The 72089-nt window shown below is 45.3% G+C and overlaps 2 protein-coding genes across 2 annotated transcripts; one reads left to right on the top strand and one right to left on the bottom strand.

Annotated features, from left to right (window-relative positions):
* The first annotated feature begins 9127 nt into the window (after positions 1 to 9127).
* On the top strand, positions 9128 to 24122 carry LOC134337504 (proteinase-activated receptor 3-like). The gene is made up of 3 exons (XM_063032585.1): positions 9128 to 9245; positions 14241 to 14344; positions 20465 to 24122. Exons 2-3 carry the CDS (start codon positions 14257 to 14259, stop codon positions 21508 to 21510), a joined length of 1134 nt encoding a protein of 377 aa, XP_062888655.1. The 5' UTR covers positions 9128 to 9245; positions 14241 to 14256; the 3' UTR covers positions 21511 to 24122.
* Positions 24123 to 29988: 5866 nt separating this feature from the next.
* Positions 29989 to 32552, bottom strand: uba52 (ubiquitin A-52 residue ribosomal protein fusion product 1). The gene is made up of 5 exons (XM_063032641.1): positions 32475 to 32552; positions 31671 to 31778; positions 31066 to 31152; positions 30810 to 30912; positions 29989 to 30163 (listed from the first exon to the last, which is right to left on the bottom strand). Exons 2-5 carry the CDS (start codon positions 31771 to 31773, stop codon positions 30070 to 30072), a joined length of 387 nt encoding a protein of 128 aa, XP_062888711.1. The 5' UTR covers positions 31774 to 31778; positions 32475 to 32552; the 3' UTR covers positions 29989 to 30069.
* Between the last annotated feature and the right edge of the window lie 39537 nt (positions 32553 to 72089).

Raw genomic sequence — 72089 nt, forward strand, 5'->3', positions numbered from 1 at the left:
CTTCTTAAAAACATCAAGATTGATAAGTCCCCAGGGCCAATGTGATATACCCCAGGTTGCTGTGGGAAGTGAGAGAAGAGATCGCTGGAGCAGTAGCTATGATCTTTGAATCCTTATTGGCTGCAGGGGAGGTGCCGGAGGATTGGAGAATGGCAAATGTAGTTCCCTTGTTTAAAAAAGGTAATAAGGAGAATCCTGGGAATTATAGACCAGTGAGTCTTAACATCGGTGGTCTGCAAACTATTGGAAAGGATTCTTAAGGATAGGATCTACGAGCATTTGGAGAAGTACAGTCTACTCAAGGATAGTCAACATGGCTTTCTGAAGGGAAGGTCGTGCCTCATGAACCTAATTGAGTTTTTTGAAGAGGTAACAAAAGAAATTAATGAGGGTAGGGTGGGAGATGTGGTCTACATGGATTTTAGCAAGGCATTTGACAAGGTCTCCCACGACAGACTCATCCAGGAAGTCATGAGGCATGGGATCAGTGGAACCTTGGCTGTTTGGATAAAAAATTGGCTTGCAGGAAGAAAGCAGAGGGTAGTAGTGGAAGGAAAGTATTCTGCCTGGAGGTCGGTGACTAGTGGAGTGCCGCAAAGATCTGTCCTGGGACCCCTGCTCTTTGTGATTTTTATAAAAGACCTGGATGAAGAGGCGGAAGGATGGGTGAGTAAGTTTGCAGATGACATGAAGATTAGAGGAGTTGTGGATGGAGCTGTAGGTTGTCGAAGGTTACAAGAGGATATAGACAGGATGCAGAGTTGGGCAGAAAAGTGGCAGATGGAGCTCAATCCGGATAAGTGTGAGGTGATGCATTTTGGAAGGACAAACCAGGAGGCTGAGTACAGGGTTAATGGTTGGTTACTTAAGAGTGTGGATGAACAGAGGGACCTTGGGGTTCAATCCATACATCCCTCAAGGTCACTGTACAGGTTGATAGGATAGTTAAGAAGGCCTATGGGATGCTAGGCTTCATTAATAGGGGGATTGAGTTCAAGAGTAGAGAGGTCATGTTGCAACTCTACAAATCTCTGGTGAGACCACACTGAGAGTACTGTGTTCAGTTCTGGTCAACTCATTATAGGAAGGATGTGGAAGCTATGGAGAGGGTGCAGAGGAGATTTACCAGGATGTTGCCTGAATTGGAAAACAAGTCTTATGAGGCAAGGTTAGCAGAGCTGGGACTTTTCTCTTTGGAGTCTAGAGGGATGAGAGGGGATTTGATAGAGGTCTACAAGATTATGAGAGGCATAGATAGGGTGGATAGCCAGTACCTGTTTCCCAGGGCATGAATAGCAAACACCAGAGGGCATATGTACAAAGTTAAGGGAAGGAAGTTTAGGGGAGACATCAGGGGTAAGTTTTTTACACAGAGGGTTGTGGGTGCCTGGAATGCCTTGCCAGGGATGGTGGTGGAGGCTAAAACATTAGGGGTATTTAAGAACCTCTTGGACAGGCACATGGATGAAAGAAAAATAGAGGGTTACAGGGTAGTGTGGGTTTAGTACTGTTTTTTAAGGAATATATGGGTCGGCACAACATTGAGGGTCGAAGGGCCTGAACTGTGCTGTGATGTTCTAGTGGTGTTCCTCCCCTTTCCCTTTCTTCCATGATCTTCTGTCCTCTCAGATCAGATTACCCCTTCTCCAGCCATTTATCTCTTTCTCCAATCAACTTCCCCTCTCCCAGTTTCACCTATCACCTATCACCCTGTACTTCTTCCTCTCCCCCACCTTCTTACTCTGACTTCTCCTCTTCTTTTCCAGACCTGATGAAGGGTCTCAGTCCAAAACGTCGACTGTTTACTCTTTTCCATAGATGCCGCCTGGCCTGCTGTGTTGCTCCAGCACTTAGTGTGTGTTGCTTTGGATTTCCAGAATCTGCAAAAAATGCCAACCACTTCTCTCAATTCCTCTGTCTCTGCCGCATCTGTTCTTGGGATGACGCTTTTCATTTCAGAACTACGGAGATGTCCTCCTTCTTCAAAGAAAGGGGCTTCCCTTCCTTCACCATCAACACTGCCCTCAACTGCATCTCTTTCACTTTGCGCATGTCCGTCCCACCAGGGACAGTCTTCCTCCTGTTCTCACCTACCACCCTACCAGCTTCCACATCCAGCAAGTAATTCTCCATAACGTCCGCCATCATCAACGGGATCCCACCACCAAACACATCTTTCGCTCCCTCCCACTTTCTGCTTTCCACAGGGATCCCTCCCTATGTGACTCCCTTGCCCATTTGTCCCTCCCCACCCCACATCATCCTCCTGACACTTGTCCTTGCAAGTGGAATAAGTGCCACACCTGCCCCTGCACCTCCTCCCTCACCACCATTCAGGGCCCCAAATAGTCCTTCCAGGTGAGGTGACTCTCCACCTGTAGGTCTGTTGGGGTCATGTACTGTATCCAGTGCTCTTGGTGTGGCCTCCTGTGTATCGATGAGACCCGACGTAGATTGAGAGACCATTTTGCCCAGCACCTACACTCAGAGAAAGCGGGATCTCCCAGTGGCCACCCATTTTAATTCCACTCCGCATTCCCATTCCAACATGTCAGTCCATGGCCTCCTCTAAGCCACAAAGAAGCCACACTCAGGTTGGAGGAGCAACACCTTATATTCCATCTGGGTAGCCTCTTACCTGATGGCATGAATATCGATTTCTCGAACTTCTGGTAATGATCAGCCCCTCCCTCCTTCACCATTCTCTTTCACCAATTGACTTCCCAGATCTTTACTTCACCCCTCGCCCCTCCCAGTTTCGTCTATCACCTACCACTTTGTATTTCTTCCTCCCCTTCCCCCCCCCCCCCGACCACCTTCTTACTCTAACTTCTCATCTTTTTTCTCCAGTCTGGATAAAGGGTCTTGGCCTGAAACTTTGACTGTATATTCTTCTCCATAGATACTTCCTGGCCTGCTGAGTTTCTCCAGCGTTGTGTGTGTATTGCTTGGATTTCCAGCATCTGCAGATTTTCTCTTGTTTATGATCTGCAGATGTTATTGCATTTTGCAACATATTTATCATGGGTGATGTTAATCTGGTCCTGATGCACGGTCTTGACCCAAAGACCCCACAGATGCTGCTCAGCCCATTGACTTCCTGCAGCAAATGGCTTTTTTTTCTTGTTGATCCAGTCTGCAATATCTTGTGTTTCCATGATCTTTGGATAGAATAGGTTAATCGGATTTGAAATGGAAGTCACAGCAATTAATTCTTGGTATGATCTCAGGATAATTTCCTAGAGCACTATGTTATGAAGCCAAACAGGGAACGGACTAATTGGACCTGGTAATGTAAAACAGACAATGTTTAATAAATAACTTGTATAAAAAAATCACCTTGAAAGAGTGATCACAGCATTTTAGGTGTGTTGCTTTAGGTTTACAGTATCTGCAGATTTTCTCCTGTTTATCACTTAACATTCAGCTTGAGAATGAAATAAATGTGTTAAGTTTAACGGTGAAAATTACAAAGAAGTAAGAACAGCTCATCCTCCAAGGTCCACAACCTTGTTGGAGTTTGGAGGCTTCTGTGCCTCAATGATGCGGAAAGCTACATTGGCTGGAGTCAGGGCCTTATGCCTTGGCTCTTGGTAGGGTCACCCATGCCAAACTGGTCAAAGGGTAGAGAACAGACCAAGGGTGGTCCACCGGTCCCTCCAGGTTCAGGGGTTCAACTCATGACTACACTGATCGGTGACACAAAACTGTGATGATGGAAGCAGCAATAAAGAATCCTTCTCCATCTGAGTGCGATGGTATTCCTGAATCTCCACCTGGGACTTGCATGACTGACAGTAGTAAAAACCAAGAAGAAGCTACTGACACGATGATGGAGGACAGACAGGATTGGAAGACCTTCATTGTTGCCCTAAACGCCAGCGGCATAATGGGCAATAAGTAAGTAAGAGCAGGCAACAATTGTTCCATGGTCAAAATCACTTAGATCACATTTCTTCCTCATTCTGTGCAATTGAGCCTCTTGACCATGCCTGCATGCTTTAATGCATTGAGTTGTTGCCACGCGATTGGCTGACTAGATATTTGTATTAACGAGCAGGGGTACAGGTGTACCCGATAAAGATGCCACTCAGTGTATATTCCAATGAAGAAGAAAGAGTCTGAGGGTGTTGAACCAACCATGGTAACCAAGGTAGATAAGGAGGGTATTGAGCCGAAAGAGCGAAGTTTATAAGATGGCGAAGGTTAGTGAAGATAGGGATAAATTCAGAACACTGCAAATGAGAACTAAAACAAACAAGAAAGGTAATCTAAACAATGGGGGCAAAGTAGCAATAAATGCAAACACCAACAATAAGAGCTTCCTTAAGTATATAAAAATGAAGAGAGAGGTCAAAGTGAACATAGATCCATTAGGAAGTGAGAATGGGGAAATGAAGGACAGCAGAACAGTTACACTCATAATTTTTCATCATTCCTTACGGTGGTTGATATAACAAGTTTCTCATTACTTTTTTTAAAAAATACATTTACTGTTACTGGAGAATTAATATCTGGCACACTATTAGGGCTACATTTGCATAAATTTTCTGGATTTTGTGCTTTCTAAAAGCAGCGGTTTCAGCAATGTTGGATGCAATATTGGAACCTCCCAAAAACTCTCGGATTCTCAGGAATTACTAGACAGCTGGAAAATTGCCAATGCTAACTTAAAAAGGGTGGGAGGCAAAAAATAACGGTAACTGTAGACTGCCTCATCTGATGCTTATTATTGAAAATGTCATATTCAATTGTTAAAATATAATAGGAAAACATTTAATAGAAAAGTCATAATCAACAGGATCAGTAGCTTCTAGATGTCTGTGGGGAAATATTGGCCAGAGTTGATAGAGGGGAATCATGTTAGGGTTTAAAAACAACCTTTAACAAGATGCAACACAAAAGGTTACATTACAAGGTGTCATGATGTTGAGAGGCAATATAAAGCCATGGTTTCGTAACGAGCTGACTAGCAGGGCGCAGTGAGAATGGAGAAGGGGTTTACTTTCAGGTCAGAGGACTGTAACCACTTGGAGGTGAGGGGTCACTAGCGAGGAATTGCAGAGACATTGGCGATTAAAACAAAACTAAAGATTTATTACAAAAATTAACCGGAGCTCAGGCAAACTGTAGAGAGTCTTGCCGAACTGAAATAGCTCATGATTCAGAGAAGCACTCGGTCTGAGTTTCACCCGACAAGGAACCACACCAACCCAATGGAGGGAGGTTGGCATGGCACCCACCCCCCCCCCCGCCCTTTATATACACCCTGGAGCACGCGGGAATTCCGGACACTGAAAATTCTGGCTAATTAAATTATCCCAAATTGAATAAAAGTGATAAATACGAAGAGAGCTTAACAGTTGCCATGATCAACTGCAAAACGAATTGAAAGACCTGAGCTGGTCCAAAGACAAACAATTGGACATAAAAGGTAAACAATTCGAGTACAATGATTATCCACAAGGTGACATTGAGAAAAATGCACTCTATATACTAACTGACATCTATATACTAACTGACAGAAAAAAAAACCTTCCCCTAAAAACAGTCTCTGGTTGTGACATTGGGGGCTAGCAGTATGCTGCATTTGAGGGGGGGGGGTGGGTGTCTGGCTGGTGCTCGTGCTAAGCATGGTGCCTCATTACACCACCAAACAGTCATACTGGACTGACCCTCTCAACATCACCCTGTGCAATGACGCCTTCCCAATTGAGACACTGGCAAACTATCATCCTTTCTTAATTTCCCAGGGGGTCTATGGATAGTCATAGTCATAGTCATACTTTATTGATCCCAGGGGTAAATTGGTTCTCGTTACAGTTGCACCACAAAAAATAAATAGTAATAGAACCATAAATAGTTAAATAGTAGTATGTAAATTATCCCAGTAAATTATGAAATAAGTCCAGGACCAACCTATTGGCTCAGGGTGTCTGACCCTCCAAGGGAGGAGTTGTAAAGTTTGATGGCCACAGGCAGGAATGACTTCCTATGACGCTCTGTGTTGCATCTCGGTGGAATGAGTCTCTGGCTGAATGTACTCCTGTGCCCACCCAGTACATTATGTAGTGGGTGGGAGACATTGTCCAAGATAGCATGCAACTTAGACAGCATCCTCTTTTCAGACACCACCGTCAGAGAGTCCAGTTCCATCCCCACAACATCACTGGCCTTACGAATGAGTTTGTTGCTTCTATTGGTGTCTGCTACCCTCAGCCTGCTGCCCCAGCACACAACAGCGAACATGATCACACTGGCCACCACAAACTCACAGAACATCCTCAGTATCGTCCGGCAGATGTTAAAGGACGTCAGTCTCCTCAGGAATTAGAGATACTGGGACCACAACTGTTTATAATTGATATAGTATCATAAAAGAAGAAAGCTAATTATAGTAGTCAAATTTACAGACAATACAACAATTTACAGGAAAAAGTTGATAGTTTGAGGGAATGACCTTAACATTGTTATATGGTAGGAAAAAGCAATGTGCTCGCTTTGGGAGGAAGAGTGATAAATTAGAGTTAAATGGAGAAAGTCTATAGAAAACTACAGCACAAAAGGACTTGGGGTTCTCGTGCATGAAATGGGGAGCATCAATGTAGCATGGAAATGGGGAAACTAATAGAAGTTCTATTTTAAGAAGTTTGGAGTATAACAGTAGAGAGGTCTTGGCACAATTGTACAAAATACTAATAAGACTGCATTTACAGCATTGTGCAAAAATGTTGGATCCCTTGTTTAAAGAAAGGTGTACTGTATTATCCTTGGTGCAGTTCAGAGGAGTTGATGAAGAAGTTCCCCAGCATGGAGGGATTACCTGTTGTAGAAGATTAAATCTGACATATCTCTACTCATTGGTGTTAAAAGATTGAGAGGGGATGTTATTGAAAAATACAGGTTTCTTATGAGGACTAGCAGGGAAAATGTCAGAAAGATGTTTCCCTTCATGTGGGAGTGTTCAACCCAGAACAATTTAAGGCTCGGGTGGGGAAGAGTTTCTTATCTTAGAATTCCTTGCTGCAGAAAATAATGGAGTCTGAAATATAGAGTTAAAATTGAGATTGTGCTATGTTAGCTGAGTAAAGGTGGTAGCACACGGCTAAGCAATCTCACTTACAAATCAAAGATCTGCAGCCCTATTTGTTGTGAGCAATTAAATAACTCTTGGGAGAAGGAATCTCCTTAAACGTTCCCAGGGGCCTGAACCAGCATGTCATGAGAATAGACAAGAATTCACAATCAGCCTCGCAGATGTTTGGAGTGAATTGTGGCTGCCTTCTGCCAAATTCCTCAATATCACAGATAACACATGGTACTTGTTCTCTGTGTCATGAAATTGGCTGCAGTTCCTGTAGCTCCAGGCTGTGTTATTTCTGCTCCACAAATAAGTTTGTCTTGAGTTAAGCAGCTGTATTCAGCATGAGCAGTGACACCTATCCAAATAACCGGAGCAGGGCTTTGTCCCGTCCAGGAAAAGCACAGCAAGTCTAATCAGATCCACATCGGCTTCCACCCGCCCACTCCCAGTCCCCATCCAACAAATAATCGATGATCTGTTGATAGCTGATTGAAGTAAAGCTTGCTCACTTGTTTATCGCAGGGCAGCTTATCTCCAGAATTCGTTCTAATCTTCTCCTTGACAGAAATTAAAAGTGATGAATTCTGGAGGTGAGAAGAGATTGACTGCCCTCAAAGTTATTGCAGCATTGAGTGTAAAAACAAACCTTCTTAGCTCTGGGATGAACAACCATAGAGTCGTTGGAGGTAATTTCCATTTCGTAGTCATCGTGGCAGAGGTTCCTCAGGGATTATTAGCGTCATAGAGTTATAGAAAAGTACAGCACAGAAACAGGCCTTTCAGCCCATCTAGTCAATGTCAAAACCATTTAAATGGCCTTCTCCCATCGACCTGCACTGGGCCCATAGCACTCCATATCCCTATTATCCATGTACCTATCCAAGCTTCTCTTAAACCTTGAAATCGAGCTCACATGCACCGCTTGCGCTGGCAGCTCATTCCGCACTCTCATGACCCTCTGAATGAAGAAGTTTCCCCTCATATTCCCCTTAAACTTTTCACCTTTCACCCTTAACCCATAATCTCTGGTTGTAGTTCCAGTCAACCTCAGTGGGAAAGCCTGCTTGCATTTACCCTATCTATACCCCTCATAATTGTGTATACCTGTATCAAATCGCCTCTCAATCTTCTAAATTCTAATGAATAAAGTCCAAACCTATTCAACTTTCCTCCAGACCCAGCAACATCCTTGTAACACACACACACACACACACAATGCTGGAGGAACTCAGCAGGCCAGGTAGCAGCTAGAAAAAAAGTACAGTCAAAGTTTCAGGCCAAAACCCTTTGGCAGGACTCAAAATCATCCCTGTAAATTTCCTCCGTACTCTTTCAGCCTTGTTTACATCTTTCCTGTAGGTAGGTGACCAAAACCGCATTCAATACTCCGAATCAGACCTCACTCACATCTTATACAACTTCAACACAAGATCCCATATACAGTAGTTGTTACACCCGTATATTGGCATGGGTGTTGGTTTGTTATTGTCACTTGGTCCAAGATACTGTGAAAAGCTTGTCTTGTGTGCTGTTTATGCAGATAAGATCTTTATACAGTGTTTTGAGGTAAAATAAGATAAACCAGTAACAATGCAGAATGGAGAAGAGTAAAAGCTACTGCAAAAAATGCAGTGCAAGTTAACAATAAAGTGTATGATCATAACAAGGCAGATTGTGAAGCCAAGAGTCAAACTGAGACCCTTCATGTCAACCGTTTATTCCTCTTCACAGTTGCTGCCCGACCTGCTGAGCTCCTCCAGTATTTTATGTGTGTTACTCTGGGTTTCTGGCATCTGCAGAATCTCTGGCGTGTGCTTTCAGGCTTTTTGTACCTTCTGCCCAATGGGAGAGGGGCGAAGAATGAATGCCCAGGATGTGCCGGGTCTTTGAATGTGCTGGGGTGTGGAGAAGTACACAGATGCACGGTCGTAGAGTCTGGTTCCTATAATGTGCTGAGCTGTGTTCACAACTCTTTACAGTTTCCTGTGGTCACAAACAAAGCAATAGTCCAACCAAACACCAGGAATTCTGCAGATGCTGGAAATTCAAGCAACGTACATCAAAGTTGCTGGTGAACGCAGCAGGCCAAGCAGCATCTGTAGGAAGAGGTGCAGTCGACGTTTCAGGCCGAGACCCTTCGTCAGGACTAACTGAAGGAAGAGTGAGTAAGGGATTTGAAAGCTGGAGGGGGAGGGGGAGATCCAAAATGATAGGAGAAGACAGGAGGGGGAGGGATAGAGCCGAGAGCTGGACAGGTGATAGGCAAAAGGGGATACGAGAGGATCATGGGACAAGAGGTCCGGGAAGAAAGACAAGGGGGGGGTGACCCAGAGGATGGGCAAGAGGTATATTCAGAGGGACAGAGGGAGAAAAAGGAGAGTGAGAGAAAGAATGTGTGCATAAAAATGAGTAACAGATGGGGTACGAGGGGGAGGTGAGGCCTTAGCCGAAGTTAGAGAAGTCGATGTTCATGCCATCAGGTTGGAGGTTACCCAGACGGAATATAAGGTGTTGTTCCTCCAACCTGAGTGTGGCTTCATCTTTACAGTAGAGGAGGCCGTGGATAGACATGTCAGAATGGGAATGGGATGTGGAATTAAAATGTGTGGCCACTGGGAGATCCTGCTTTCTCTGGCGGACAGAGCGTAGATGTTCAGCAAAGCGGTCTCCCAGTCTGCGTCGGGTCTCACCAATATATAAAAGGCCACATCGGAAGCACCGGACGCAGTATATCACCCCAGTCGACTCACAGGTGAAGTGATGCCTCACCTGGAAGGACTGTTTGGGGCCCTGAATGGTGGTAAGGGAGGAAGTGTAAGGGCATGTGTAGCACTTGTTCCGCTTACACGGATAAGTGCCAGGAGGGAGATCAGTGGGGAGGGATGGGGGGGACGAATGGACAAGGGAGTTGTGTAGGGAGTGATCCCTGCGGAATGCAGAGAGAGGGGGGGAGGGGAAGATGTGCTTAGTGGTGGGATCCCGTTGGAGGTGGCGGAAGTTACGAAGAATAATATGTTGGACCCGGAGGCTGGTGGGGTGGTAGGTGAGGACCAGGGGAACCCTATTCCTAGTGGGGTGGTGGGAGAATGGAGTGAGAGCAGATGTACGGGAAATGGGGGAGATGCGTTTAAGAGCAGAGTTGATAGTGGAGGAAGGGAAGCCCCTTTCTTTAAAAAAGGAAGACATCTCCCTCGTCCTAGAATGAAAAGCCTCATCCTGAGAGCAGATGCAGCGGAGACGGAGGAATTGCGAGAAGGAGATGGCGTTTTTGCAAGAGACAGGGTGAGAAGAGGAATAGTCCAGATAGCTGTGAGAGTCAGTAGGCTTATAGTAGACATCAGTGGATAAGCTGTCTCCAGAGACAGAGACAGAAAGATCTAGAAAGGGGAGGGAGGTGTCGGAAATGGACCAGGTAAACTTGAGGGCAGGGTGAAAGTTGGAGGCAAAGTTAATAAAGTCAACGAGTTCTGCATGCGTGCAGGAAGCAGCGCCAATGCAGTCGTCGATGTAGCGAAGGAAAAGTGGGGGACAGATACCAGAATAGGCACGGAACATAGATTGTTCCACAAACCCAACAAAAAGGCAGGCATAGCTAGGACCCATACGGGTGCCCATAGCTACACCTTTAGTTTGGAGGAAATGGGAGGAGCCAAAGGAGAAATTATTAAGAGTAAGGACTAATTCTGCTAGACGGAGCAGAGTGGTGGTAGAGGGGAACTGATTAGGTCTGGAATCCAAAAAGAAGCGTAGAGCTTTGAGACCTTCCTGATGGGGGATGGAAGTATATAAGGACTGGACATCCATGGTGAAAATAAAGCGGTGAGGGCCAGGGAACTTAAAATCATCGAAAAGTTTAAGAGCGTGAGAAGTGTCATGAACATAGGTCGGAAGGGATTGAACAAGGGGTGATAAAACAGTGTCGAGGTATGCAGAAATGAGTTCGGTGGGGCAGGAGCAAGCTGAGACAATAGGTCGGCCAGGACAGGCAGGTTGTGGATCTTGGGTAGGAGGTAGAAACGGGAAGTGCGGGGTGTGGGAACTATAAGGTTGGTAGCAGTGGATGGGAGATCCCCTGAGCGGATAAAGTCGGTGATGGAGGTAGCAGTGGATGGGAGATCCCCTGAGCGGATAAAAACCAAGTTGTTTTACATTCAGACAGAACACTTGCCATGATGAATCGATAAGTATTTGTAAGAGTTGATGGGGACATGTCAAATTTCTTCAGCCTCCTGGGTTTTCTTGCCCATGCCAGCAGCGTGATCAGGGCTTGGAGCAACCTATGTTCAACCACATTAACTGCTTCAACAAATCATTTTTTACCCCCGTCAAGCGTCGGAGGTGGGAACACTCACTCGCTAGGTTTGGTTTCATATGGAATCCCTCACATTCTCTCAGCAATTCTGGCAGAACATGGTTGCCAATGACATCGAACTTGTCTTTGGCATTCACGTACTGGGCCCACCATCACGAGATGCATGGCTTCCACTGACACCTCTGCTCAGAATGCACTGCACAGAATGCAGGGGTCTCTGAATTGAAGGAGGCGTGCCGTCTGATTAACCTTAGACGTACATGTGCACTGGGACCAGAAAAAATTAGCAGTGACTTCTCCGCTCCCCTTAATGTACGTCCTTTCCTTTTCAAATCTTTTTATTATTATTATCCAAAATTAACATCAGCATGTCTTATGCTTTGGGATCATCACTTGCCTGCAGCCCGGTGATAATACAAGAATAGATTCAGCATTCGCTTGTGCTTTTCATGATCTTAAATTTATTCTTGGCAGAAAGTTGTTGCAAAGAGCCAGATACAATGTTGGAAGATTAACAGGATTCTATGTTTTAATGATTCTCTTGAGCATTTTTTTAAAAATCTTAAAATGTAGAATCCTGTAAGCCTGCCAATGGATTACCTGCTTTTCAGAACTAAAGAATAAGTGCTCAGAAGGTCAGGCAGCAGGAGCGCATCTCTTTACAACGGCTGTGATGGCCGATCGGGGTTCAATTCCCTTCCCTGTTTCCCTCATGGCCACTGGGCTTCCTTCGGGTGCTCTGGTTTCCTTCCCGACGTTCTAAGGGCGTCCGGGTTACAGCTAGCGGGTTGTGTTGGCGCCAGCTGCAGGGCGACATTTGCAGGCTGCCCAGCACCATCCCCGCTGATTTGGTTTGATGTAAAACAAAGCATTTCACGGTATGTCTGGACGTTCCTGTGACAAATAAAGCTAATCTTCAATCTAAACTTGGAACGAGAAACTGAGTCAATGATTCCAGTGCATTATTATCCAGTGTAACATCAAGAAAACATTTTTAAAGACTTGCCTTTTTTAATGCCATGTTATAACTCCACCATTGAGTTGAAATGTTTTCCCTATGTAGAGAAATAACTGTGACTCCTGTTTTTACTGCAATTCTTAGCAACATTCCAGCAGATCTTGTAGCCAGTGTGACCTGACAATTAATCTTTCTTTCCTTGCATTTTGTCACACCGTATCCTGGCAGCCATTTCTGCTCATCCCAGTGTGTTGGGATTTCTTTAAAACATCACTTCCCACTGGTTTGCCGTTGATGTCCTCTGTGTGGCATGTGGAATGTTGGTTGTCTGCCATGTTTGAAGATGACAGGAAATCTGTGCGGGAGAGCTGTTAAAATCTCCGGCAGTTCTCTTGACCTCAGAAGGCCGAGTCCAGCGGTACAAACAAGCGTCACAAACCGGGGTCTCCCTCGGTTGCAGTGGATGGCCATGACGCCTTCTGCGCCCTGTCGTGCCCTTCGCTCTCCGCGGAGCGCAGCAGCGCTGCCCTCCTGGCCGTCGGATCTCACGGTAGTTCTCATCCGCCCCGTGCGCCGGGGCTGACTTCACGCGCTGGGGCAGGTACGTCCCTAGCTCACCGGGGTATGAGGCCACCCACTACCCTCACCCGGCTTAGCCCGCCTGTCGAAGCGGTGTGCCAGGTTGTGGCCGTCGTCACGCGCGAACAGGCTACTTGGAGCCGGAGGTGAGAGCCGAGTGTCCGGTGGGGAGCAAAGTTGAGTGAGCTGGCCCAGAATGGACATGACAAGCCCCTTCACCAGAGGTGCTACTCCTCCCTGGACACCCATTTCCACTCCACGTGGAATACTGCCTGCCATTTCAGCAGCCAGGGTCAGGGCTTCCGATGTGTAAAATCTGAAGTGGACTATCCAAATTATTCCCAACTGCACTGTATGGCCTATAGTACAATAAGGGACTACTTTATGTTTTAGTAACACGTTGTTGAATGCGTTATTAGGCGCGTATTGATCTGTTCGGAATCTGCCAGTAAAGAACCATGAAACTTAGCTGTCATCTCCAGTGTTTTTATTAATAGCAGTTGTACAGGGCCCTGGTGAGACACCTGGAGTATTGTGTACAGTTTTGGTCTCCAAATTTGAAGAAGGAAATTCTAGCTATTGAGGGAGTGCAGCGTAGGTTCACGAGGTTAATTCCCAGGATGGACGGACTGTCATATGTTGAAAGATTGGAGTGACTGGGGTTGTATACACTGGAATTTAGAAGGATGAGAGGGGATCTGATTGAAACATATCAGATTATTCAGAGATTGGACACACTAGAGGCAGGAAACATGTTCCCAATATTGGGGGAGTCCAGAACCAGAGGCCACAGTTTAAGAATAAGGGATAGACAATTTAGAACGGAGTTGAGGAAACACTTTTTCACACAGAGGGCTGTGGTTCTGTGGAATGCTCTGCCTCAGAAGGCAGTGGAGGCCAATTCTCTGGATTCTTTCAAAAAAGAGTTATATAGAGCTCTTAAAGATAGCGGAGTCAAGGGATACGGGGAGAAGGCAGGAACGGGGTACTGATTGTGGATGATCAGCCATGATCACAGAGAATGGCGGTGCTGGCTCGAAGGGCTGAATGGCCTACTCCTGCACTTATTGTCTATTGTCTGTTGTTGTGTAACCAGGTCACACACACAACATCAACAGTTTTGTAAAACTGTGAAATGCACGGATACATACATCTATGGAGCTCTCCACAAATAGAAACCTTACTGTTGGATCATGTGCTTCATTAAGTGGGTTGTGCCTTTTTGCTGTGACTTTCACGCAGCCGGTGACATGCGCATGACTTCAACATAAGAGTCTGCTGACATTCGACTCTGTCTGTTACCACAGAGGAAGAGCACCCAAAATGAAGCTGCTGACACCAGTCCAGGCTCTTGCGTTGGTTACTCTGCTTGGCTGCGTTATAAACTGCTATGCTGCAGGAAGCAACGAAGGTAACAGGTTCAGATAAACTTTGATTTTACCGCGAGTCTTACTTTCCTTGCAAAGTTTCGTTCAGAAAGTGAACTGTTAGCAAACCTCCTCTTATGTGGAACAGTCATTTTGATGGGTCCACATCGAAGTTGAATATTCCGCACGTTACTGGTAGAATATTCCACCAGAATACTCTACCTGTCATGTGTATTTGTATTTGATCCTCCACAATATTCCGCGTGGGAATTTAAACTGGAGGTGGCAGTGTTTTTTTACGAGGTCGAGCTGTGAGCTCGACATCAACCCGGTGCGGATGAAGAGGTGTAAGGTGGGGAGATTTTCTCTTCCGAATTATTCTTTCCAGTGTGTCTAATGCATGCCTGAAGTAGGTACAGCGTCGCGACTAGTAAATCTGATGCCACACAGCTCCACCGAGCCAGGTTCAGAATCAGAATCAGAATCTGGGTATTATGACCAGCATGTGACATAAAATTTGGTAACTTAGCAACAGCAGTTCAATACAATACATAATATAGAAGAAAAAAAATAAAAATAATAATAATAATAAACAAGTAAATCAATCAGCATACGTATATTGAATAGATTTTTAAAATGTGCAAAAAACAGAAATACTGTATATTAAAAAAGTGAGGTAGTGTCCAAGGATTCAATGTCCATTCAGGAATCGGATGGCAGAGGGGATGAAGCTGTTCCTGAATCGCTGAGTGTGTGCCTTCAGGCTTCTGTACCTCCTATCTGATGGTAACAGTGAGAAAAGGGCATGCCCTGGGTGCTGGAGGTCCTTTCTGAGACACCGCTCCTTGAAGATGTCCTGGATACTTTGTAGGCTGCTATCTTCAATCCTGGGCTCAGGTTCTGAACGTGTGGAGTTTTGTATGCTCTCCATATAATTGTACGCTTTCCTCTGTTGCTCCTGATTCCCCGCAAATCTGCTAGTCGGTAGATTAGTGCTCCCCTTGCAGAGGAGAATGTTGGGTCTGGTGGGGAGCTGGATGGGAATGTGGGTGAGGATAATGTGATATCATGTAAATGGGTGCTCGACGGTTGGCACGGGTTCAGCAAACTGACCAGTCTCAGCTCAAGTATTCTTTCTGAACTCCACCTAGGGCTCAAATTCAACAGAGATTCTGTCTGGAACAGAAAACCCCTATGCGGTTAATCTGAATTATTTCACCTGGAATCTCTTTTCTGTAACTTTCTTTCCACACCATTCTCATACTAAATTCAGATTAATCGGTTTATTTGGGGGAGTAAAATGCCGAAATCCCCACCTTATTTGAAGAATGAGAATAAGCCCGTTGAAGGATGTGTACCCTAATATCACAGCTTCACAGAACATTACCCATCAGCTGAGTATATTCACGCAAGAGAACACACTTGTAAGAAAAGACAAATATGATTGCCTGCCACTAAAGGGGAAAGCAGGTAAACAATAATTTTCAAAATCACAACGAGGCCAGGAGCCCGTCTTACTGTTCGAGAGTCTGATAACAGCGGGATCATCACTGTCCTTGAATCTGCTAATATGTGCTTTCAGGCCTTTGTATCTTCTGCCAGATGCACACAAAGTGCTGGAGGAACTCAGCAGGTCAGGCAGCATCTATGGACGTGAATGGATAGTCGACGTTTTGGGCGGAGACCCTTCAGGACTGAGAAGGAGGGGGGAAGATCAGAATAACGAGGTGGGGAGAGGGGAAAGAGACTGGCTGGAAGGTGATAGGTGAAGCCAGGTGGGTGGGAAAGGTCAAGGACTGGAGAAGAAGGAATCTGATGAGAGTGAGTCATTAGAGAAGGAGAAGGACGGGACCCAGGGAGAAGTAAGAGGCAGGAGAGAAGAAGGGAAAGGTCAGAGTTGAGAAGGAAGACAGTGGGTGGGGATTTGTTTACCAGAAGGAGAAGTCGACGTTAATGCCATCAGGTTGGAGGTACCCAGACAGAATATCAGGTGTCACCCCTCCACCCTGAGGGTGGCCTCATCTTGGCAAAATTTTGTATCTTTTGTATCTTCTTCCCAGTGGGAGGGGCATCACAGAGAATGTCAGGGAAGCTGTTCGCCCTTTCTTCACTGTTCTACCATATGGTGGACACTGATAATTCCACCCTGACACGGAAGCGGGAGGGGTGGGGGGTAGTTTTACAAGAAACTAGACAAACACATTCGACTTTCTCTCTTCCTCTCACTCGTGTCTGTGTTTGTATGTGTCTATCCCTCCTCCCCAATACCACTGTGCATCCTATCTGAGCATGTTCTTCCTGAATCTGAGCGATCCCATTTACTCTCACCTCTGTCAGACACCCCCAGCTCAGAATCACCCAGGTCATTCCTGCTTGCCTTCACAAAGGTGAAAGGGAAGGCTTCTGCAACAGCATCGCTCCTGGTCTAGGAGGACGACCCCACCCAGCAGTGAGCCGATGCTAAGGTTTGTTCAAGCTGAGATATTACGCTACCTTCAGAAGGTACAGTTTGGTTCATCGTTCTGGCCTCAAGTTTTCAGCTGCTATGGAGAATATAAGATTAGCCTTATTTGTCACTTCTATGGCAAAACACACACTGAGACGTGTCACTTGCGTCAACGACCCACACCGCTGGGGGCAGCCAGCAAATGTTGCCCCGCTTCCAGTGACCACATAGCTTGCCCGTAACTTGCTAACCCTAACCCGCTGGGGGGAAAGTGGAGCCACGCAGTCATGGGGAAAACGTACAAACTCCTTACGGGCAGTGGCGAGAATTGATCCCCGGTATTTTTATTGCTGGCACTGTAAACCATTACACTAACCACTATGCTACCCCTTCTCCCTTACTTGCATTCAGCTCCTGTGGGGGAAAGATAGAGGGTGTTGTCTGTCCTTCTAGATATAAAAGCATCAAATACCCACTTCCAGATCTGCAGACAGGCTTTTTCCATTGAGAGTGGGGGAGATTCAAACAAGAGGACATGAGTTGAGAGTTAAAGGGCAAAAGTTTAGGGGTAACATGAGGGGGAACTTCTTTACTCAGAGAGTGGTAGCTATGTGGAACGAGCTTCCAGCAGAAGTGGCTGAGGCAGGTTCGATGTTGTCGTTTGAAGATAAATTGGACAGCTATATGGACAGGAAAGGAATGGAGGGTTATGGGCTGAGTGCAGGTCGGTGGGACTAGGTGAGAGTAAGAGTTCAGCACGGACTAGAAGGGCCGAGATGGCCTGTTTCCGTGCTGTAATTGCTATATGGTTTTATGGATTGAATGTGGCAGTGCTGCCCTCTAGGTGGAGGCTGTTGATGAAACCATGGCACTGAGATAGTGCACTGCACACTTGGCCCATTGGTAGTTGAGAGCACGAGCGTTTAAACGAATCGGCTTTACCCCCACCTCTCTCTTGCGCCATCCATAAATCTGGCTACAGCAGACTCAGTCCCTTCCTCTGGGTCACTATTGCAGTTGGTAGGTAGTCCAACACTGATCCCGACAGCACATGACTGGTTACAATTCAGAACCTGCAAATGCCTGTGAAGAAGGACATTGACCTAGAGCATTAACTCTCTCTCTCTCACTCCCCACAGATCACTGCTTAACCTGCTGAGTATTTAGGCACCTTCCATTGTTGGCCAGTTACCTTTCCATGTCACTATATTATGCCTGATGATGACATACCACTCAGTGGCCACTTTATTCGGTACCTCCTATATGTGATAAAGTGTCAACTGCGTTTATGTTTGTGGTCCGCTGCTGTAGTCCATTGGCTTCAAGGTTTGATATGTCATGCAGAGGAGCTGCTGTAACGTGTGGTTACTTGAGTTACTGTCGCCTTCCTGTCAGCTTCCTCTCACTAACAAGCATTTTCACCCGCAGAACAGCTGCTCCCCGAATGATTTTTGTTTCTCACACCATCCTCTGTAAGCTCGAAAGACTGTTGTGCGTGGAAATTCCAGGAGATCAGCAGTTTCTGAGATAATCAAACCATAAACAAGGGAAAATTTGCAGATGCTGGAAGTCCTGCCGAAGGGTTTCGGCCCTGTCACGTACCCCGTGATGGGTTAAAGACCAGCAGAAATAGAAAACACTTTGGAGTCCAGTATTGCTATAAACTAATAATATTTATTAGTAACTACACAATACAGTAATATAAATGCAGATAAATCAAACAGGTTATCAATAATTATATATATAAGTAAGTGTGGAAATATATGAAAAGCAGGCTTCTTCAAGTCCAGGGGGAAACAGATACAATCTTACGATGATGAGTGAAGTTCAGTTCAGTTCGTGGTATTGAGTTGAGTGGTGATGGGGAGAGAGAGAGATTTGAGTCTTCAGGTGATCTGACGCCATCGATCTTCCCGTTGTCCTCCGAAATCCTTTAAAAGTCACCGACTGTGACCACAACAAAGGGGACCGTTCTTTTGAGGTGGAGCTATCAACCCAGACAAAGGTTGAACACACAAACAACTCCCCACCAGTCACTCCCTTTTCACACTGCAAGAGCCACTGATCTATCCACCTGATCAATCCTCCAAAAACCCACTTTTTCTGTGGGCACAACAAAGCTCATTCAGTGTCCAAAATCATGTGTCTGAGGTCTATCATCTGACCTTCTATTTATCTCACCATACTGAGTACCAACTGTCTCTCAAATAACTTCTCCCTTCTCTGTCTGTGTAAGAATGTACAAGCAGGCAATGTCCTTGGAGAAAGTATAAACAACCGGTGAGCAGTCTTTGTCTCGCTCTCTCTTTTAAACGAGGTGTTCGTGTTAAATACCTCTCTCTCTCTCTTTTCAAAAGCACAGTTCATAGGGTTAATCGAGCACAGTCTATAGGGGTAATTCAGGACCCTGTCACAGCCTGAAACGTCTATTGTACTTTTTTTCCGTTGATGATGCCTGGCCTGCTGAGTTCCTCCAGCATTTTGTGTGTGTAATATCAAACAATCCCATCAGGCACCAACCATCACTGCATGGTCAAAGTCACTTAGATCACATTTCTTCCCCATTCTGATGTTTGGTCTGAACAACAGCTGAACCTCTTGACCATGTCTGCATGCTTTAATGCATTAAGTTGCTGCCACATGATTGGCTGATTGGATAATTGCATTAACGAGCAGCTGTGCAGGTGTAAAGTGGCCACTCACTGTACATTCATATCTTTAGCGCTAAAGATGTGGTACGTGGAACAGATTGCAGGCAAGCTGGATGCTGTAAGCAAATTTGCTGAGTTTGAACAAGTAACTGGATGATTCAAAGTCAAAGTCTGTCCTGAGCCTTTGTGGCCCATCAGGCCGGTGCTTTTGCTGGTTTCTGTGGCGTGAAGCGACTGAGGTACGAGACTTCCCCCTGGATAGGACGCCAGTCTATCGCAAGTTTAACCCCAGCATTTGCTGGTACCCATTTTCAGCTGGGTGGACTGGAGCAGTGTGTGGTTAAGTGCCTTGCTCAAAGACACAACACGTCGCCTTGGCCGAGACTCGAACCCACGACCTTCAGATCGTGAGCCCAACGCCCTAACCACTTGGCCACGTGCCAAACTAGATGATTGCTTATTAATAAGTAAAATTTAGGGCTATAAAAAGACATTAAAGGTAGTGGGTGCCATGGTAACGTGGCAGTTACAGCTCAGGACATTCCGGAATTTGGAATTTGATTCAATTACGGGCTCTGTAAGGAGTTGGTATGCTCTCCCCGTGAATCGTTTGGGTTTCCTCCAGGTGATTCAGTTTCTTCCCACAGTGTAAAGACGTACCAGTTAGCAGTTTAATTGGTCATTGTAAATTGACCTGTGATTAGGCTGGCTGGATTACTGGGCGGTGTGGTTCATTGGGTCAGAAGGGCCTGTTCCGTGCCGTATCTCTAAATAAATTTTAAAATAAGTTGAGGTACTTGCATCTGAAGGCTGATCACTCTTCTGCTTATTACTGTGAGCCGAACCTTCCCAACAATTCTGTCATGTCTTCTCCCAGCCTTCTCTCTCCAGAGGCTGCCTGCTGTTACCGATTGTGCCACAGTCTTGGAGCCTCTGGGTGGAGAGCTGGGAAGTAGAAAGACTCCTCCGTCGGCATTGACAGTGGCCTCAGTGGCTTGCTTTTGTGTTATAGACGTCTCTGATTGTGTACTCATGCCCTGTACTGTGTTCTCTTGCTCCAACCACAGTGTGCAGAAAAAAGGAGGTTGAAAAATCCCGCAAATTCCTCATTGTCCAGATTTTCAATGCAGACACCAACAAAACCATCAATACCTTCAATGATTCGTCCATGCAGCACCTGAAGAGTAACGTAACCAGAGTACTGATCCCGTACTTCTTCCTTGTGGTGTTCATTATTGGCCTCCTGGCCAATGGGCTGGCTTTGTGGGTGCTCATCACCAGAATCAAGCAGCTTCCCAGCACTTTCTTACTCATCAACTTGGCCCTCGCCGACCTGTTGGTGCTCCTCTCCCTCCCTTGGAGAATCGCCTACCATCTGCTGGGCAACAACTGGGTGTTTGGCGAGACGTTCTGCCGCATCTCCACTGCTCTCCTCTATGGGAATATCTACAGCTCCATTCTGTTCCTGACCTGCATTGGTGCCGACCGCTACCTGGCCATTGTGCACCCCTTCTTCTCAAAAGCGATCCGGAACAACACAGCTGTATACTGCATTTGTGGAGGGATCTGGCTGGTGCTCGTGCTAAGCATGGTGCCTCATTACACCACCAAACAGTCGTACTGGATAGACCCTCTCAACATCACCCTGTGCAATGACGCCTTCCCAATCGAGACACTGACAAACTACCGCCCTTACTTAATTTGCCAAGTGCTCTTTGGTTTCATGATTCCATGCTTGATTGTTGTCTTCTGTTACATAGCGATCATTTCCACGCTGGCTCTGAACGATATGAAGTATGGCCATGCAATTGTGGCCACCCTGCTGGTCCTGCTGGTGTTCCTAGTGTGTCTGACTCCCTTTAACGTGACCTTGTTGATCCAGATCTACACGCAGAGCAGCGACATGTACTATTACACCATGATCTGCCTGGTGATCAGCACCCTCAGTAACTGCATTGACCCGTTCATCTACTACTACATCTCGGAGGAGTTCAGGAACAAGATGATGGGTCTGCTCACTGCCTATAGAACTGAGACTGGCTCAGGGAAATCGAACCAGAGCACACTACAGAGCAGTAACCAGTCGCAGCCCAGTCCTCCCCAGTCGGCGTAGTTTCCAGCAGATCAGCTGGTGAGCCCAGTCATTTGCCTCAGAGCCATCTGGAAACTGGCCAGGTTAATGGAACTTAGACAAAAGGCCTAATTGTGAGTGGATCTCGGCAAACCCTGGCAACTAGGAAGCAAGGAAGTTGCTGTGGGTCATCTTCCTTCCCACCCCAGTCCTAATGAGTTGTATCTCACTGTAACTTATCGTGTGTCTAATGTCATCAGTGTAGCTTATGTGCAATGATACTTAGAGCATTCGTTTGCCAGGATAATCAAGGATTTCTAGACTTTACAGAGAAAAAGAACATTTTCATGAATTAAAGGCTTGACCACATGTCTGAATTCAATCATGTCCATTAGAAGAGACTGTTCAGCTAGGTTCACTGATAAGACATAGGAGCTGAATGAGGCCATTCAGCCCATTGAGTCTGTTCCACCATTCCATCATGGCTGATTTACCATCCCTCTCTCAACCCCATTCTTTTGCCTCCTCCTTGTAACCTTTGACACCTTTACTAATCAACCTCCGCTTTAAATATACCCAGTGATTTGGCCTCCACAGCCGTCTGTGGCAATGAATTCCACAGATTCACCACCTTCCCCTCTGACCAAAGGAGTTCCCCCTCACCTCTGTTCTGAAGTGACATACTTCTATTCTGAGTCCGTGCCCTTTCCCCAGAACTAGTTCAATCATTCAATTTCTTTTTTAAAAAAACCTCCACAAATAATAGCAGGTCACATGGTTTCCCCCTCATCCACAACCTATGTTCTCAACACAAGGTAGAGCAGACCACTGGCCAACGCAGTTTCACCACTGTCCTCAACTTATATAAGATAACCATTTGCCAGAAGCCAGTAGAAATCATATAACCATGTAACAATTACAGCACAGAAACAGGCTATCTCAGCCCTTCTAGTCCATGCCAAACGCTTAATCTCACCTAGTCCCACCAACCTACACTCAGTCCATAACCCTCCATTCCTTTCCTGTCCATATAGCTGTCCAATTTAACTTTAAATGGCAATATCGAACCTGCCTCAACCACTTCTGCTGGAAGCTCGTTCCACACAGCTACCACTCTCTGAGTAAAGAAGTTCCCCCTCATGTTACCCCTAAACTTTTTTCCAGGGTCCCCGAACCTGATACACTCACTGGTCAGACCTTTACCAGTAAAGATATAAAGGAGCAGATTGCAGCGAGCTGCAGTAAAATGGAGCTTTGGTTGGATACAGCTGGAACAAATGGTTTCTGTTCTGGGGAGTGCATGACATAGAGTGACCCAAAAGAGGGGATTGCGGATTCAGGGGAAGTTATGACGATTAAGTTGACAGACTTCATGGACTACCTTTGTATTCCCTTGAGCCTGACAGATTAAAAGGTGACTTTTCCAAAATGTTTAAAATGCTAAAGAAATTCATAGTCTTAGCCAGGGTCAGGATTGATTGGGGTTATTGGGGTAAAGGGATTACAACCCAGGCATCCCACCTCTCCCGGAAGTTCCGGGAATCTCCCGCATATTGATAGTGGCTCCCTGACGCCCACAAATTATATACAATATCCCGGAAATCAATTTTTTTGAGAGCGAGCAAGTGAGAGGGAGAGAGAGACAGAGACAGAGACAGAGACAGAGGAAGGGAGTGACAGACGTAACAAGAGAGTGACAGAGAGAGCATCCTGATTGATCTCTCTTTGTGCTAAGTAGACCTATCAGTTTTCTGTGTGGGTGGGCTTTACAGTCGACCTCTCTCTCTCTTTCATTGTCCATCAGTTCAGTTTAGTGTCCTGCAGCGCCATGGCAGAGTGTTCCAAAAAAAGAAAATATAAAACGTTCTTCACCCCAGACTACACTAAACTGTACCCCTGCCTAATAGGGGTCAAAAATAATGACAGTGTTGCTCGCTGCACTGTTTACAACAGTGACTTTTCTATTGCCCATGGTGGGTTAAGACTGTAAAAGACATGTTGAGGTGAGTTTAACAGGTGTCATTTGTTCATTAGCATAGCTAACATCACAGTACAAGGAAAGTTTGCAAAAGAAGTAGAAAAGCTATTTGCATTGAGACTGCCAACAAAATACTCAACAAGGTATATATGTGTGTGTGTAAATAGTTTCAATACGTGATCAAATAAATTGTTGTGTTCTTTCATAATCAAATGTCCTGTATACACACATCCTTGGAGGTTGACTGGGAGTGGGGGATATGGGGTTGCAGAGGGCAGGGATGGTGGTGCTGCCTCCCTGAAATGAGTTTTTGCAGGGTGGGATGTCTGACAACCTAAGGTGAAAACAGTAGTGTTGTAGATTCAGTTTATTAGCAGGACAAGTGCAAAGTTTCCTATATGTGATCCACTGGTCAACAATTTACCGGGATTCAATACAGATCCAAAACTAAGCCCACAACTGTGCCACTTGCATCCTAAGTGGCCCCAGCTCCATCTTTCGAGGTCCGAAACTCTTGTATGAAAAGCTATTTACAAACTGTTGAAACTGTAGTTGATTTAAAAATGCAAACATGAGGAAATCTGCAGATGCTGGAATTTCAAGAAACACAGTTAAGCAACAAACTGTAGTTGTGTTGTTCTTCCCTCTAGTGGCAGGTCACAGGATTACAACAATAAACAAAATTCACTTAGTAGGCTGCTGTACTGAGTTTAATTTCTTGATTTTTAGATTAGATTCAACTTTATTGTCATTGTGCTGAGTACAGGTACAAAGCCAATGAAATGCAGTTAGCATCTGACCAGAAATGCAAAGAATAGCGCTGTGATGTGAGGTTCAGCAGGGTCACAGCCTCAGGGAAGAAGCTCTTCCTGTGCCTGCTGGTGTGGGAGCGGAGGCTCCTGTAGCGCCTACCAGATGGGAGGAGAGTAAAAAGTAGTCCATGGTTAGGGTGAGATGCATCCTTGATAATGCTTTTCGCCCTGCCCAGGCAGCATTTATGGTAGATGTTCTCAATGGTGGGCAATTGGGTGCCAGTAATCCGCTGGGCAGTTTTCACCACACACTGAAGTGCTTTGTGGTCCGATACGGGACAATTGCCACACCACACTGAGATACAGTTGGTGAGTATGCTCTCAATGGTACAGCGGTAAAAATCTGTCAATATCATGGGACAGAGGTGAGCTTTCTTCATGCTCCGCAGGAAATAAAGGTGCTGCTGCACCTTTTTGATCAGGATGGAGGAGTTCAGGGACCAGGTGAGATCCTCGGAAATGTGGACACCAAGGAATTTGAAGCTTGATACACACTCCACTACAGCTCTGTTGATGTAGATGGGGACGTGAGCGTGACTCCTAGCATGCCTGAAGTCCACAATGATTCCTTTGGTCTTCTGGGTGTTAAGGGCCAGATTGTTGTCAGCACACCATGCAGCCAGTTGCTGGACCTCGTCCCTATAGGCCGTCTCGTCATCCCTTCTGATCAGGCCAACCACCGTGGTGTCGTCTGCGAACTTGATTTTGCAGATGAGAATAAAAAATTAAATGATTATATTATTTGCACACATAATACTTAAGGGACATTGCCGCATTGTTCAATAGCTGGTGGAAGCCAAAATGGTGAAATGTTTACTCATTCACATGATAAACCCACTCTGAACTGCCTCCCAATGCTAGCGTATTATTAAATAAGGAAATCAAAACTCTATTCAGTACAACAATTGTGGTCTAACACTTTCCATGGTTATACCAGGACTCTCACTTCATTAATATGTATTGACTTAGAGGAAGGATGCAAGTATACATGGCCAAACTGGCAAACAACACACCAAGAGAAGTCATAGAGGAGGGTGCAAAACAGACATTGTTTCAAAGGTTCAAAGGTTCATTTTAGTGCCAAAGTATCCATGTATAATACAACTCTGATATTCACCTTCTCCAGATAGCCATGAAATACAGAAAGATCATGGAGGTTGTTGAAAGAAAAGACATCAACTCCCACCACCCCTCCCAGCACAAAAAAGAAAAAGAAACAAAACTTGTAAACCCCAAAATCCCCTACACCCTCCCCCACAGAAAAAAAGCAGAAACGATAGCAACAAATCCCCAACCCCTCTGCCCATTTTATAAGATAAGAAGTAGGACAATTGTGTATACTGTGGGGGGAAAATAAAGTTGTTCTCTTTGGAGGGAAGGATGATAAACATTGTTACTAAATGGAGAAAGTCTGCAGAAAGCTGCAACATTTGGATTTGGATGTTCTTAGGCATTAAATACAGAAAACTAGCATACAAACACAAGAAATTCTGCAGATGCTAGGAATCCAAAGCAACACACCAAGAATGCTGGAGGAACTCAGCAGGTCAGACAGCATCTGCAGCAATGGATGGAGTCAACACTTCAGGTCGAGACCCTTCTTCAGGACTAGCAAATGGTGCAGCAGATAATAGGGAAGATTCGTGAAACATTGGTCCTAACTTCAAGTATGAAAGTTGGAGCATTAACCGAGAGGGATCCTACTGAATGAATAAGAGTATTGCAACAGTTTTGGTCACTGAAGGCAGGATATCATCTCATTGGAGGTACTTCAGAGAAGATTCACTAAGATGATCCTGGGTCAGAAGGGATTGCTCGTCAATGCTCGTCAAGGAAACGTTAGACTGATTAAGTACTCTACTCTTGGCAGTTTAAAAGGATGAAGAGCAAATTCATTTGAACCAGGATTCTTCGGGGAAGTGCTGCTAGGAGCAGAGGGTGTGATATCATAAAGGAGGGGTTCCTCTTTAAGAGAAGAGAAATAAATCTTTTCCCTTGCAGGGTTAGGAACATTTGGAAAGGTTTGCCACAGTAGTTTTCCACTCGCCTGCTTTAGTACTTTATGGCTGTTCAGTCAGTCAGTCAGTGGATGCCGTTCCGAATCCAGGGTTGGCAGCTATGCACCTCCATCTTCTTTGATCTTGCGCTCTTTTTCTGGCCTCAGCATAACTCAACCCAGTCCATTGCCTCACATTATTGTACCAAGTGGTTCACTGCCTTCCTCTTTCCCTCTTTCCTTCTATCATCCCTTCCAGTAACAATTTCTGCAGTCCACCAACTCTTAACAAGTGCCCGACATATTCCAGCTTCCTTTTCTGCACATTCTTCAGCAACTCCTTTTCTCTCCTCGCTGTCTTCAACAGTTCCATATTACTGACCTTCATCACCCATCTAATTTTCTGCATTCTCCTTAAACACCACATTTCAAATGCCTCCAATCATTGTTGTGCTTCCTTGCATAAGGTCCACGATTCGACTCCATACAACAGACTGCTCCAGACGTAGCATTTCCAAATTCTACAACGCAGCCCAAAGTCCAACCTCTTGCCACACAGCACGTCAATCAGGCTCCAGAACATTGATCTTGCAATCTCAATTCTTCGTCTAACTTCTGTATCACATTTCCCATCCTCTGTGACCATCTGTCCCAAGTATACAAACTTCTTGACTTGCTCTATGCCTGCGCCGTTAATTCTGATACTGACTTTGGGGACTTCTTTCTTCCATGATACTACCATCATCTTCGTCTTTGCAGCATTTATTTTCATTCCAAATCGTTCATCTTCAGCATTTATCTTATCTACTATACTGAGTAACTCATCCTCAGTCTCGGCTAACAACACTGAATCATCTGCATACCTCAAGTTGTTCACCGTCACTCCACCAATTTGGACACCAGCTTCATCGTTCAACACCCTGAAGATAACCTCTGAGTAAATGTTAAATAATAAAGGGGAGATAATGCAGCCCTGGTGAACCCCTTTTTGGATCTCAACTTCTGGTGAATTCTCACCACTAGTTCTTATTACTGCCTTCTGATGCCAGTACAGACTCGCAATCAGTCGAACATTTTTCCCATCCAGCCCCAATGAGTTCAGGCAATTGACCAGCTGTTCATGATTGACCCAATCAAAAGCTTTTTCATAATCCAGGAAGCACATGTAAATGTCTTTTTTTTTTCTAGACCTCGTTCCACGATCATTCGCAAATTGAAAATCCCTTCACGGGTACCCCTGCCCAGTATAAATCCACTCTGGCACTCATTAATTTCATTAAGAACTGTCCTTTTTATTCTGCTTAGAAGTATTAATCACAAGATCTTGGGGGCATGACTTATAAGACTTATGGTTCTAAAGTCTGAGCATTTCGTGCTCTTACTTTTCTTTGGGATCATGACAATCTCTGACTCCACAAAATCTGTTGGCCACTTTCCTGTTGAGTAGATTGCATCGCAAAGCCTTGTGATCTCCTCAACCTCTCAGTCGCCAAGGTATTTCAACATTTTGGCTGTAATACCATCTACACCACAAGCTTTACCAGTTTTTAACTTTCCAATGGTTGCTCTTACTTCCACTACCAAAATTTCCAGACCTTCTCACTCACTTGATCATTTCTAACGTCATAGTACAATTTCCTAATGTATTCCATCCATCTGCTTTCCACCTTGTCATTCTCAAAGACTATGTTCCCGTCCTTGTCTTGAATAATGCCAGTCCTTGATTGTTTCTTGTTCCTGTTGGTCATCTCTGCAATCTCCTTGTGCATATCCCTTGAATGATGCAACATGTCCATGGTCTCTATCTTTCCACACCGTTTGATAAACCATTGTTCTTTAGCTTTTGCACATTCTGCTCTATTTGTTGGTCCAATTCCTTGTACTTAGATGTGTCCTTCTTGTGCTTTCTTCTCTCTTCCATGAGCTTCAGAATGTGATCCATCATCTAGGCTTGTTTCGCTACACACCTTCTTTTGGGGAGACATTCTTCAGCTGCTATTTGCATGCAGTCCTTCAGGTTTGACCGCATGTTATCTGGTGTCTGCTCCATGTCTTCTACTCTCAGTCCTTTAAACCTATTTTGTACCGCTGCAGAAAATCTTTCACTATACTCACTCTTCTTCAGTAAGTCCATATCCTGCCTGGCTTTCTTGGTTGCAGCCTTAATCTTTAGTGCAATCTTCACCCTAACAACCACCGGGTTGTGATCCGAGCCTATATCGGCACCTGGATAGGTCTTGGCCATCCTAATACTTCTGAAGCATTTCCTCATTGCAATATAGTCAATTTGTCTCCTTCCAGCATCCCCAGGCTTCTTCCAAGTGTATAATTTTCATTTGGGTAATTTGAACCATGTGTTTGCTACCATCAGCTCATACTGTTCACAAAATTGTATAAATCTTTAATATATAAATTTATGGCTGTTATGATTTGTGTTCTGTACAGAGAAATCCAGATCCCGCTATATAACAATATCTAATTATGCTCAGTTGCAAGAGCATGCAGCCCAGCAACAGTAATACAGTGGGCCTTCCCTGCCACCACTGCTGTGGGCAGCAAGACCTCAACTTTGCTGTCCACCTCCACTTCCCAACTAACCGGGCACAGCTTAAGCAATTTTCCAAGGAGGAATGGGCAAACCTCGCTCCATCACATTGTGCAAAGCTAAGAGAGACTCATCCAAAGAGTCTAATAGCTGCCAGAGCTGGTTCAAGTACTGAGCAAAGTCAACATATACTTTTGAACTGCTGACATTTCAGTTTTTGAATTCTTAAGTTTGTTATGCTTTTAATTTTCCATTTATTGGGCTTTACTGTGAAAAATTATAGCGTAAAAATCCTCAGCTAAATTATCAAAATCCCCATTTGTAATACTAACTTTTGTGAACAAAGGGTTGAGAATGAATACTTTTTCAAGGCACTGTAGTTTCTCAGAGGTACAGGTTGTCGGGTTAACTACCCACTAGTGTAGATGAGAGGTAGACCCTGGGGAAGGATTGATGAAAATAAACTAGGTTCAATGCAGCATTGGTGGAAAGGGAAGATAAACAGCAATCTATTTCCCGTGAGGATGAAGGTGATGATGCTCCCCTTTGCTTTTCTGAGCAATATTAGTCTCAGGGTTGGAAGTGCTGTCAAAGTAAATCACACATCGTATCGAGGGATGGCATGTGGAATACAAATCAGGTTGGCCCCACTGGACTGGACAGTGCTGCAGCCAACCAGAGAGGAAGCACCAGATTAAAACTGACTTGAACCTTGAACAGTTCAAAGGGATGCCAGGAGGCAAGACACAGCAGAGGACACCCAGCCTTTAATTTATCCTTGGAAGCATGAAGCTGATTTTCTGGGAAATGGGAATATGGCTGCAGGTGCTTCTGCACTTTAGGTCACATGCTACAGCCTTCATTCCAGGGATGGATTTTTCTTGGAGATACACCATCCACATCAATGTAGCAGGATTACAGAGGTTTGAGATCTGTTTGCTATTTAAACCCATAATTGTAACTCCACAGTACTTTCACCAGAAGTGCTGCTTATGTTTTAATATGTCTACAGTGCTACTTTAACCATGCCTTTTTGATCTGGCTTGCCAGCAAGGGTAGTCCACAGGAACTTGATGCCAAGTTCGGCTGCAGGGTGTGTTGTGCGTCCATTGTTTAGTTCCTCATCAACATTTCAGAAACAGTCAAGAAATAACCAGAATTGACAATTAATAGATTCACAATGATAAACTCAAGGCAGCAATGCAACTAACTTTTATTGGAAACTTAGCACAAATGCAAGTCTAATGTGGGCAACAGAACATCATGACGTTTACTTCAGCTTCTTCTTGGGGCGCAGATTGTTTGTGTGGCCACACTTGGTTTTACGACAGTTGGACGCACGAGGATGCAGGCGGGCATAGCACCTGTGGAAAGAAGATAAACACTCAACACTAAAGAGGTACTGAGACCTGTAGAGGCCAGGTAAAGAATGATCCTAAGTGACTGGCCAAAAATTGATCAATAGCATAGCCAAGGTCATTAAGGATAGATCAGAGTAAACTGTAATGAAAATTTAGGAACTGCTGTACAGCCAAGAGATGTCAGGACAGGAAATCAATTTTTCTCTCAAGACCAAATTCACAAGCTGGCAGAGTCTGTCACTCTGAAAAATCTCTGAATAAAGCTCAGTTCAGGGCACTGATTACTGTGACAGAAGAGGATTCAACATAAACTGAAAGTGTGTTTCAAGAATCAGGCCACATTTGTTCTATTAAGAGCTAGAATTAGGATAACTTTCCATTCAAATTGTTCAAAACTTCTTGAGGATGGATGGGATTGGGATTGGGATTGTAGAGTGAGGCAAAAGTAATCAGGCCTGGGTTGAGGGGTGGTGTCAGGAGGGGCAGTGAAATCTAAAACAAAACCAGAGTGTAAATGAGCAAAAATACCCGGCTAGCCATGGCCTTACTGAACACTGTTCCCTGCTGAACATGCATGAACAGACCTTCCCTGCCCTGACGGCAGTGGCTCACACGCAACCCATAACCGTGTATCTGACGTGACACTTACTTGCGACAGATCATCTTGTCACAGTTGTATTTCTGAGCAAGGATTCGCAGAGAGGGGTCCAGGGCACCACCCCTCAGACGCAGCACCAGATGCAGAGTGGACTCTGGAAGTCAAACACAGGCAAGTCAGGTTCAACTGTAAACAAAACAATCCGCAGTCCAATCAAGTAAATCACACCCGTAACCAACCCCCCCCCCCCAGCCACTAAGCCAGAGCAAATGAGTATACAAGTCAACTGGATCCCCAGAGAACCAACCTTTCTGGATGTTGTAGTCAGAGAGGGTACGGCCATCCTCCAGCTGCTTTCCAGCAAAGATCAAACGCTGCTGGTCAGGAGGAATCCCTGCAACAGAAGATGGGGTTAGCAAGAGTTGTCCAATACACTTACCCTTCCAACAGCTTGCCTACAGACACTACTTTGCCACTTCGATATAAACCTATAGTTTTCTCTAACGTCACTGCCAGCTCTGCATAGCCAGTTACCACTGTTTCACCAAGCACTCAAGCCAAATGGTTGAAGCACATGCAGTCTGGTCTCCAGCACCACCAGCAGTGTGGCTGCCAAAGATGACAGTTGGTGGGTTAATTAGCCAATAAACTACTCCTAGTGTGTGGACAATCAGTAGAATCTGACAAGATTGTGGCGAAAATTAAAAATGAGATTGTTGTGCTGTTGATCCATCAAATGGGCCAGTTTTCCTACTGTACCTATATGTACCTACACTAGTGATCTTAGTTGATTAAGGCCACTCCGCCCATAATGACAGCCACATATTTCAAGTGTAGCTTGGCTGCTTCTGCCAAAAGGCAGGGAAACCCTACTCAACTGGCACCTCCAACACAACTATTTGCAGTCCTCACCCTCCTTGTCCTGGATCTTGGCTTTCACATTTTCAATCGTGTCACTTGGTTCGACCTCAAGGGTGATGGTTTTCCCTGTCAGAGTTTTCACAAAAATCTGCATCTTGCCTAAAAATAAAAGAAAAAAAAAGTGAATTAACATTCAAATTTCACATGACAACACACAGATATACACAGTGCAAACCCGAGGCTGGCACTCGAATGCAAGAGGAACCATGCCCACAAAATCGCATCTATTCGTGAGGCATAGTCAATTATAAACTACCTTCCTAAACGCCCTCCTTTTCTATGGTACCCCACTCATGACGTGCCATGCTGCCCAGTAGGGAAGGCACCTGCACCCCGAAGCATTCACCGAGCATCCGAACAGCCACCCTTCAGTTCTGATCCCGAAAACCAAGCCCAAACCTCCCAAAATATACATCATGTCGACCTGCGTGTCGTCTCCTAGAAAGGCCCGATCCTGGGCCTCCTCTCCTTCCCCCTTTCCCCAATCATCCCCGGGCCTGGTTCTCATTCCCTCCCCTTCAAATGCCCGAACCCAGGTCTTCTCCATCCCTTGCGGCCGAGTACTAAGTCCGGGCTCACATTTCCTATTCCCCTCAGGCCCCAGGCCTCTCCCTCCCCCCACAGGCCCACACCGAGACCGAGGCCCCCATCTTCGCCATCCTTGCCGGAACCGATCCTTCCCCTACTGGGCTTTTGACTTTCCTTCTCCCTCCCACCCGCATAATCCCAGTACCCGCCGCCCTCCCTGCCCTTTCCCGTCCCGTCCTTTCCCTCTCCCCGACCCGCATCACCCACCAGCCCCACAGCCGCTCCAACACTGAAAGGGAGAAGACTCAGACCGTAGACGGAAATAGCTTCGGCGCACGTGGTATTATTGCGTCATTTCCTCTGAAATAAGGACGCCTCGTGGAGGTTGCCATCTTTCAGGCTGGCAAATTCAATATTGCCAGTCTGTGGGTGTCTGCGCCCCGCGGCTCCTGCCGACTGCGGGGGCTCTCCGTTTCTTCGTCCCTGGTGGGGGGGGGGGGGGGGGTCATTGAGGAAATTAAGAGATTGAATAAAAGACGGTTTTGAGTTTTGGGAGCGAACCGGCTACCGTTTTTACTCACAGATGAAACAAGTTTGTGCTGAGGAATGGCCAACTTTGGCTTACTTTTCAGCAAATTCAAGGAACAGATAAACCGGGAAAATAGGCGTATTGACGGTGCATTTTAATAGGGATTAAGTGTGAACTGTACACTTTGAAAAGTGATATAAGACCATAAGATATAGGAGTAGAATTAGACCATTTGGTCCATCAATTCTGCTCCGCCATTTCATCAAGGCCGATCCAATTTCCCCCTCAGCCCCAATCTCCTGCCTTTTCCCCGTGTCCCTTCAAGCCCTGACTAATCAAGGATCTATCAATCTCTGCCTTAAACATACATAAAGACTTCGCCTCCACGGATGCCTGTGGCAAAGAATTCCACAGATTCACCACTCTCTGGCTAACAAAATTCCTCCTCATCACCATTCTAAAAGGACACCCCTCTCTTCTGAGGCTATGTCACTCTGGGTTCTTTTATCTTTTTTCATTGGGAAATTATCTGCAAAAACTAATTGAAATGAAGGGTCTCAGCCTGGAGCATCAACTCTTTATTCCTTTCCGTAGATGCTGCCTGACCTCATGAGTTGCTCCAGCAGTTTTTGCATTCTTCTCTGCCTTATCTATCACCCCGTCACGTGGACCAACCAGCACTGGCCAGCCCTTGCTCCATCCCTTCCCTCTGCTATTCTACTCTTCCAATCCAGATGATTCAACTGCCTCCACAGATGCTGCCTGATCTGCGGAGTTCCCCCAGCATTTCGTGTGTTGCAACATAATTAGCAGGTCAGGTTTGCTTCCAAGCAAAAGACACCTTCACAACTACATCGTTCCACAGTGACTACTTCTGGCTCTGAGTTCTTCCACAATAATTCTGATTTAAACTCACCCCTCGATTTGAGATCTTCCCATGATTGTAGTTTGGCATTTCTCAAATTACTGTTCAAGTTTATTGTCCTTCAACCGTACACATGCGTGCAACCATGTTTATGAGGCCAAGGTGCAAAATGCTACATATATTTGTTCTTTTCCCTTTTCAGGGTGGATGGGTTTTGTTGAAGACCCTGACCTGGAGTCACACTCAACTGCAGTCCTTTTCCTCTCTCTCCCCCCTCTTCCCCCTCCCCATCTCTGATTTTCCCCCTTCCCCTCTCTCTTCCCCTGCCTCTCCCTCTCCCCCTCCCTCTCCTCCCCTCCCCATCTCTGACCTTCCCCTCTCTCCCGCTCCCCCTCACTCTCCCACTCCCCTGCCTCCTCCTCTCCCCCTCCCTCTTCCCCTCCCGCTCCCTCCTCCTCTCCCCTTCCCCCTCTCTCCCCCTCCTCCCTCTCCCCATCTCCTCTATCTCCCCCCTCCCTCCCCCTCTTCCCCTCCTTCTCCTCCCCTCCCCATCTCTGACCTTCCCCCTTCCCCACTCCCGCTCCCCCTCCCACTCCCCTGCCTCCTCCTCTCCCCCTCCCTCTTCCCCTCCCGCTCCCTCCTCCTCTCCCCTTCCCCCCCTCCCCTCCCCCCTCTCCCCATCTCCTCTATCTCCCCCCTCCCTCCCCCTCTTCCCGTCCCTCTCCCTCCCCTCCCCCCTCAAACAAAAGCGACACAACATATCAGTGAGTTGTTTTGTTATGTCTGCCCCACGCTGTGCAAGGGTGACACCTCTTTTAGGGAGAGAGAGGGCCTGCAGCATGTCAAATTGTTGGGTGCACGATGAGTTTTTGTTGTACCGCAGATCGTGGTCTTTATTGGGGGCCTTGCTTGGCGGGTGGAGGGTGCTGAGGCTTTTTTACGGAGGTGGTGGGGGGAGGGCTGTTGGTTAGCTGCTGCCTGTGCGTGGAGAGTGGGGAATAGGGGGACACTGGGGGGCTAGCGTTTTAACTGTCACTCATTCTCTGGGAACTGTTCAGATTTTGTGAATGCCTGTGAAGAACAAGAATTTCAGGTCATATATTTCTCTGATATTAAATGGAACTATTGATCTATCTTCAGCTGTCCATCGATTTTCAATGTTGACTGAGGCCTGGGCAAGGTTGTATGGAAGACCGGCAGTTGCCCATGCTGCAAGTCTCCCCTCTCCACGCCACCGATGTTGTCCGAGGGAAGGGCATAAGGACCAATACAGCCTGGCACCAGTGTCGTCGCAGAGCAATGTGTGGTTACGTGCCTTGCTCAAGGACACAACACGCTGCCTCAGCTGAGGCTCAAACTAGCGACCTTCAGATCACTAGACCGACGCCTTAACCACTTGTCCACGCGCCACACGCCACTGTATATTGAACTATACAGTCACACACAGCACACATTAACATTAGCACGTCCCTGACTGACATGGCCTGAAGATACACAGGTTGATATGAAGTCCAAGGTGCATGATTATGGAAAACAGTATACTTATGTTACTGGTACAATTATAATAAAACAAATATATATGTGAAACAGCAGCTATGAAAGATGAAAGGTGACCGGGGCAGAATGAGAGTGTGTCTGTGAGATGGTGGGTCAGGGTGTGGCAGAGTGTTCAGACGGGGTGTACGTGTGTGCTGACTGGCAGCAGCAGGTGAAGAAGTCCAATAGCCCTGGGGGAAGAAGCCGTTACCCAGCTGGACAGTTCTGGTTTTTATGTTACGATACCTTCGACCTGACAGCAGGAGGTCAAAGAGATTGTGGGAAGGATAAGTGGAGTCTTAATACTGTGCTTCTTTAAATACTGTGTGTTTTGTTATATCATATATATTCTTGTCACATCCAAGTGCCCTCTGCGTGCTCCTAATCTAAAGACAGGAAATGCTGGATAAACTCAGCAAACATCTGTAAAATGAGAAACCAGTAATGATTTAGGAGATTGAGTCGAGAGCAACACGTGAGACGCTGGAGGAACTAACTAAGTGGGTCAGGCGGCATCTGCGGAGGATAATCAGCATTTTGGGTTGCACCCCGTCATCGATGAAGGATCCTGAAACGTCGACTGTTCATTTCCTTCCACGGATGCTGCCTGACCTGCTGAGCTCTTCCAGTATCTCGCAGGTTGCTCCAGGTAGCGTTTCAGGCTGAGGGCTCTTCACCAGATCGAAGGGGGGCAACAGGTTAGTCTACATGCTAGAATGGGCGAGGTGGGAAATTTCTCTCGCCTAAGGAATAGAGCAGTCAATCTTCTTCATCAGTGTAACGTGTCGATAATGTCTCTGTCATGTTGTGTAATCTGACTCTGCACAAAAACAAATGGGAAAAAAGAGTGAGTTATTTAATGTTGGAGAATTCAGTATCAAGTCGTGCAGGCTAGAACGTGCCCAGGCAGAAGGCAAGTCATCATGTTGTGATTTGCTCAAGATTTCCAACACCGTGCTGAATCTCTGGTGACTCTGAAGACACGGGATTGGTCTTCAAGCTTGCATTGGGACTTGTGCAATGCAGGAGGCCACAGAAAGGTCAGAGCAATCTGTTGTTCCTTCAGTACAATGGCTCGATCTTCCTTGGTCTGATCTGTGGCTCTATTTCACCATTTGCCTCCTCCCTGACTTTAACGAAACACATTCTTTCTTCCTTTTAGATGTCAAGAACCACAAGAACTGGTGACTCTTAGAAGCAAAGAACTCACCAGGCCTTTCCTTCCAATTCTGTTCATCTGAATCCACTTCCCTTTCAAGTCTTGCCGCTTGTCATGGTTCCAGTCTCCCTTCCCTCCTCACCTTTCCCTCACCAGCCTAAACAATCACTTCCCAGCAATTCTCTCAGCTTCATCTCAGCAATGAATTTCAAGCTCAACGTGGCTTTTTTTTTTGGCTGTAGGATGATAGATCTGTGTCTCATGGAACTGGGGTCCATGCAACGTAGAAGAAGATTTGGGGGAATGGATGAAAGGAGCACATGCAAAGCAGTTGTACAGTACTCACATTCACATTCAGATTCATTTATTCATCCAAACCAACAGTGAAATGTGTCATTTGCGCTAACAGCCAACACAAATTGATCCTAAGGATCGTGCCACCACACGTTCTGGTGCCAACATAGTGTGCCCACAATGTTCAATGACAAAATGGTAACAGCAAGACAAGCCCGTTTCCACCCAGCAACCCAGCAGCCCACCCGTTCTCACACATGCTCAGAGTCCTCTGGGCCCCCAGCCTCCACTGGACTTGCGAACTCACAGATATAGGGCCCCCACTTTCCCCACTGGACTCACAGACTGGCCTTCCCCATCTGGTTCCAGACTTCTTATTTATGGAGATACCACACAAAATAGGCCCTTCTAGCCGCTCCACACGACAACCCCTGATTTAACCCATGCCTAATCATGGGAAAATTTACAATGACCAATTAACCCACCAACCGGTACGCCTTTGGTCTGTGGGAGGAAACCAGAGCACCCGGAGGAAACCCACGTGGTCACGGGGAGAATATACAAACCCCTTAGAGACAGCGGCAGGAATTGAACCTAGGACGCTGGTACTGTTAAGCGTAGTGGTAACCATGACTTCTTAGTGACCTTCAGGCTTCAATCTTTGGGAACAGCTTCTTTCCAACTGTGATAAGACTGCTGAACGGATCCTGACCCGGATCTGGGCCGTACCCTCCAAATATCCAGACCTGCCTCTTGGTTTTTTTCCACTACCTTACTTTCCATTTTTCTATTTTCTATTTATGAATTATAATTTAAATTTTTTATATTTACTAATTTTTACTATTTTTAATATTTAATATTTGTAATCCAGGGAGTGGAAAGCGCAGGATCAAATATCGCTGTGATGATTGTACGTTCTAGTTCCAATTGTTTGGCGACAATAAAGTATAAAGTACTTTCAATGACAGTGTAGTATTTTTAATGTTTCTGTAATATTTGAGTACTTATATACTGTATTGTTTGATTATTTACATAATTTATTATGGGTTATAGGTATAAATACATGAATTGCATATGTCATCATGCTACTCATGATATGTTCACGCCTTGCTGAAAGTAAACTTGAAGTTAGACCTACTTTGACTGTCATGTTTGGTATTGTTGAGGATAGTGCTACAAAATTGAAGCCATCTAATTGGCCTTCGTGTCTTTTATGGCCAGGAGAGTGATCTTGCTCGAGTGGAAGGAGGCCGCCCCGCCCACTCATGTGCAATGGCTATCTGACGTTATGTTGTGCCTTGATCTAGAGAAGATTCATTGTTCGATTTCTGATTCTAAACATGATTTTCTAATGTTATGGGGACCCTTTCTGAGTTGTTTTCATAATCTTTGAACTGTTATTAAAGTATGGATCTGAGCCATTATTATTATGATATTATATGGTAAGGTATTTCTTTTTTTTTCTTCTCTTTTTTATCAACCAGCTCATTTTGGTAGTGGGGATAGATTTTTTGTTAAGAAAATACAATTATTTTATTTTATTTTATTTTATTTCATTTCATAATTCAATTTAATTCAATTTTTTTCTACATGATTGTTTTGGAATATGGGATACTGCGATTTAAATGTAACGTAATTTGTATTACTTATTTGTATCCTTATGAATTTTGTATTGGTATTTATGCAATTTCTATAATATTGATAAAAATATTGAAAGAGAAGTTAGACCCATGTTTCAGACTCCCATGAGTTTAATGTTTTAAAGTTACAAAACATAACACTGGCAACAAGGTATTTCTAAAACGAACCCAAGATGGCTACTGACTTGTTGAAGTGCAGCAAAACATTCGAACTAAACAAAATGCAGCAAGGAATGGCGAGAAAAATGCAGCCCAGCACATGCAGAGATGTTTGAGTGAAAAGAAAAGGCAGAAAATAGAAGGATTCACAGGTTTATAAAGAGTGAGTACTGAGTGATAATCATAAAAAAGCAGAAATGACTTTCTATATTGGAAAGATAGACACATTTGATTACACAACAGATAACTGGATTTTATATACTGAACAAATTGAACACTAAAGGCATACAGTTTGCTTCAAGTTTGCATACAGTTTGACTGCTCCAACTAAACCAGCAGAAATTACCTTTGCTAATATTGTCAAAGTAATGCAGGAACATTTAAAATTGAAGCCATTGTTGATTGCAAAATGCTTTAGGTTTCATAAGCAAAATAAAAAAGAAGGGGAGTCCATTTCAGCTGAATTGAAGAGATTGAGCATTGTCAGTTCAGTGATGGTCTTAATGATGCACTGAGAGATTGCTAAGTTTGTGGAATCTTACAAGAAAGCATTCAGAAATGGCTGCTAACTGAAGCACAACTTACATTTAAAAGAGCAGTTGAAATTGCTGTATCAATGGAAACAGCAGACAGAGATGCAGTTGAGTTGCAGTCAGGAATGAAAGTGAGCATGTACAAAATTGCAGCATCTAAAAGAAACCAGCCTGGCCAAACAAATTGTGTTACAATAGGTGCAGGGGCTCATGTTCACCAAAAAAAATGGTTTAAAGGTGAAACTTGCAGAAAATGCAATAAAGTCAGACACATAGAAAGAGTATGTCTGGCAGACAAAAATAAATGGATTGCACAGAGAAGAGAGAAAGGTAAAAAGTTAAGTTGCAGTTTCAAAAAGAGCACTAATCTGCATGCTATCGATGAAAAATCTGATAATGATAAGTGACACATGACTCTGTCATCTTGAGATTTACAATGTGCAAACCAACAATAAACAAACAATATGGCTTACACCAGAAGTGAGTGGCAAATTAATTAAAATGTAAACAACAGGAATTCTGCAGATGCTGGAAATTCAAGCAACACACATCAAAGTTGCTGGTGAACGCAGCAGGCCAGGCAGCTTCATCCTTCGTCAGGACTAACTGAAGGAAGAGTGAGTAAGGGATTTGAAAGTTGGAGGGGGAGGGGGAGATCCAAAATGATAGGAGAAGACAGGAGGGGGAGGGATAGAGCCAAGAGCTGGACAGGTGATAGGCAAAAGGGGATACGAGAGGATCTCGTTGACTTTATTAACTTTGCCTCCAACTTTCACCCTGCCCTCAAGTTTACCTGGTCCATTTCCGACACCTCCCTCCCCTTTCTAGATCTTTCTGTCTCTGTCTCTGGAGACAGCTTATCCACTGATGTCTACTATAAGCCTACTGACTCTCACAGCTATCTGGACTATTCCTCTTCTCACCCTGTCTCTTGCAAAAACGCCATCCCCTTCTCACAATTCCTCCGTCTCCGCTGCATCTGCTCTCAGGATGAGGCTTTTCATTCTAGGATGAGGGAGATGTCTTCCTTTTTTAAAGAAAGGGACTTCCCTTCCTCCACTATCAACTCTGCTCTTAAACGCATCTCCCCCATTTCATGTACATCTGCTCTCACTCCATCCTCCCACCACCCCACTAGGAATAGGGTTCCCCTGGTCCTCACCTACCACCCCACCAGCCTCCGGGTCCAACATATTATTCTCCGTAACTTCCGCCACCTCCAACGGGATCCCACCACTAAGCATATCTTTCCCTCCCCCCCTCTGCATTCCGCAGGGATCGCTCCCTACGCAACTCCCTTGTCCATTCGTCCCCCCCATCCCTCCCCACTGATCTCCCTCCTGGCACTTATCCGTGTAAGCGGAACAAGTGCTACATATGCCCTTACACTTCCTCCCTTACCACCATTCAGGGCCCCAGACAGTCCTTCCAGGTGAGGCAACACTTCACCTGTGAGTCAACTGGGGTGATATACTGCATCCGGTGCTCCCGATGTGGCCTTGTATATATTGGCGAGACCCGACGCAGACTGGGAGACCGCTTTGCTGAACACCTACGCTCTGTCCGCCAGAGAAAGCAGGATCTCCCAGTGGCCACACATTTTAATTCCACATCCCATTCCCATTCTGACGTGTCTGTCCACGGCCTCCTCTACTGTGGGGATGGGGCCGCACTCGGCCTGAAACGTCGACTGCACCTCTTCCTACAGATGCTGCCTGGCCTGCTGCGTTCACCAGCAACTTTGATGTTAATTAAAATGGAATTGGATACTGGTTCAGCTGTTTCAGTCATTCCATAAAATGAGTTTGAGGGACAATTCAAAATTTCTAAACTGAAGCCTGCAGGTATCCAACTAAGAAATTATACTGGGGAAAAATAACTGCTGTGGGAATGACATCTGTAGCAGTGAAATACAACAACCAGCAATCCACATTGAACTTGTACGTTAAACAGGAGGACAGCATTGTGGGGACATGATTAGAGATCCATCCACCACGTCCCCTGCAATGAAGCCATTAAAGTGAGTTAAGGTGCTGCATGATGTCACGACTGTCTCCATGCCGAACATCATGAACCATTGCCCAACAGAGGACTAACAGATGTCAGTGCCAACCTCTGTGCCTCTGGTTGGGAAGCAGAGAGGACCATGCTGCTCAGAGGAATCACAAAAGTGATGAAAGCAGTGGTCTGTTTTTATGGGAAACATACCTGAGAAAGTCTCTGATATGTTCATTGGGAACTTACTTGTGAAATATGGCTTGGTTTTAAGCTGGAAGAGAGTTCAAAGAGTTTCAGGAAAGTTGCAAACATACAGTTTTTTTTTGAGTATAAAGAACCAGAATCTACTCTGTGTTGTGACAAAATACCAAGTTATCAGAAGATTGATGCCGATAAGAGGACAATGGGGGAACATTCAGAAATGTTAATGAGAGACGAGAGGGATTAACGAAAAGGAGACACAGTTCCGAGTATTGTCAGAGACCGGTTGCTTTGAACCTGAACTGTTTGAAGTTTGATGGACAGGCGATACCCCAGCAGGGGGATAAAAGGAACAGGTTCGCTAAGGCAAGGACACCACGACACCACGAGATAACGAGACCCTGGAAAAGCGGTGTGCCCCCACAAGTTGGTGAGAGTTTTGGAGGTCTGGTCGCGGGACCGACTATAGACGCACAGGGGGAGAAGGTACAATCGGCAGGAACCTGGTGTGTGTGTCTGCCCTTGCCTGAGTGCCGGGTTCACCGCAGAAGAACGATCGTATCCGGAACAGAGGGGTCACAGTTGGTGACCTCAGAAGACATTACAAAGGGCTCGCCCGAAAGCTAACTGCGAGGAACATCAAAGGTCTGTCCGAATCCGAATTTGCATATTCATTCTCTCTCTCCCCAACGGCACAACAGCGATTACTGCGAACTGAACTGAACTAAACTCTGAGTCACTTGAGACTGATCATTTTACCCCTAGACTGCGATAGAGCTTGATTGATCCTATTATCCTAGTTCTGTGTACATGTGTGTTTTATCATTGCTAACCCGTTGCACTTATATCCTTACGTTTAGAGTACTGTGTTACTTATTTCTTTAATAAAACTTTCTTAGTTCCAGTAATCCAGACTCCAACTAAGTGGTCCATTTCTGCTGGTTTGGCAACCCAGTTACGGGATACGTAACAGTGTGCATTAAGGTTATTGCATGAACTTCAAGTGGGAAACAGAGCTGCTTGTAAAAGTAAATGCAAAGACCAAAGCCTAGTTGGAGGAATGGAAGGCCAAAAGGAAGGAGTCAATGGAACTATGAAAACAGAGGATTTGTACGATGATGTTCTGGATGCAGAAACCAAAGAGGAGAGATCAGATCGTAAAAGGAGCAATAGAAGGATTAATTAGAGAACACTCTAACCTTAAATATATGGATAGAGGAGCAGAGTTAATGACATTGATGATTGTATCCAAAGTAATATAATAGCCCAGCTTTGTTTAGTTTAGTTTTGTTCAGTTCAGTTTAGGTTTTTTTTCTAATTTGGGTTTTTTTTTCCTGACATTTTTATTTTTCTTTTTGTCATGTTTAATTACATTTAGAGTTTGGGAGGCTTGGTATACTTGTGTTACCTGTAGTTTATATTCACATATGCTAATTACCAATAATGTAATCCCAATCTCTTTGTACTAATATTGTTGTGATGTTTATGAATTTGAAAATTAATAAAAAGATTGAAAAAGAAAGAAAGAAAGAGAATACTCCAGTGAATTAAATGCACCTTCACAAGATCAAGATTCACAAACTAGAAGAAGAAGAAGGACAGAAGAGATGGAGAAAAAGAATGCATGAGAAAGAAAGTGGTGGGAAAGAGAGAAGGAATGTGAGAAAGAAAAAGAAAGGGATTGAAGTAGATCCAGAGAGAGAAAAGGAAATGTGTCCAGGGCTGTCAGAGCCACTTCCTGCCGTCTCAGAGTCAACTCCGACAACCAGCACAGAGCAGGCTCCAAAACCTGAAATTGTTTTCACAGACACGAGTCTCACCTGCCAAGCAGAGTGACTCCCTTGTCAGGAAACACATTATCTCATAAGAGTAAGAAAGCCTCCACAGCGATTAAATGTTTAGGCCTGAGTGGGACAATTTAAAAATTTACTGGTTGTGGATGTCTGTATATAGTAATTGTGTTATATAATAAACTGTGTATAGCTGGGATACACTCTCTATAGTTGGAGTTTATAGCTAAATGGAGAGGAGTGTTGAGTGTTTAATATTTCAGTAATATTTGAGTAATCTTGTATATTGTTTATTTAACATTGTTCACTTAAATAAATCATTATGGGTTATATCTACGAAGCTGTGAATGGTACACGTCATCACACTACCATGTGATAAATGCACGCCTCGCCTAAAAGTAAACAAAGTACAACCCGCATTTCGGACTCCCATGTGGTCTTTTGAATCGGTTTAATGTTTTGAAGTTACAAAACAACAGACAGGACCTGGAACTCTAGGCCTCAAGCTCTGAGCTCCCGCCATTTTTACTTCCTGGGAAACCACCTGTATCTTGTTCACAGTGCAGTTCATTCGTTCTTCTTTACATGAATTCACTCATTAACTGGTGGGCTGGACATACAAGACTACAAATGTTGGAATCACCAAACAATCTGATGGAGGAACTCAGTAAGCCTGAAGACACACATCTCAAGGCACAGTAACAGTTTCTTCCCCACTGCCATCAGATCCTTCAACCGACCTGATAAAATTTAATTCGCCTCAGACAATACTTCTCTCAATTTGCACTAATATCATTTAACTACTTTTGTTTCATGTCATGTCAGCCATGTATAATTTATGTTAATTTACCTTCATGTAATCTATGTTTTATGTGTAAGGGTTTCTTCTTTCATGTTACTTGCTAAGGCTAATAATGAAATAGCTTCTCTGTAATTTTAACGGATGAGGTAATATTCTCTGTAGCAGCGTGTTTCGGTTATAATTAGTGATAATGGGACTTGTATTCGTTTGCTAACCAATTGGGATAGATGTTATTCTTTCTTGTGTATCTGAAAGCTGTTATTTGTACGGGATTTGGGAGAGAAGGCGCGAGGAGGATGAAGAGAGAAGATGTGGCTTGAGGAGACAGTTGCTGGACCTGCTGGGCCTGGGCTCGGGCCGGGAGCCCAGGGGTCAACGATGAGTGAAGGAGGATCAGCGAAAGGGAATCCGTGAGCTCCAACGTTTGTGCACTGGACATGTTTGTGAGATTATTGCCACCTTTTATTTGTTTTCCTTTTCTTTTGTTTCTCTACTAACCCCATACTTAAATATAAAATATTAATCATTTAACTGCACATTGTGGACTGAATGTTATTTCGGGGTACTGATATTACACAGGGCACGCAACACGCAGCATCCACCCAAACAAGAGTGCTAAAGTTCGGTCGGGGAGGGTGTATCACCCCGAGATCATGCCACTAGATGCAACGAGTCTTACATATGTTTGTAATGTACTGTGCTGCTGCTGCAAAAAGAGAATTTTAATGGCATTTTTACTTTGACTATGTTTTAACAATAAAGTTGACTGTGGAACTCGTACAGAGCGAGCCAGTTCTTGCAAAACCAAATCTGTGTGTATGTGTTTGTGTGAGAGAGAGAGAAAAACATATCTATAATCACTTTATAGCCACAAGATGTTCTTTCTACCAACCATTGTGTCCTCAACAAGTTTATAAATCATTGGTGCCTTGTTTCAACTATATATAGAAACTCAAAAAGTTGAAGCTCCAATACCTTTTCCCCTGGTACCTTACTCATTACTACATAGTTTAGCCTACAATTGTCCTGTTAGTCAATCAATCACCTATCCACTCCCGGAACATCAGAACACAGAACACAGGCTCTTTAGCTCACAATGTTGTATCAATCTTTTAATCTATTCTAAGGTCAATCTAACCATTCCCACCTACATAGTTCATCATTTTGTCTTTCATTCATGTGCCTATCTGTGAATCTCTTAAATGTCCCAAGTGTATCTGCCTCTACCATCTGGCAGCACGTTCCACACATCCACCACTCTCTGTAGAAAACCTATCTCGGACATCCCTGTTATACTTGCCTCCGATCGCCATAAACCTCCAAACAACCACAACCTTGTTGTGGTTTGGAGGCTTCACAAGATCACTAGACAAAGGAGCAGAAGTAGGCCACTCAGCCCATCGAGTCTGCTCCGCAGCTCCCCCATGAGCTAAACTATTCACCCATCTAGTTCCAATTTCCAGCTTTTTCCCCATATCCCTTGATACCCTGACTAATTAGGTACCTGTCAATCTCCTCCTTAAACATCCTCAATGATCGGGCCTCCACAGCCGTATGTGGCAACGAATTCCACAAATCCACGACCCTCTGGCTAAAAAAATTTCTCCTCATCTCTGTTTTAACTGGGTACCCTCTAATTCTAAGACTATGGCCTCTTGTCCTGGACTCACCCACCAAGGGAAACAACCTTTCCACATCTACTCTGTCCAACCCTTTCAACATTCGAAACGTTTCTATGAGATCCTCTCTCATTCTTCTATACTCTAATGAATACAATCCAAGAGCCAACAAACGCTCCTCATATGTTAGCCCCTGCATTCCAGGAATCATCCTCATAAATCTCTGAACTCTCTCCAACATCAATACATCCTTTCTAAGATAGGGGGCCCAAAACTGCACCAAATGAGGTCTCACTAATGCCCCATAGAGCCTCATCAACACCTCCTTACTCTTATACACTATTCCTCTTGAAATGAATGCCAACATAGCATTCGCCTTCTTTACCGCCAATCCAACTTGGTGGTTAATCTTTAGGGTATCCTGCACGAGGACCCCCAAGTCCCTTTGCACTTCCGACTTTTGAATTTTCTCCCCATCTAAATAATAATCTGCTCGATTATTTCTTCTTCCGAAATGTACAACCGTACATTTATCAACGTTGTATCTCATCTGCCATTTCTTTGCCCACTCTCCTAAACTGACTAAGTCTCTCTGCAACCTTTCCGTTTCTTCAACATTTCCTGCTCCTCCACCTATCTTGGTGTCATCCGCAAACTTAGCCACAAAACCATTTAATCCATAATCCAAATCTCGATATACATCGTAAAAAGAAGCGGCCCCAACACCGACCCCTGTGGAACACCACTAGTAACCAGCAACCAATCAAAATAGGATCCCTTTATTCCCACCCTTTGCTTTCTGCCTATCAGCCAATGCCCCACCCATTCCAATATCTTTCCTATAATTTCATCTTATCTTATCTTATTGAGGCTTGCATGCCTCAGTGACCTGGACCTGGAGAGCTGTGTTGGCAGGACTCAGGACTTCATGCTTTGCTTTGGCTCTTGGTAGGGGTGTGTGTGTGTGTGTGTGTGTGCGTGCACGCACTCCTGTGGAGTCATCGGGGCGCCGTCATGACAAGCTTTTTTGCACCGATCTTTTTGGTATGCTCATCATACGGCGTGTCTTGGGCATCTGAAACCTGGCACAGCCCATCCTTCTCCAGGTTTTTTTTTACGAGGTCGAGTTGTTAGCTCAACACTCAACCCAGGCACGGAACGGAGAGCGTGCAAGGGAGCCGGCTGGATTCAAACTTCTCGCCCCGAAGTCCAGCGCTGATGCCACTACGCCACCAGCCAGCATAGGTCACCCATGCCAAACAGGTCAAAGGGCAGAGGCCAGACTAGGCATGATCCACCAGTCTTTCATGTTCAGGGGTTCATCTCAAGGGCTAAAAGACCTGACTGGTAAAAACAAAATTGTCATAGAAGCTTTTGAGTGTGATGGTATTCATCTCCACTGTCACAATGACTGTTATAGAAAACCTTTCCTAACAAATGCAATGAGCATATACAACAGTTCATCTCTGTGCGACAGGAGAACACACATCATAGTACAACAGTCTCTGTTCAATTATTATTGCACATTGGCACTTTATTATTGTGTATATTATTATTCTGTACTTTATTATTAGTTAAGTCTGCATACTGCTAAGTGTGTCTTTAAATGTTGCTGCTGTAACGAAAGAATTTCTCACTCAGGATCAATAAAGTACTTATTATTATTATCAGTATTATTATTATTATTATTATTAGTCCTGAGTCTTCACTGGGATCTTGTGTGACTGACAGTAGTGAAAACTGAGAAGGAGCTACTGACACGACGAAGGAAGCCATAAACACTACCAGAAATGAAGGACCTTCATAAACGCCAGCAACAGAGCGGGCTGTAAAATCACCATAAAATTATGCCATCTTGTATTAGCCATTGCTGTCCTGGGAGAAGGGTGCTGGCTGTCCACTCTGTTTATACCTCTTATCATCTTATACACCTCTATCAAATCACCTTTCATCCTCCTTCTTTCCAAAGAGAAAAGTCCTGGCTTGCTCAACCTATCCTCATAACACATGCTCCTTAATCCAGGCAGCGTCCCGGTAAATCTCCACTGCACCCTCTCTTAAAGTTTCCACATTCGTCCTCTAATGAGGCGACCAGAACTAAACACAATACTCCCTTGTGTGGAAGTGAAGGTTAATTTCTACATCATAGACTTTCTGCAGTAAACTTCAAATGCCTTCTGTAAATCTAATCATAGTACATCCATTAGTTACCCTTAATCTATAACTCAACTTCAATTGGCCGAACATGACAATATACTTGAACTTGAAGTTCATTGGTGTGAGGTTGAGGATGTGAGAGATTGTTCACAAGTGCATGTTCTAGTCCTTTTGCAGACCCTCCAGCAGGGGGCAGTCTTTCATCAGAGTCTGCACAGCAGGCACATAGTGTCTGTGTTACAATGGACTTCTTAGTTTATTAAAAAGACAGGGTTGTTTTATAAAAGGGACAATTTTACTGCATTTTGCTGTGTAAATCAGACAGTCTCGGTGGATTAAAGGGATGGTATTACTGTATTTAAAACAATTCTGGTTTAAGGAACATTCTTCATGTATTAAAGGGATGTGCATGGAATTCTGCTGCCCTGTAGATATAACGTTCAAATCAAAATCACAGGGCAGCCACACGGTGAAAAAGAAGTGGGTGGTCTATCAGGACTGAGACTAGTTCACCCAAAGGTTAGTGAATATTTGGGATTTTCTACAAAATAAAGCTTCAGAGGCTCAGCTTCTTAACCATGTTCACATGCTCTAATCTACCTCGTCGCCTTCCTCTTTGGCCACTGCCATGGCTGCTACCAGTGGGAGGGCTTTAATCCCACTTAACTCCCACTCTGCCCTGACTCTTTTGTCCTTGTACTCTTTCACTCTCTGTCTGCGTCTCGCCCAATCTTTCTTTTTCTCTGGCAACACACACTGGAGGAACTCAGCAAGTCAGGCAGCATCTGTGGAGGGGAAGAAACAGCTGACCTTTTGGGCCAAGGCCCTTTTGCTGGGATTTCTCTTTCTGTACTGGTTCCAGCTCTACCTACGCCCTCTCTAAATGTTGTCCATCCCTGCTCCTTTCCTTCTCCAGCTCAGTTTGCACTTTACATGTCCCCCAATACCCATTTCCCTCCTGCAGGTATTTCCATATCAATTCCAGTGATAAACAAACAGCAAGGAAAGAAACGAGATCAAAGGCCCTCTCCATGAGTTGTACCCTTCTTGCCTTTGCAGAGATTTATTTTCACATACACAAACCCACACAGTCTTACAAATAAAGAGGCCTGATAAAGGTTTATAAAATTAAGAGGAGCAAAACAGATAGATGATATCTTTTCCCCAGGGTCAAAATAAGGCCATCGGATATGGAGCAGAATCAGGCCATTCAGCCCATTGAGTCTGTTCTGCCATTCCATCATGACTGATTTATTATCCCTCTCAACCCATTTCTCCTGCCTTCTCCCCGTAACCATGGACACCCTTACCAATCAAGAACCTATCAACCTCCGCTTTAAATATACCCAATGAATTGGCCTCCTCAGCTTCTGTAGCAATGGGCTCCACAGACTCACCACCCGCTGGCTAGAGAAATTCCTGCCCTCCTCAGATCTAAAGGGACGTCCTTTTATTCTGAGGCTGTGCTCTCTGGTCCTAGACTCCCCCACCATAGGAAACATCCTCTCCACATCCACACTATGAGACCATAGATATAGGAGCAGAATTAGGCCATTTGGCCCATCGAGTCTGCTCCACCATGTCTGACACAATTTTCCTCCCAGCCCCAGTCTCCTGCCTTCTCCCTCTATCCCTTCGTGCCCTGACCAGTCAATAATCCAGCAACCTCAGCCCAAAGATACATAAAGTCTTGGCCTCCTCAGCTGCCTGATGCAGAGAGTTCCACAGATTCACCACCCTCTGGCTAAAGAAATTCCTCCTCATCTCCATTCTAAAAGGACACCCGTCTGTTCTGAGCAACACACACAAAACGCTGGAGGAACTCAGCAGGGCAGGCTCTATCCTGATGCTGTATCGAAGAAGGAAGCCGTCCATTGGTCAGGGTCAACCACGGGCATTCCATCCCAGCCGACTGCGTGATATGCACGTCGGTACACCAGCCTGGGCAGTATGACAGGGACAGCAAGCTGTTGCCTAAGCAGCAGGCTCCCTCCCTCCAGGCAGCTGGTGAATCCAAAGGAACGGCAGCGATCCGATACCATTTGGCACCAGCGACGTCGCAGGAGTTGCCAGTCAGCGTTGAACTCAACGTAGGACTGTCTTAGAGACTCCAGCTCTGGATTTTTCCTCGTGGTTACTCCCAAAGCCTCCCCGATGAGTGAGTATATAGCCACCAGTCACCCGTCAGCGAGTTTTCCTTCGCCTAGAGAAGCTGCCAAACACAGGTCCCCAAAAGCAACAGGTTTTAAGTCTCCAGTAACCCGCATTGGCCCCTCCTCCAGTCAGCAGGAACAGTTCTGTCAGGCTTAGTAACTAAGCCACACATGAAAGCCAGGAGCTGGACGTGGTTGTCAGAGGCTATCTGAGGTAAATGCCATTGGAAGCATTTAATAAGTAGAGGGAGCTTATCCCCAATACCACCCCCTCCCCACAACTTTAAGGAACCCCACTCTATATAGGCCTTTCAATATTCAATAGGTTTCAATGGGATCCTCTCTCATTCTTCTAACCTACAGCGTCATGCCAGAGTCATCAAACGCTCCTCATTCCTTAACCCGTTAATTCCTGGGATCATTCTACCGCCCTCCTCTGGACTCTCTCCAATGCCAGCACATCCTTTCTTAGATAAGGGGCCCAAAACTGCTCACAACACTCCACATGTGGTCTGGCCAACCCCTTATAAAGCCTCAGCATTACATCCTTGCTTTTATATTCCAGTCCTCTCAAAATGAATGCGAACATTGCATTTGCCTTCCTCACCACCGACTCATCCTGCAGGTTAATCTTTAGGAAATCCTGCACAAGGGCTCCCAACTCCCTTTGCACTTCTGATTTCTAAATTTGCTCACCTTTTAGAAAAGTCTAGGCCTTTATTTCTTCAACCAAAATGCCCGATCATATTCTCCCTCTGCTGGATTCAATATGCGCTTCTTTGCCCATTCTCCTAATCTGTTTAAATCCTTCTGCAGACTCCCTGCTTCCGAAACACTACCTGCCCCTCCACCTATCTTTGTACCATCCGCAAACTTGGCCACAAAGCCATCAATTCCACCATCCATTTAATACTATGATGCCTGCATTTAAGATGAGAAGGTTCAAGTTCAAAGGAGATAATCCGAGCAATTTTTTTACACAGAGAATGGGTGCCTAAATTGTGCTGTCCGCGACGCTGGTAGCAGCAAATAGAGACGTTTAGGAAGCTCTAGGAACATGGCTGCAGAGAGGATGGAAGGATATGGACATTGTATATTCAGAAGGAATTAGTCAAGTCAAGTTTATTGTCATTTATTTATATATATGTGTATTCGGGAGGAGGAGAAGATGGCGGCACGACGCAGCGCACGCAGCCTCTCCGGTGATGAATATCTGTTATCTGTCAAGTAGGATGCCGTGCACAATTCTGATTTGATGGAGGCAGACGTGAGAGCACGGAGGAACATCTGGTGAAACATCTGAAATGCCTGTTTCGCTGCCGCTACTACTGTGTGATCCGAAATCTCCGGAGGGGAAGACCCCGGATCCTCGGCTTTGCTTGTTGCTCGGCGGCCGGGGCCGGGGTCGAAGCGCCCGGCAGAGATGATGCTCGGTGCTCGGTGCTCGGTGTCGGAGGGCTGGTCGGAGGCTCGTAGTTTTCAGATGGACTCCGAGTCGGACTGTGGTCGGGTGCTTCCAGGATGCTGCATCGGCAAGTTTGCGGCGCTGGAAGCTCATGGCAGGGAGAATTTCTTCCTTCTACCATCTGCTTGAGATGTTGGGGCTATCGGGACTTTGAGACTTTTTTTTACCGTGCCCATGTTCTGCTCTTAGCAAATTACAGTATTGCTTTGCACTGTTGAAACTATATGTTATAATTATGTGGTTTTGTCAATTTTAGTCTTGGTTTGTCTTGTGTTTCTGTGATATCATACTGGAGGAACATTGTAACATTTCTTAATGCATGCATTTCTAAATGACAATAAACGAGGACTGAGTGTCTTCATAATCTAATGTAATTAGAAATTAGACAACATTTCTCTGAACCAGGGTGTAAAGCACATAACACATGATAACTTATGAAGTTAAGGATAAAATCTACAGATGAATCACAGATTAATAACAAGCCAAAGTGCATTGATATTAAATATTGTAAGGTATGAAACATTAACCAATGACACTTCGAATACAATGTGACAGGGAGTTCAGAAGCCTAATGGCCTAGGGGAAGGATGTTTCTCATCCTGACCGTTCTTGTTTTTATACATCAGAGTCTCCTGCCTGATGGTAGGAAGTCAAAGAGGGTGCTGGGTGGATGGGTGGGATCCTTAATAATACCAAGGGCCCTGCGCACCTGATAAATGTCCCCAGTGGATTGCAGGGAGACCCCCATGATTCTCTCGGCAGTTCTCACAGTCCTTTGTAGTTTGGCATACGTACTAGTTTATTGAATTCATCACAATTTGTGGATCAAATGGCCTGTTCTTGTGCGATACATTCTATCTCCTATAAGCGTACTGCTATAAAGGTCTCCTACTTGAATACTGTCACCTCTTCTTAAGCAACATGGGTGACAACAGGGCTCCACTTCCAGACGAGCTCAGTGCCTTCTATGCTCGCGCTGACTATCAAAAACATGTAGGGACCCCCACAGCTCCCGATGATCCTGTGATTTCAGGCCAACGTGTGAGCAGCCTTCAGGAGGGTGAACCTATGAGAAACATCAGACTCAGACAGGGTACCGGGACAGTACCAAAGACCTGTGCTGATTGTTGGGGCGTATTTTGGAGTTACGGAATATAGTAAGTATTAATCTCAACAGCAACCAGCCTTCAGATTTGAATGTGGATTGCTGACTGAATTTAAAACGCAGCTCAGAACGATGGTCTTCTTGGAGCTGAAGACTGGTGTCGATTACAAACCAGGAAGCATCCCAATTGACCTGAGATGTCTGCATATGCATGAATGCAGTTCAGAGACAGTGGTGAATAACATTCGAACTAGGGTGTCTGGAGTGTTAGTGTGAAGACCTAGGTGTTTGAAAATTATATGTAACTCAAAGGAAGCATTGTCAACCCAAAGTATTGAAGTAAATGACTGAAACTGTATTGCGTTACATTGAATTTAATGGTATAAAAATGTGATGTACTTTGAGATTATCAGCCTCTTCTTCCAAGAGTGTCTCCAGTATGATGCCTGCTTGTTTTGCTAAGTAAAGACTTCCATATCCACCAGCTCCAGTGTCTCTCTGGTGACTTCATTCACAGTCACAACACTGGTCAACTTGTTAGAGTGTTCACTGAGATCTTTAATTTCTTGCTTTGGCAATCTGTGGGACCCATCTGCTTCAAGCAGACTTCAAGTGTAGTGGTGCCTAAGAAGAACATGGTAACCTGCCTCAGTGACTATCATCCAGTAGCACTTGCATTCACAGTGATGAAGTGCTTTGAGAGGTTAGTGATAAAATATTTCAACTCCTGCTTGAGAAGCAACTTGGATCCGTTCCGATTTGCCTACCGGAGCAACAGGTCCACAGCAGATGCCATCTCACTGGCTCTTCACTCAACCCTGGAACATCTGGACAGCAAAGATACATACACTATAATGCTCTTTATTGACTACAGTTCACCATTCAAGACCATCATCCCCTCAAAACTGATCAGTAAGTTTCCACCTTGGCCTCAATACCTACTTGTGCAAATGAATCCTTGATTTCCTTTCTTGCAGACCCTAGTCAGTTCAAATTGGCAACTACATCTCCTCCACAATCTCCAATCTCCATCAGCACATGACAGGACTGTGTGCTTAGCTCTTTGTACAACTTACCTTACACTTATGACTGTGTGGCTAAGCACAGCTCCGATGGTATATTCAAGTTTGCTGATGACACCACTGTTGTAGACTGAATCAAAGGTGGTGACAAATCAGCATATAGGAGGGAGATTGAAAATCTAGCTGAGTGGTGCCATAATAACAACCTCTCACTCAATGTCAGCAAGCGTTAGTCTTGCGAGACCATGGATCTGCGCCTGGACAGTTTTCACTCTCCAGGGCGCAGGCCTGGGCAAGGTTGTATGGAAGACCAGCAGTTGCCCATGCTGCAAGTCTCCCCTCTCCATGCCACCAATGTTGTCCAAGGGAAGGGCATTAGGACCCATACAGCTTGGCACCAGTGTCGTCGCAGAGCAATGTGTGATTAAGTGTGTGATCAATGTGTGATTAAGAGAAAACCAGAGGTCCAGAAGGATCAGATGTGGACAGGGTCAGTAATTCAGTGATATTATTTCGGAGGATCTGTCCTGGGCCCAGCACGCAAGTGTAATTACGAAGAGAGCTTAGCAGTGCCTCTACTTACTTAGGAGTTTGCGAAGATTCACCATGACATCTAAAACTTCGACAAACTTCTACTGATGTGTAGTGGAGAGTATGTTCACTGGCTGCGTCACAGCCTGGTATGGAAACACCAAAGCCCTTGACTGGAAGATCCTACAAAAAGTAGTGAATATGGCCCAGTCAATCATTAGTAAAGACCTCTCCACCATTTAGCATATCTACAAGAAACACTGTCGCGGGAAAGCAACATCCATTATCAGGAAACTCTGCGACCCAGGATATGCTCTCTTCTCACTGCTGCCGTCAGGAAGAAGGTACAGGAGGGTCAGGACTCATTGTTGCAGAGGGGGCAATTTTTCCAAGACAATGGTAAAAGAAGGCTGTTTTGAGAGTCTAGATCCACTACAAAGGCTCTGCTGAAGGGTCTCAGCCTGAAACATTGACTGTTTATTCCCCTCAATAGGCGCTGCCTGACTTGCTGAGCTCCTCCAAAATTTTGTGCCTGCTGTTCATTACATCCAGCATCTGCAGAATCTCTTACGTTGAATCTGCAGAGATGTTTTTGTCCATTGAGACACGGTCCCTTCGTAAATATGAAGTCTACGCCCAAAAGTTTAAAATTATTTAATCGCCTGTCATTTAGTCTTTCCAGGTTCAGGAAGTTATTACCTCTTTGTAAATATGAAGTCTACACCCTAAAGTTTAAAACTGTATTTAATTACCTGTCATTCTCTTTCCAGGTTCAGAAACAGTTACTACCCCTCAAGCATTAGGATCTTGAACCAAAGGGATAACTTCACTTTCCCCATCATTGAAATGTTACCACAACCCATGGTTTCGCTTTCAAGGACTCTTCATCTCATGATCGTGATATTCATTGCTTATTTATCTATTATTTCAACTACTGCACAGAGTCTTGTCATCTTCAGAAGTTTTCTGATGACTCTGCCATAGTTGGACGCATCAGCAAGGGAGATGAGGCTGAATACAGGGCTACGGTAGGAAACTTTGTCACATGGTGTGAGCAGAATTATCTGCAGCTTAATGTGAAAAAGACTAAGGAGCTGATGGTGGACCTGAGGAGAGCTAAGGTACCGGTGACCCCTGTTTCCATCCAGGGGGTCAGTGTGGACATGGTGGAGGATTACAAATACCTGGGGATACGAATTGACAATAAACTGGACTGGTCAAAGAACACTGAGGCTGTCTACAAGAAGGGTCAGAGTCGTCTCTATTTCCTGAGGAGACTGAGGTCCTTTAACATCTGCTGGACAATGCTGAGGATGTTCTACGAGTCTGTGGTGGCCAGTGCGATCATATTTGCTCTTGTGTGCTGGGGCAGCAGGCTGAGGGTAGCAGACACCAACAGAATCAACAAACTCATTTGTAAGGCCAGTGATGTTGTGGAGATGGAACTGGACTCTCTGACGGTGGTGTCTGAAAAGAGGATGCTGTCCAAGTTGCATGCCATCTTGCTCAATGTCTCCCATCCACTACATAATGTACTGGGTGGGCACAGGAGTACATTCAGCCAGAGACTCATTCCACCGAGATGCAACACAGAGCGTCATAGGAAGTCATTCCTGCCTGTGGCCATCAAACTTTACAACTCCTCCCTTGGAGGGTCAGACACCCTGAGCCAATAGGCTGGTCCCGGACTTATTTCCTGGCATAATTTACATATTACTATTTTAATTATTCATGGTTTTATCACTATTTAATTATTTAAGGTGCAACTGTAACGAAAACCAATTTCCCCCAGGACCAATAAAGTATGACTATGACTATTATTAATTCTTTCTTTTTGTATTTGCCCAGTATGTTGTCTTTTGTACCCTAGTTGAGCACCCAAGTTGGTGCGGTCTGCCATTGATTCTATTGACCCGGAATTTACACTCAGACTTCAGTTCTTTGCGGTGGTGGAACCCACTCCCAGGGGCTCATGGCCAGCCGCTTTTTGATATCCCAAGGACGCGGCCTAGAGGACGAGTGCGTCTTTGGGGTTCCAAGGTTTCAGGGGCTTGTGGACGGGCTGATTCTAAACTGGTGCCACCTTCTGAGGTGTCACGGAAGAGAACAGAACATCAGGAGCAGCAGATCAGCTGTCGGAGACTGTGTACTCAGTGAGTTGTGCTTTCTCTCGCTACCTCTCCTTGGTGGGTTAAATCATTGCCGACTCTCAGGTCACAGAACTCGGGGAAAAATAAGCAGCACAACGGACTTTTGACACCGTAATTCAGCGAGTTGTTTTGTCATGTCTCCCCTCTCGCTGTGAAAAGGGGTCACCCTTTTTCCCTTTGTTAGGGAGAGAGAGAGTCTGTGGTATATCGGGTAGTCGGGTGAACTATTAGTTTGTGTTGTACTGTAGATCATGGTCTTTATTGGGGATGTTGCTATTGCTTGCTTGATGGGGGGGATGGTGCTGACGCTTTTTTGTGGAAGTGCGGGTGGGGAGATTCGTTTCTTTGCTGCTGCTTGTGTGAGGGAGTGTAGAGTAGAGAGTGCTTTGGGGTTCTAACATGTCAACCGTCACTGATTCTTTGGGGCACTCTTCTGTTTTTGTGGATGTCTGCGAAGAACAAGAACTTAGCATGTATGTTGTATAAATTTCTCTGATACTAAACGGAACTATTGAACTATTATGGTTATTATTCTATTTTGGATTTATTGAGTATGCCCACAAGAAAATGAATCTTGGGGTTGTATATGGTGACATTTATGTACTTTGATAATAAATTTACTTTGAACCTTGGAAAAGTACACACATGTTCCTTTGACATTCTGACAGTGAGTGAGGCCACAGTCAGTCAGGGATGACCATGGATGTTGCATCCTAACTGTCTAGATACGCAGTACGGTACAGAGAGCAAACTGTTACCCATGTAGCAAGCTCCCCTTCTCCGTGCATCTGATGAACCCATGGGAACGGCAGAGACTGATACAGGTTGTTACCAGAAGCATCACAGGAGTTGCCAGTCAGCGTTGAACGCGATGTAGAACTGTCTTAGGGACTCCAGCTCTGGATTTTTCCCTCCGGGTTTACTCCCGAAGTCCTCCCCAGAAGTGTGTATAGCCACAAGGCAGTGGAGGTTTGAGATCAGAGTTTTCCTTCTCCTAGATGACCTGTCAACCTTCTGATGAGCCCCAGCTGCTCAAAGCGACTGGCCCTTTGCCTCTTCTCCTGTCTTTAGAAACGGTTCCACCAGCAGTAGTAGCTAAGCCACACGTGAATGCCAGGAACTGGACCTGGTTGTCAGAGGCTACTTGAGTCACACACCATTGGGCGCATTTAATAGGTAGTGGGAGCTGAGCCTGTCTCCATTACCGCCCCCATCTGTAGCAACCTTAAGGAGCCACCCTGACAGTACAGTCCACACTAATGTGTCTTCAGCAGCCGATCACAGGCGTGAGCGTCCACCAGGGAATATACATTCCTCCTTTCATGCCAAACAGAGATCAAGTTTCAATTCCCACCACTGTCTGTAAGAAGTTTGTATGTTCTGCTCATGTTTCTTCCAGGTGCTCCGGTTTCCTCCCACATTCCGAAGATTTTCTTGGTTCTGAAGTTGGTGGGCATGCTCTGTTGCCTCCAGCAAGTCCTCAGACTGTGTGCCAAAGACACATTTCACTGTATGTCCGATATACATGTGACAAGTAAAGCTAGTCTTTTAACTGGTGACCCTGTGATATTAAAGTACCCAGAATCATTTGTTTGCTGGTGCCCTACACGTACACGGTGACCATGTCACATGGAATTATGCAGCACCATCTGGTAGCTGGTCCCTTATAAGTAGACACACAACCGCAGCCCTAACAGGTCTAACTCTGAGTTGCTCTATTTAAAAGTAATTGGTCAATTAATGGGCAATGAATATACCCCAGACGAGTCCCCAAATATTGTGACCTTGAATCAGCCACACGGAAACAAGAGCTGTAGATGTAAAAGGACCTTATTCAGCAAGGCCTTTGTTTCCATCCAGGGGGTCAGTGTGGACATGGTGGAGGATTACAAATACCTGGGGATACGAATTGACAATAAACTGGACTGGTCAAAGAACACTGAGGCTGTCTACAAGAAGGGTCAGAGTCGTCTCTATTTCCTGAGGAGACTGAGGTCCTTTAACATCTGCTGGACGATGCTGAGGATGTTCTACGAGTCTGTGGTGGCCAGTGCTATCATGTTTGCTGTTGTGTGCTGGGGCAGCAGGCTGAGGGTAGCAGACACCAACAGAATCAACAAACTCATTCATAAGGCCAGTGATGTTGTGGGGATGGAACTGGACTCTCTGACGGTGGTGTCTGAAAAGAGGATGCTGTCCAAGTTGCATGCCATCTTGCTCAATGTCTCCCATCCACTACATAATGTACTGGGTGGGCACAGGAGTACATTCAGCCAGAGACTCATTCCACCGAGATGCAACACTGAGCGTCATAGGAGGTTATTCCTGCCTGTGGCCATCAAACTTTACAACTCCTCCCTTGGAGGGTCAGACACCCTGAGTCAATAGGCTGGTCCTGGACTTATTTCCTGGCATAATTTACATATTACTATTTAACTATTTATGGTTTTATTACTATTTAATTATTTATGGTGCAACTGTAATGAAAACCAATTTCCCCCGGGATCAATAAAGTATGACTATGACTATGACTATGACTAAGACCAAAGAATGTTCTGGAATCTCTCTCCGAAAATCCCTGGAGATTTTGAATCACTTTGAGGTTTTTACACTCTTTAAAAGCAGAAAGATAACAACAGGTGATTAAATAGTGTTTCAAACTTTTGGGTGTAGACTTCATATTTACAAAGGGAGCATCTCATTGGACAAAAACACCTCTGCAGATTCTGGAAATACTGAGCAACAGACACAAAATTCTGGAGGAACTCAGCAAATCTGGCAGCTTCTACTGAGGAGAATAAACAGTCGATGTTTCGGGCCAAGACCCTTCAGCAGGAACCTTTGTCGTGGATCTAGACTCTCATAAGTGTCTTCTTTTACCATTGGCTTGAGAGATGGTTCCCTCTACGAACAATAATGTTTATTTATGCAGATTTCCTCGTGCCTACTTTGAGGACTGGTTCTCGTTTGTATATAGCCCCTGAAGGATGCCCTGTGCCCAGCAATTCCTAACGTTGCCTCTAACATTGAAGTGATCCCGCTGCACTGGCCCTCCCGCAGTGCACCCTCATCCCTGACTCAGCTGGGAGCACACTCATCCCTGAGTCAGATGATATGATTCAAATCCGTCTTCAGACACTGAACATAAGGTTGACACATCCACTGCTGAATCAAAGGGGCTTGACTGGGGGAGTGCTTCACTGTCAGCGGTGCAGTATAAAGAGTACTGTCAGAAGGCAGTGTTAAGGCATTACTAGAATGTAGGAAAACAGCTGTGGGAGAGAACCATGCTGACAGATGGGTGGGACTGACGGGGGACCACACTTTTGGAACGACTGTACTAAGTGAGCACCACGCTGTCAGAGAGGCGGCACTAAGAGCTGGGCAGTATTGAGAGAGTCGGAAGGGGCCACACAGAGAGAGTGTTGCACTGCTGGGAAGTCACTGGGCTCACAGAGCCCCAGGGTAGGGAAGTCACTGGGCGCACAGGGGCCCTGGGGTAGGAAGGTCACTGGGCGCACAGGGGCCCTGGGGTAGGAAGGTCACTGGGCACACAGGACCCTGGGGTAGGGAAGTCACTCGGCATACAGGGGCCCCAGGGTAGGGAAGTCACTGGGCAGACAGGAGCCCCAGGGTAGTGAAGTCACTGGTTACACAGGAGCCCCAGGGTAGTGAGGTCACTGGGCGCACAGGGGCCCTGGGGTAGTGAGGTCACTGGGTGCACAGGGGCCCCAGGGTAGGGAAGTCACTCGGCATACAGGGGCCCCAGGGTAGGGAAGTCACTGGGCACACAGGAGCCCCAGGGTAGTGAAGTCACTGGTTACACAGGAGCCCCAGGGTAGTGAGGTCACTGGGCGCACAGGGGCCCCGGGGTAGTGAGGTCACTGGGCACACAGGCCCCAGTGTAGAGAAGTCCTTGGGCACACAGGGCCCCAGGGTAGGGAAGTCACTGGGCACACAGGGGCCCCGGGGTAGTGAGGTCACTGGGCACACAGGGCCCCAGGGTAGGGAAGTCACTGGGCACACAGGGGCCCCGGGGTAGTGAGGTCACTGGGCACACAGGCCCCAGTGTAGAGAAGTCCTTGGGCACACAGGGCCCCAGTGCAGGGAAGTCACTGGACACACAGGGCCCCAGGGTAGGGAAGCAGACATCCCACCTCTCCTGGAAGTTCAGGGAGTCTCCCACATATCGATAGTAGCTCCCTGATGCTCGGAAATTATATACAATATCCGGAAATAGGTTTTTTTGAGAGGGGGAGCGAGCATCCTGATTGGTCTCTCTTCGTGCTAAGGGTGGTTCCCAACCGCCGGGCCGCGAGGAAACAATATGATTTAACGATATGAGTCAGCTGCACCTTTCCTCAATCCCTGTCACGCACTGTTGAATTTTAACACACACGAGGTCATCAGTGACCCAAGACGTGCAAAGGAATGGGTCCGTGACCCATTTGTGAATGTCCCCAGTGAATCATCCATGTCAGCGCGGGAAAAAGATCAACTCCTCGAGCTTGCAAATGACGGTGGGCTAAAAAGTATGTTTGACATAACATCTCTGCCGGCATTCTGGATCAAAGTCAAGGCTGAATACCCTGAGATAGTCAGGAAAGCACTGAAAACGTTGCTTCCATTTCCAACATATTTCTGCGAAGCGGAGTTTTCTGTAATGAATGCAACGAAAACTAAATTGCGGAACAGACTGGACATAAGGAACCCCCTTTGAGTATCGCTGTCTCCCATCACCCCTCGATAGGACCGTCTTGTTGCAGGGAAACAAGCCCAGGGCTCCCACTGATTCAGCGATATTGGTGTGTAGCAATGATTTTATATGTTCATACGGGAAAAATATGCGCTGCGTGTTTAATATCTAAACGTTACTTAAAATATTATGATGCTATTAACTTATAAGTGACTTATCAGTGGTCCCCACTCTCCGGGCCGCGAAGAATACAGCGGTGGCCGAAACGCACCCAGCACATCTTTAAGAAAAAAGCTGAAATAAACAAGCTAATTAATTAGGTGCTGCCCGGCTCGTAAATGTCGGCCCAGATCTGAGGCGATTGCCGATTGCGTCGTCTCTGATCTGGGCCGAAATCTACGTGCCGGGCAGCACCTAATTAATCAGCTTGTTTATTTCGGCTTTTTTCTTAAAGATGTGCTGGGTGCGTTCTGGCTACCGCTGCACCCCTGCATGCTTCGCGGCCTGGAGGTTTGGGACCACTGTTATAATTGACTTATCACTACATTCATGCGAGGAAACTATGCGCTGTGTGTTTAATATTAAATTCATTAGATAACCCCCTTTAGAAACAAAATTGAGTGTATTAGCCACCTACAAGTGACTTACAGTTGACTTATCACCTATATTCCGGTTGCGTTTAACACCCGGCCCCCTAGGGTCGGCCGGTCCGCAAGAATATTGTTAATATTAAACCGGTCCGCGATGCAAAAAAGGTTGGGGATCCCTGATTTAAACTAGCTGGCTAGCTGCCAGGGAGCTACGCTATTGATGTCCTACGTGATGAGGCCAAACTCCCTGTAGACTTGCTTAAAGTTGTAATAGAATAAACATGATAATATAATGTAAGTACATATTTTAATGTCACATTTTCTACATATACCCAAGTTGGTTTACAGATTAGACAAAATCACTAAACAAAGTATTACATATACCCTTGGAGGTCAACGGGGGGGGCGGGGGTGCTACCTCCCTGAAATGAGTTTTTGCAGTCACTGGGCACACAAGGCCCCGGGGTAGGGACGTCACTGGGCACACAGGGCCCCGGGGTAGGGACGTCACTGGGCATACAGGGGCCCTGGGGTAGGGAAGTCACTGGGCACACAAGGCCCAAGGCGGAGAAGTCACTGGGCACACAGGGCCCCAGGGTAGGGACGTCACTGGGCACACAGGGCCCCGGGGTAGGGACGTCACTGGGCACACAAGGCCCCAGGGTAGGGAAGTCACTGGGCACACAGGGCCCTGGGGTAAGGAAGTCACTGGGCACACAGGGCCCCAGGGTAGGGACGTCACTGGGCATACAGGGGCCCCAGGGTAGGGACATCACTGGGCACACAAGGCCCCAGGGTAGGGAAGTCACTGGCCACACAGGGGCCCCAAGGTAGGGAAGTCACTGGACACACAGGGGCCCCAGGGTAGGGACATCACTGGGCACACAAGGCCCCAGGGTAGGGAAGTCACTGGGCACACAGGGCCCCAGGGTAGGGAAGTCACTGGCCACACAGGGGCCCCAAGGTAGGGAAGTCACTGGACACACAGGGGCCCCAGGGTAGGGACATCACTGGGCACACAAGGCCCCAGGGTAGGGAAGTCACTGGGCACACAGGGCCCCGGGGTAGGGACGTCACTGAGCACACAAGGCCCCAGGGTAGGGAAGTCACTGGGCACACAGGGCCCCGGGGTAGGGACGTCACTGGGCATACAGGGGCCCTGGGGTAGGGAAGTCACTGGGCACACAGGGCCCCAGGGTAGGGACGTCACTGGGCATACAGGGGCCCCGGGGTAGGGAAGTCACTGGGCACACAGGGGGCCCAGGGTAGGGACATCACTGGGCACACAAGGCCCCGGGGTAGGGAAGTCACTGGGCACACAGGGCCCCGGGGTAGGGACGTCACTGGGCATACAGGGGCCCTGGGGTAGGGAAGTCACTGGGCACACAGGGCCCCAGGGTAGGGATGTCACTGGGCATACAGGGGCCCCGGGGTAGGGAAGTCACTGGGCACACAGGGCCCCAGGGTAGGGAAGTCACTGGGCACACAGGGGCCCCAAGGCAGGGAAGTCACTGGGCACACAGAGCCCTGGGGTAGGGAAGTCACTGGGCACACAGGGGCCCCAGGGTAGGGAAGTCACTGGGCACACAGGGCCCTGGGGTAGGGATGTCACTGGGCACACAGGGGCCCCGGGGTAGGGACATCACTGGGCACACAGAGCCCTGGGGTAGGGAAGTCACTGGGCACACAGGGGCCCTGGGGTAGGGAAGTCACTGGGCACACAGAGCCCCGGGGTAGGGAAGTCACTGGGCACACAGGGCCCTGGGGTAGGGACATCACTGGGCACACAGAGCCCTGGGGTAGGGAAGTCACTGGGCACACAGGACCCCAGGGTAGGGAAGTCACTAGGCACACAGGTGCCCCGGGTAGGGACATCACTGGGCGCACAGGGCCCCAGGGTAGGGAGGTTACTGGGCACACAGGGCCCCAGGGTAGGGAAGTCACTGGGCATGGCGATCACTGAGGGCAGAGAGCTGAGTTCTTGCGTAGGAAGTCACTAGGCTGGGCTGTTGTTGGATGCTGACCTCTGACTAGTCTCCGCCCCATTGCCCCTGAACAAAACAAAAATATCTGCCACAGCCATCTACTCCAGGGTCTTATTTTTCTGACATGAGAGAAATCTTTTTATTTTTGAACTTTTCGTGTCCCTGCACAAACACAGCTACCGTGAGTGAAGTGCTGTCCTCAGATGTACTGTGGGCTGAGAGATGCATCACACTCGGAATCTCGATCCAACAGTTATAAGTGACAAGTTATTGCTCCCTGAGAAATCATTAGAACAGTTATTTTGTGTTTGTGTTGCTAGGTTTTCACTCCCAGTAGAGTGGTTGTCAGAGAAGCTGGTTACAGGCTCTGTGTCACTGCCACACCCTGTCCTATTGTGATGACTACGGCGCCTAAACTGTGAACCCCACCCAGTACTGAAACTTAAATCTCTGCCATGGCACAGACCGAATATTGCACTTCTACTTTGTTTTTCTAAAACACTCTGACACGGTAACTCTGCCATGGCACACACCGAGTATGACACTTCTACTTTGTTTTTCTAAAACACTCTGACACGGTAATTCTGTGTGTTAAAACTTTCTTTGTCCTGTAACAACATCCAAGATCACACTCAGAGTTTTATTGAAACGTTCCAAATTTAACAGACCAGCTCTTGTTCTGGGAAGTCTGACTCACTCACTTTTCATCTAGAACGTTCCAATCGATTTGGGTGAAACAGATTTTCAGACTGCTTCCTGAGGCGTTTTTATCTTCATATTTTCAACTCATGGCAAATAAATTTTGGCTGAAATATAATAAAAACTGGAGCCTGATTAGTGCAATAAATCCACCAGTGCTCTGTAAATTGTATATTAAATCTTCTTTGCATGATTTCAAACCAGTTGGCAGAGACCTGAATCCAAAGCGAAATATATGCAGGAAAGAATTCCCATTCTTATTGTATTAGAAATCAGTTGGGTACCACATGTACAGTAAACAGGAAATTTACTTCACTGTCTGACTGTGATGCCCTTGGCCTGGGAACATTTGATAGTACAAAGCGAAGGAGATTTTACTCGATATCTAACCTATGCTGTTTCTGCCTGGGAGCGTTTGCTGGGCAAAACCCATCAGGAGCATTGACAAGGTGTTATGGTCATAGGGGAGTGTTTTCAACTTAGTGCCTGAACTTTATGGAGGTTTCTAGCAATAGGTAGGACTAGGAAACCTTCTGTTGATTCCAGTTACTGCCCTCAGTCAGCTGAGGCATTGGCACCCATTCATGCTGAACAGACGTTGGAGAAACATTGACTGCTCGAAAGCACAGAATGTAGGCTTCGTGTGACTTCAACGCCCATTACCAGAATCCTTTGTAGAAGCACTACTGATGGCCCCACTACCTCAGGAAAGCGGCCAACATAAACAAGGACCCCTTCCAACTCAGTCATTCTTCTTTCCAGGTGAGCAGAAAATGCAAAACCTTGAAGCATATACCACCAGGCTCAAGGACAGCTGCTATCCAGCAAAGATCACACTCTTGTATGGACTTCTCATATGAAAAAGAAAATGAACTCTTCATCTCCCAATCTATCTTGTCATGGCTTTGCATTTTATCTGCCTATCTGCACCACCCTTTCTTCCTAACTGCAACATTCTATTCTGCATTCTGGTTTTCTTTTGACTACCTCAGTGTACCTCAGAAAACTTCTGGAGATATACCATGGAGAGCATTCTGCTTGGCTGCGTCACCAGCCGGTATGGGGGGCAGGGGGCTACTGCACAGGATCAAAGTAAGTTGCAGAAAGTTGTAAAATCAGTCAGATCCATCATGAATACTAGTCTCCGTAGTATCCAAGACATCTTCAACAAGTGGTGTCTCAGAAAGGCGGCGTCCACTACTAAGGATCCCCACCACCCAGGACATGCCCTCCTCTCACTGTTACCATCGGGGAGGAGGTACAGAAGCCTGAAAGCACACACTCATTAACTCAGGAACAGCTTCTTCCCCTCTGCCATCCGATTCCCAAATGGACATTAAACCCATGAACACCACCTCACCACTTTTTTTTATTTCTGGTTTTGCACTACTTAATTTAACTATTTAATATAGATCTATTTACTTACCGAAATTCAGTTCTTTTCTATATTTATCATGTATTTAATTGTACTGCTGCTGCAAAGTTAACAAATTTCACGACAGATGCTGATGATATTAAACCTGATTCTGGTTATGTATGGCATGATCTGATTAGGCGGAGGTCTTTCGAATCTAGATCTAGAGTTTTCTGTAATATTTCAAATAACTTATTGTGCTTCACTTCATCAAATGCTTTTGTGTAGTCGATAAAACAAACAACCTTTTTGCACTTGAATAACTCGTTCTGATAGTACCCTTAACATCAATATTGCATTTCTTGTACCTTTGTCTTTCACAAAACCACATTGTTCTTTACCTATTTCAGCTTGTAAACTGCCACTGTAAGAATAGATGGAGAAGTGAATCAGTTTACGAAAATCAAGAGAGGCGTTAGACAAGGGTGTGTTTTCTCCTCTGATTTATTTAATGTATACAGTGAAATAATATTACAAAAAATAAGAGATCTTGGGAATCAAAGTTGGCGGTGAAAACATCAATAATTTCAGATATGCAGATGACACTGTGTTAATTGCAAGTAAGGAGGAAGAACTACAAAACTTAATTGATATAATTGTTGAAGAAAGTGCAAAAATGGGTCTACTTATCAATTGCAAAAAGACAGAATGTATGTTGATATCCAGAAAGAAGGAGAATCCTATCTGTAGGCTGAGAATAAGCGGGGAAGACATAAAACAAGTACAGAACTTTTGCTACTTAGGAAGCTGGGTGACATCAGATGGCAGGTGCGACATGGACACCAAAAGAAGAATAGGGATGGCAAAAGACACCTTTACGAGAATGAAGAGTATACTGACCAATACTAAACTAGGCATGACAACCCGCCTCAGAGTACAGAAATGTTACGTTTATCTAGTTATGTTATATGGCTCAGAATGTTGGACAGTATCTATTAACGAGGAAACGAATTGTAGCAGCAGAGATGTGGTTTTTGAGGAGGATGCAAAGAATATCATGGACGAAACGAATATCTAGCAAGGATGTCATGAACAGAGCAAACACAAAAAGAGAAATAATGTATGAGATTATGAAAAGGCAACGTAACTTCATTGGACATATGATTAGAAAAGAGGAGTTGGAATGCGCGGTAATTATGGGAAAGATTGAAGGGAAGAAAGCAAGAGGAAGGCAAACACAAATGATGATGGAGACAGCAGCCAGAGAACTGGAAATGAATACCAATGAATTGATCCACTTGACACGAAACAGGAGTGTGTGGGCCATGGCAGTCAAAGCTCAAACTGTCCACGGCACCTGATGATGATGATTGTGATGATGGCATGATCGATATGAATGGCAAGCAAATGCTTTCACTGTATCTCAGTACATTTGACAATATAAACCAAACCCAGTGGAGAGAAGAGAGAAAACATAAAGAAAACGTTTACTGTGGTTTCTCTGCACCAGTATATTTGCAGTATCTGTTTTGGCCAGTTGTAACAAGACAGATCACTGCATGGTTCTCGTCAGGATTTCATCCCATAGTCACACAATCTATTGTGCTAAATGTGATAGATTCAGAATAGATTTGGCAACTTCTCAAGCATCCATGAAGTGCTGCAGAAACAACAGGAATGGCGTGTGTTCTCATGCCCCAGCCTGTCTCCTGTTCTAAAATCATCATCAAATCTGTGAGGGAACAGGACAAGTCCAAAGAGAAAAAACACACAAAATGCTGGAGAAATTCAGAGGGTCAGACAGCAGCTATGGAGAGGAGTATACAGCTGACTTTTCGGGCTAAGAACCTTTTTCAAGACTGGAAAGGAAAGGAGAAATAAGCCCGAATAAGAAGGTGGTGGGAGGGGAAGGAGTATAAGCTGGCAGATGATAGGTGAAGCCAAGTGAGGGAGAAATTGGGTGGGTCAAATTCAGAGAGAAGCAACACCAGGCATGCTTAAGATCATGGGGCCAAACTGGTAAAGCTCCCATTTAGAAAAATAGAAACAGCGTGTGATGGGCAGAGCTTAAAAATAAGGTCATTAATCGTCCAAACTCCGGCTACATTTGCTTGTGAATGATACAATGAAGAGAATTTGACGCCTTCTGGTTGGCTAAGAACCAGCTAATGGGAAGAGGAGATGCCATGAATATCCTCATTCTCAATGATGGCAAGGTCAGACACGCAACTATCACGTTATGTGGATGACCCACCTCATCTTCCATCAGGATCCCTCCCTCAGTCTCGATGACCTTACTCACAATATGCAGTAATATTGGATGCAATAGAGACTACAGACCTAACAACATCCCACTGTGTTGTACAACTGTGCTCCAAAATTTTCTTCTCCCCAACCAAGTTGTTCCAGTACAGTTACAACTACGGTGTCTACCTGTCGAAGTGACAAATTGCACACATAAAGCAATTACAACCCAGCTGATTATTGCCATGTCACCCAGTTCTCATTCATTAGTAAAGAGCTGTACACTGCAATGCAAAATGTTATTATGCAGCACTCACTCATCAAGAGCCAGTTTGGATTTCACTAGAACCATTTGTTCAAGACTAAAGGTCAATTTGTGCATAGAACCTACACCAGACCTGAACTCACCAGATTCTGCAGATGCTGGAAATCTGGAGTAACACAGACAACATGCTGGAGGTATGGAACTCTGCAGCTCAGGCAGCATCTATGAATAGGAATAAACAGTTGATGTTTTGGGCTGAGATCCTTCACCAGGGTTTATGAAGGGTCTCAGCCCAAATCTAGTTAATGAAGAGTAGTCAGCATGGCTTTGTGCATGGGAGATCATGTCTTGCGGAATTGACTGAGCTTTTTGATGAAGTGACCAAGAAGTTTATGGTTTGTTCATTTTAATGAGATTATCTCTGTAAAACATAAGCCCAGTCTGCCTAATCTATCCTCCAGTATTGCGTAACAAAAACATATCTTACAGTCTTGGTCTTCATTAAGTTCAACTGAATGGCAAAAATGACCTGGTAAAGGTTTGTTTACAAATCTGAAGAAAGTATGATGGTAGAGTATATACTGTATAGTGTATATGGATATCAGTAAGGCATTTGATAAGGTTCCCCATGCAAGGCTCATTCAGGTAGTAATGAGGCATGGGATCTAAGGAGACCTTGCTTTGTGGATCCAGTATGGGCTTGCCCACAGAAAGCAAAGTGTAGTTGTACATAGTTCATATTTGGCATGGAGGTTGGTGACCAGAGGTGTGCCTGAGGGATCTGTTCTGGAATCCCTCCTCTTTGTGATTTTTATAAATGACATGGATTAGGAAGAGGAATGGTGAGTTAGTAAGTTTGCTGATGACACAAAAGTTGGGGGTGTTGTAGATAGTCTGGAGGGTCATCAGAGGTTACAGTGGGACATCGATAGGATGCAGAACTGGGCTGAGAAGTGCCAGATGAAATTCAACCCAGGTAAGTGTGAAGTGGTTCATTTTGGTAGGTCAAATTTGAAGACAGAATATAATATTAATGGTAAGACTCTTGGCTGTGTGGAGGATCAGCAAGATCTTGGGGTCCGTGTCCCTAGGATACTCAAATCTGCTGCGCAGTTTGACAGTGTTGTTATGAAGGTGTATGATGTGTTGGCATTCATCAACCTTGGGATTGAGTTCAAGAGCCGTGAGGTAATGTTACAGCTATTTAAGACCTTAGTTAGCCCCCATTTGGAATACTGTGTTCAGTCCTGGTCACCTCATTACAGGAAGGATGTGGATACTATAGAGAGAGTGCAGAGGAGGTTTACAAGGATGTTGCCTGGATTGGAGAGCATGCCTTATGCGAATAGGTTGAGTGAACTTGACCTTTTCTTCTTGGAGTGACAGAAGATGAGAGGTGACCTGATAGAGGTGTATAAGGTGATGAGAGGCATTGTTCGTGTGGATAACCAGAGGCTTTTTCCCAGAGCTGAACTGGCTAAAATGAGGGGGCATAGATTTAAGCTGCTTGTAAGTAGGTATAAGGGGGACGTCAGAGATAAGTTTTTCATACAGAGAGTGTAGGGTGTGTGGAGTGCACTGCCAGCGAAGGTGGTAGAGCCGGATAAAATATGGTCTTTTAAGAGTCTCTTAGACAGGTACATGGAGTTTAGAAAGTAGAGGGCTATGTGGTAGGGTAATTCTAGGCAGTTTCTAGAGTGGGTTACATGGTTAGTACAACATTGTGGGCTGAATGGCCTGTAATGTGCTGTAGATTTCTGTGTTCTGTGTTCTGTGTGAAGGAGGATGAGGGTAGAGCGATAGATATGGACTATACGTTCTTCGGTAAAGCCTTTGATATGGTATGCTGTTCTAGAAGTTAGATCACATGGAATCCATGGAGAACTGGTTTGACGGCAGGAAGCAGAGAGTAATGGTGGAAGGTTGTTTCTCAGACTGGAGACCCACCACTAGTGGTGTGCTTTAAGGGTCAATGCTGAGCCCTTTGTTGATTGTCATTTATGTCAATGATTTGGATGAGAATGTATAAGGCATGGTTAGTAAGTTTACAAATAGGTGATATCATTAACAGTGAAGAACATTATCAAAAATTACAAAGGATCTTGATCAGCTGGGTAGTGGACTGAGGAATGGAAAATGGTGGTTAATTCAGATAAGTGTGAGATGTTGCATTTTGGAAAGCCAACTCAAGGTAGGACTTTCACTGTGAATAACAGAGCTTTGGGCATGTTGTAGAACAGAGGAACCTTAGTGTTTAGGTGCATGGTGTCTGAAAGTCACAGGGAGACAGGGTGGTGAAGAAGGCTTTAGGCATACTGGCTTTCTTTAGTCAGGATATTGAGTATGAAAAGTTGGGAGGTTATGGTGTTAAGGTTTACAAGAAGCTAATGATGCTGCATTTGGTGTATTGTTATCAGCTCTGCTCACTCTGCTATAGAAAAGAGGTTATTAAACTGAAAGAGAGCAGAAAAGATTTACAAGGATATTGCCAGGGCTCAAAAGCCCAAGTTATAGGAAGAAGTAGGACAGGCTAGGACTTTGTTCCTTAGAGCACAGGATACTGAGAAGTGATCTCATAGATGAGTCTAACATCATGGGGGCATTGATAGGGTCCTTTACCCAGGGTTAGGCAGTCAGGAACTGGAGGTCACAGGTTTAAGGTGAGAGAGGGAGGATTTAACAGGATGATGTTTTATACACTGAGTGGTAAGTATATGCAATGAACTGCCAGAGGTAGTTTCAATAACAATAAGAAAGACAGTTGGTCAGCTGTGTGGATAAAGAAAGATTTAGAAGGATATGTGCCAAATGTGTGTATATGGGACTAGCCAGGATGAGCATCCAGGCTGCCATGAACTGGATGGGCCAAAGGGCCTACTTCTGTTTTGAATGACTCTATAGCTTTTCTACCCCCCCCCCACCATCTCCAATTTATGCCACAAATTGAGCCTCGTGACCATCTCAAAAGAGTCAGTGAGACACGACTTCAGAGAAGGAGAAATCTCTTCATAGGGTAGGAATTCTTTGTAATTTACTACCCAGCTAAGTCATTCATCCCTGACTGGAGTGTCATCCTTGTTGAAAGGACTTGCTGTTGAGGTACAATTGAAATAGCTACTACATTCTTGTGTTTGATCTCACACTAAGTTTCACACTCGCCCTGGCCTGAGCATATAAAGTATTAAATTGGATTCCCACCTCTGTAACTGTCTGGCATCTGCGTTAGCTCCTTGACACAATTCTTAATATCCTACAAAGACGCAATATGAACCACATTCCAAGTGGCAAAACATAATTTCAATTGTTACAACAGGTTTACATTTACAATGGGGGTTCATTTCAGTTGGACGATGTGAGTGGAAAGTAAAGACTTCTTGCTCCAATTACAGACAAACCTGGGAAGACTACGGCTGGAATATTGTGTTCAGGTCTGATCTCCCTACTCAAGGCTAGAGATATTCATGTCAGAAGGAGTACAATAAAGTCTGACTAGACTCCTGGGCAGAAGGACTGTAGTCTGAGGAGAGATTTAACAGACTGGGTCAACATCCTCTTGGATTTAAGAGAATGAAATGTGATCTCATTAAAGCATGTAACATTCTTAGAGGTCTTTCAGGGTAGATCAGGAATGATGTTGGGTTGTGTTGTTCAGAAGCTGGGTCTCAAAATAAGGGATTGATAATTCGACACTTAGTTGAGGAGAAATCTCTTCAGCCAGCGAGTGAGAGTTCTTTGGAATTTACGGCACAAAATGGTTATCAACAAACAATTGGTACATTCAATACAGCACAGTCAAAGTAAAGTTATCATCAAATTAAAGGTCACCATATACCACCTTGAGATTCATTTTCTTGCCAACATTTACAGGAAATAAAGAAATATTGAGAGCAGTTTTGGGCCCCTTAAGGCAAATACAATGTTAGCATTCAGTTCGAGAGGATTAGAATATAAAAGCAAGGATGTAATGCTGAGGCTTTATAAGGTGTCGGTCAGACCACTCAGTGTATTATGAACAGTTTTGGGCCCCTAATCTAAGAAAGGATGTGCTGGCATTGGAGAGAGTCCAGAGGAGGTTCACGAGGATTATTCCAGGAATGAAAGTTAATATATGTGGAGCATTTGACAACTCTGGGCCTGTACTCACTGGAGTTTAGAACAATGAAGGGGGAATCTCAACGAGTCCTATCAAAAATATTGAAATGCCTAGATTGAATGGATGTGGAGAAGATGTTTCCTATAGCGTGTCTTTTACGACCAGAGGGCATTGCTTCAAAAAAGAGGGGCATCCAGTTAGAATGGAGATGAGGAAGAATTTCTTTATCTAGAGGATGGTGCATCTGT

The sequence above is a fragment of the Mobula hypostoma genome, chromosome 24, assembly GCF_963921235.1.
Source record: "Mobula hypostoma chromosome 24, sMobHyp1.1, whole genome shotgun sequence".
NCBI lineage: Eukaryota > Metazoa > Chordata > Chondrichthyes > Myliobatiformes > Myliobatidae > Mobula > Mobula hypostoma.

Excerpts from the sequence above, each read along its gene's own strand:
- LOC134337504 (XM_063032585.1), top strand. The coding sequence starts at position 14,257 with ATGAAGCTGCTGACACCAGTCCAGGCTCTTGCGTTGGTTACTCTGCTT. Across the intron at positions 14,345-20,464 it reads TGCTGCAGGAAGCAACGAAG|TGTGCAGAAAAAAGGAGGTT; the intron begins GTAACAGGTTCA and ends CTCCAACCACAG.
- uba52 (XM_063032641.1), bottom strand. The coding sequence starts at position 31,773 with ATGCAGATTTTTGTGAAAACTCTGACAGGGAAAACCATCACCCTTGAG. Across the intron at positions 31,153-31,670 it reads CAAGATCCAGGACAAGGAGG|GGATTCCTCCTGACCAGCAG; the intron begins GTGAGGACTGCA and ends CTTCTGTTGCAG. Across the intron at positions 30,164-30,809 it reads GACAAGATGATCTGTCGCAA|GTGCTATGCCCGCCTGCATC; the intron begins GTAAGTGTCACG and ends TTCTTTCCACAG.